The 72,089-nt window shown below is 43.9% G+C and overlaps 1 protein-coding gene across 1 annotated transcript; it reads right to left on the minus strand.

Moving 5' to 3' along the window:
- Nucleotides 1–27,656: 27,656 nt before the first annotated feature.
- LOC127310083 (uncharacterized) lies at nt 27,657–28,443 on the minus strand. Its single transcript, XM_051340784.2, has 2 exons — nt 28,031–28,443; nt 27,657–27,920 (listed from the first exon to the last, which is right to left on the minus strand). Exons 1-2 carry the CDS (start codon nt 28,317–28,319, stop codon nt 27,862–27,864), a joined length of 348 nt encoding a protein of 115 aa, XP_051196744.1. The 5' UTR covers nt 28,320–28,443; the 3' UTR covers nt 27,657–27,861.
- Nucleotides 28,444–72,089: the final 43,646 nt, after the last annotated feature.

Below are 72,089 nucleotides of genomic sequence, written 5' to 3' on the forward strand. Positions count from 1 at the left end.
GTTGAGGCATATGGATCAACAGTGGGATTTGTCCATCCCGATGACGGATAGATATACTCTGGGCCCTCTCGGTGGAATGTCGTCTAATGTCTTGCAAGCATATGAATAAGTTCATAAGAGACCACATACCACGGTACGAGTAAAGAGTACTTGTCAGGAGACGAGGTTGAACAAGGTATAGAATGATACCGAAGATCAAACCTCGGACAAGTAAAATATCGCGTGACAAAGGGAATTGGTATTGTATGTGAATGGTTCATTCGATCACTAAAGTCATCGTTGAATATGTGGGAGCCATTATGGATCTCCAGATCCCGCTATTGGTTATTGGTCGGAGTGATTAACTCAACCATGTCCGCATAGTTCACGAACCGTAGGGTGACACACTTAAAGTTGGATGTTGAAATGGTAGAACTTGAATATGGAATGGAGTTCGAATATTTGTTCAGAGTCCCGGATGAGATCCCGGACATCACGAGGAGTTCCGGAATGGTCCGGAGAATAAGATTCATATATAGGAAGTCATATTCCAAGTTTGGAAATGATCCGGTGCATTTATGGCAGGTTCTAGAAGGTTCTAGAAAAGTCCGGAAGAATGGCACTTTGGAAAGTGGAGTCCCGAAGAGACTCCACTTGCATGACCAGCCAACCCTAAAGGGGAGGAGTCCAAGGTGGAATCCCCTAGGGTGGCCGGCCAACCCACCTCAAGGAAAGGTGGGAGTCCCACCTTGGGTAGGACTCCCTCCTTGAGTAGGTTTCCCACATATGGGAGGTTTTAGTGTTGGGGTCTTATTCGAAGACTTGGACTAGAACTCTTGGGGCTTCCACCTATATAATGAGGGGCATAGAGAGGGGGCTGACCACTTCAAGCCTCAGCCTTGGCCGCACCCCTTAGAGGGCCGGCGCCCAACCCCCCTCTCTCCCCAAACCCTAGCGGTCTCTCTCCTCCACCACATCCCGCACGCTTAAGCGAAGCTCCGCCGGATTTCTCCACCACCACCGACACCACGCCGTCGTGCTGTCGGATTCAAGAGGAGCTACTACTTCCGCTGCCCGCTGGAACGGGGAGGTGGACGTCGTCTTCATCAACAACCGAACGTGTGACCGAGTACGGAGGTGCTGCCCGTTCGTGGCACCGGAACCGATCGTGATCAAGATCTTCTACGCGCTTTTGCAAGCGGCAAGTGAACGTCTACCGCAGCAACAAGAGCCTCCTCTTGTAGGCTTTGGAATCTCTTCAAGGGTGAGACTCGATACCCCCTCGTTGCTACCGTCTTCTAGATTGCATCTTGGCTTGGATTGCGTGTTCGCGGTAGGAAATTTTTTGTTTTCTATGCAACGTTATCCTACAGTGGTATCAGAGCCGTGTCTCTGCATAGATGGTTGCACGAGTAGAACACAATGGTTTTGTGGGCGTTGATGCTCTTGTTGTTTTTAGTTTGAGTACTTTGCATCTTTGTGGCATAGTGGGATGAAGCGGCTCGGACTAACTTTACATGACCGCGTTCATGAGACTTGTTCCTCGTTCGACATGCAACTTGTATTGCATAAGAGGCTTTGCGGGTGTCTGTCTCTCCTACTATAGTGAAGATTCAATTTACTCTTCTATTGACAACATTAGTATCACCATTGTGGTTCATGTTCGTAGGTAGATTAGATCTCTCTCGAAAACCCTAAACCACGTAAAATATGCAAACCAAATTAGAGACGTCTAACTTGTTTTTGCAGGGTTTGGTGATGTGATATGGCCATGATGTGATGATGAATATGTATGAGATGATCATTATTGTATTGTGGCAACCGGCAGGAGCCTTATGGTTGTCTTTAAATTTCATGTTGAGTAGTATTTCAAAGTAGTTGTAATAGTTGCTACATGAGGTGAACAATCATGAAGACGGCGCCATGGACCTTGACGCTACGCCGACGATGATGGAGATCATGCCCGTTGATGATGGAGATCATGTCCGTGCTTTGGAGATGAAGATCAAAGGCGCAAAGACAAAAGGGCCATATCATATCACATATGAATTGCATGTGATGTTAATCCTTTATGCATCTTATTTTGCTTAGAACGCGACGGTAGCATTATAAGATGATCCCTCACATTAATATCAAGATAATAAAGTGTTCTCCCCTCGTATGCACCGTTGCCAAAGTTCGTCGTTTCAAAGCATCTCGTGATGATCGGATGTGATAGATTCAACGTTCATATACAACGGGTGTAAGCCATGTTGCACGCGCGGAATACTTGGGTTTGCTTGACGAGCCTAGCATGTACAGACATGGCCTCGGGACAACGGAAACCGAAAGGTTGAACACGAGTCATATGGATGATATGATCAACATGTTGATGTTCACCATTGAAGCTACATCATCTCACGTGATGATCGGTTTTGGTGTAGTGGATTTGGATCGTGTACCACTTAACAACTATGAGGGATGTTGTATTAAGTGGGAGTTCATTAGTAATTAGATTAAAACATGAACTAATTATCATAAACATAGTCTGAGTAGTATTTTGAATTAATTTTGTAGTATTGGCATCCGTATTCTACCATGCGCTAGTCTTGTAATTGAGATAGAAATACTGTTAAAATCTGACAAGAAACTTTACGGACTGGTACCGTATTGTTAAAGAATCAAGAATTGATTAAGTCCTACTGCAAACTTTTAGTAAACCTCACATTGTTGATTCAAAGAGCTATGGTTTCAATTAGTAACTAAAGTTATCTTATCTCCGTAAAACTTGAAGTTCAAATCTGTTTGAAAAGTAAGGAGCTGAAAATTTAGTTTTCAGAAATAATCAAGGTATGAGATATATGTGATATCTAAGACCTTATTGCAAGATGATAGAATATAATTTGGTGAGACTACATAAACTCATAAGTTTTATGGGAATGTATGAAGGTTGAAGATGCCAGGCGTCACAATCCTCCAACTATTGGGGCACTAACGATATTCGCATATCCATGAAGTTATCATCCTTAGTATGCACCGTTGCTAAGACTCGTCGTATCGAAGCATCACGTGATGATCGGGTGTGATAGATTCTACGTGTGCATACAACGGGTGCAAGCCAGATTTGCACATGCGAATACTAAGGTTAAACTTTATGAGCCTAGCATGTATAGACATGGTCTCAGAAAGTTGTCATGAATTGATGGATAAAATTATGAGTGAAATTGTTCATCATATTACAAAGTTACTAATAGTAAAATCTAGAACACTTGTCATATGATGATCAACTTCAAAATAAGAACCTCAAGGTTATTGGTATTAGACCAACAAACCTAGAAGTTATTGATGTTGAAGTGTTTTTCTGAATAATGAGGAAAACTAAAAGAGAAACTGCAAAAGATATTTTGGCAGAAAAGAAAGAAAAGACTAGAAAGTCTAGCTCAGGTGTATATAAATGATATACATGTTATGGTTGTATTCCTAGTTAGGTCACACTATGAAATTCTTGGGTATTAGTACCATATTGGTTGGTATGAAGTGTCATACAAAACAAAGCAATACAAGAATACAATGGCCTAAGTGACTGACAAGGAATATGATAAGAATGCACGTCTGGAACAAAAATAAAGTGTTATTATGTTCGTCGTTGGCATTCTATCTAGCCCTTAGAATTTATAATAAAGAACTTAATAATTGTTATTTTGCTCTGGTCAAATGAAAACAATGAGTTGTTCAAATTATGACATTACTCCATGTATGATGGATAAGTTATTATAAATCTTAATGGTGAAACACACATACATAACACTGACGCTAAAATGCCATAAGGCAAATGATTTGAATTCCACTTATTTGTGGAACCGCCATTTAGGTCATATTAGAAAGGAACGCATGAAGGAACTCCATACAAATGGATTTTTGGAGTCATTTGATTTTTGAATCATTTGGCGCTTGCAAATCTTTTCTAAAAGAGAATGATTAAAATACCGTTCATAGGCCAAGAGTTGAACGGTCAACAAACTTAGTGGAAAAATACATAATGATGTATATGGTTCACTGAGCATAGTTGTGTGCGGGAGATTCTTCTACTTCATGAAAACTTTCAACAATGAATTGAGTATATATATGTGGATATATTCGATAAGGAAGAAGTTTGAAACTTTTGAATGGGTTCAAATAAATTTCAGCATGAAGTGGAAATCATCGTAATAGAAAAGTCAAATATCTATGATTGGATCATGGTGGAAATATTTGAATTACAAGTTTTAGCAAACATCTAAGAGAGTTATGAAATTGTTCTACAACTCACATTTCTTGGAGTATCATAATGATGATATAGTATCCGAGAGATGTATCCAAACCTTGTTGGATTAATGATGAAATAAATGACGCCATTATATTTTTTGTGGATTATGCTTTAGAGACTACCGCTTTTACACTGAATAGAGCATCATCATGATCCGATGAAATGACACCATACAAGTTATGGCATGGGTATAAACCCTAATAGTCCTTTCTTTAAATTTTGGTCTAAGAGTTTACAACCAAAATCGGATGAATGTCTTTGTTGGTTATCCCAGAGATTTGATTGGGAATTCTTCCCACGAGACAAAGACAAAAGTGTTTGTCAATGTTTCTTATTTCCAAGAAATTGTTTCTAGCGAAGTATTTGAGTGGGAGGACAATAGAACTTGATAAGGTTTATGAACCTGAGCATAATGATCAGAGTAGCGCAACATCGGAAATTGGTTCCGGAAGCGATCGTAACGATCATGGCTCCCATGACTACAAAGTGTTTTAGCCATGAAGATCGAAGTACATATTGAACCTTGTAGGTATGGTTTACTTTGTGATCAAATAAATGATTTGTGGACAAAGGATTGATTTTGAACAATGATAAACCAACTACAAACAAAGAAGTTATGATGGGCCCACGACTCGTTAAAATGGCTATACGCCATGAAATCCAAGATAGATGAATACTTTTTGAAAGTAAATAGATCTATAAAATTGATGGACTTGGATGAAATATCCTTGAAGAAGCTCGACTTGTTGAAAAGTTGTTTACAACAAAGTTCAAAGAGTTGAGTACGATAAGATTATATCTTCCATAGCAATGCTTATAGTCTATGTGGATTATTCTAGTAATCACTACATATTTCTTTTATGAGATATGCTAGTAGGATGGCATAATACACTACTTAACAGAAGTGTGTATTAAAGGTGTATACAAGATACAACCAATTGATTTGCTAGTCCGTAAAATACTAGATAGGTATACGAACTTCAATTGGATGAAGTGAGTATCACGGAGTTGGAATCTTCACCAGATGAAATAATCAAAGATTTTTTGATTTCATCAGAGACGATGAAGAGACTTGCATTTGCAAGAAATTAAGTGGGAGCGCTGAGACATATTTATAATACTTATGTAGATGACATATAGTTGGTTATAAATGATGTAATTATATACTTGATTAAAAGGTTTCATTGAAGAAATTAACTTCAATGAAAGGATATAGACAGAAACAAATTTTGTGTCAAGATCTATAAAGATAGATTAAAACACATAATATGTTTAAGTCAAAGTACATAGAATAGATATTGAAATAGTTCAATATAGAAAATATTCTTGTCATGTTAAGTTTTAACAAGACTTGAGTGTATCTGACACTCAATGAGTAAAAATACATGAGTGATTATAGATCACGAATAATATGTACACAATCAGATGTCATGTGCTATAAAGTGTTATAAGCATATATCAGAATGATTCATATGATGATCATTGGACGACAGTAAGAGTATCCTTGAGTACTTTAGAAGAAACCAAGGATATATATATAGTTTTGTATGGGAAATGACAAACAAATCGCTGTAAGATGTTGCATCGATATTTGTTTTGTCACATATGAAAATAAAATTTCAATCTCAAATTAGACTACGTGTTGTTTAAAAGGTAGCACGATGAGCTAGAAGTTGTCTATGCTAGATTTAGAAGATTTCTAAATATTGTGACGGATTCTACAAACGAAGGCAGAGTATGTCATTGTTTTGACAATGACTGAGGATGTTAAGTCAAGAAGTTCTTTGAGAACTTGGTGTAGTTCCGACAAAATCAGAACTTTGAAGCTATATTGTGTGTGACAATATTAGTGACATATTTCAGACCGCGGAATTAAGGTTTCACCAGAAGACCAAACATATTTAATGCCAACTCATTTGGAAAATGAGTGATGCGTTAAGATGCAAATGAATTGCAAAATACATATGTTTCTGAGCGTGTCAGATCCGTTGACTAAAACCTCTCCCGTAAGCAAAACATGATAAAGCACCGGAAGGCCAAGGTGTTATATCTTTACAAATGTAAACTAGATTATTGACTCTAGTGCAAGTGGGAGACTGTTGGAGATATGCCCAAGAGGCAATAAAAAAATGGTTATTATAATATATCTTTGTGTTTATGATAATGTTTACATACCATGCTATAATTGTATTAACCGAAACATTGATACATGTGTGATATGTAGACAACAAAGAAGTCTCTAGTATGCCTCTTAAACTAGCTTGTTGATTAATGGATGATTAGTTTCATAATCATGAACATTGGATGTTATTAATAACAAGGTTATATCGTTATATGAATGATGTAATGGACACACCCAATTAAGCGTAGCATAAGATCTCGTCATTAAGTTATTTGCTATAAGCTTTCGATACATAGTTACCTAGTCCTTATGACCATGAGATCATGTAAATCACTTATAACGGAAAGGTACTTTGATTACATCAAACGCCACTGCGTAAATGGGTGGTTATAAAGGTGGGATTAAGTATCCGGAAAGTATGAGTTGAGGCATATGGATCAACAGTGGGATTTGTCCATCCCGATGACGGATAGATATACTCTGGGCCCTCTCGGTGGAATGTCGTCTAATGTCTTGCAAGCATATGAATAAGTTCATAAGAGACCACATACCACGGTACGAGTAAAGAGTACTTGTCAGGAGACGAGGTTGAACAAGGTATAGAATGATACCGAAGATCAAACCTCGGACAAGTAAAATATCGCGTGACAAAGGGAATTGGTATTGTATGTGAATGGTTCATTCGATCACTAAAGTCATCGTTGAATATGTGGGAGCCATTATGGATCTCCAGATCCCGCTATTGGTTATTGGTCGGAGTGATTAACTCAACCATGTCCGCATAGTTCACGAACCGTAGGGTGACACACTTAAAGTTGGATGTTGAAATGGTAGAACTTGAATATGGAATGGAGTTCGAATATTTGTTCGGAGTCCCGGATGAGATCCCGGACATCACGAGGAGTTCCGGAATGGTCCGGAGAATAAGATTCATATATAGGAAGTCATATTCCAAGTTTGGAAATGATCCGGTGCATTTATGGCAGGTTCTAGAAGGTTCTAGAAAAGTCCGGAAGAATGGCACTTTGGAAAGTGGAGTCCCGAAGAGACTCCACTTGCATGACCAGCCAACCCTAAAGGGGAGGAGTCCAAGGTGGACTCCCCTAGGGTGGCCGGCCAACCCACCTCAAGGAAAGGTGGGAGTCCCACCTTGGGTAGGACTCCCTCCTTGAGTAGGTTTCCCACATATGGGAGGTTTTAGTGTTGGGGTCTTATTCGAAGACTTGGACTAGAACTCTTGGGGCTTCCACCTATATAATGAGGGGCATAGAGAGGGGGCTGACCACTTCAAGCCTCAGCCTTGGCCGCACCCCTTAGAGGGCCGACGCCCAACCCCCCTCTCTCCCCAAACCATAGCGGTCTCTCTCCTCCACCACATCCCGCACGCTTAAGCGAAGCTCCGCCGGATTTCTCCACCACCACCGACACCACGCCGTCGTGCTGTCGAATTCAAGAGGAGCTACTACTTCCGCTGCCCGCTGGAACGGGGAGGTGGACGTCGTCTTCATCAACAACCGAACGTGTGACCGAGTACGGAGGTGCTGCCCGTTCGTGGCACCGGAACCGATCGTGATCAAGATCTTCTATGTGCTTTTGCAAGCGGCAAGTGAACGTCTACCGCAGCAACAAGAGCCTCCTCTTGTAGGCTTTGGAATCTCTTCAAGGGTGAGACTCGATACCCCCTCGTTGCTACCGTCTTCTAGATTGCATCTTGGCTTGGATTGCATGTTCGCGGTAGGAATTTTTTTGTTTTCTATGCAACGTTATCCTACACATTGGGCCGCCAACCAAAGCCATGTATCATGGTGGAAGTTTCAGTTTGGACATTAATCCTCAATCTCTTATGAGAATATTATCTGTTGTTGAATGCTTAAGCATTAAAAAGAGGAGTCCATTATCTGTTTACTATGTTGTCCCGGTATGGATGTCCTCAAGTTGAGATCTATCAAAACTGAGAAATCAAATGCGATCTATCTCCTTGGACCTTTGTACAGGTGGCATAGAGGTACCCCTTTGTGACACTTGGTTGAAACATATGTAATGCAATGATAATCCATGGAAATCCGAGCTAATTAGGACAAGGTGCGGGCACTATTGGTATTCGATGCATGAGGCTTGCAACTTATAAGAGGTTTTATGCATAACACATATGAATTATTAATACCGTTGACAAAATTGTTTCCATGTTTTCAAAATAAAAAGCTCTAGCACATGAGTAATCCCTGCTTCCCTCTGCGAAGGGCCTTTCTTTTACTTTATGTTGAGTCAGTTTACCTACTTCTTTCTATCTTAGAAGCAAACACTTGTGTCAACTGTGTGCATTGATTCTTACATGTTTACTTATTGCACTTGTTATATTACTTTATGTTGACAACTATCCATGAGATATACATGTTACAAGTTGAAAGCAATTGCTGAAACTTAATCATCCTTTGTGTTGCTTCAAAACCTTCTATTAAGAATCTATTGCTTTATGAGTTAACTCTTATGCAAGAATTATTGATGCTTGTCTTGAAAGTACTATTCATGAAAAGTCTTTGCTATATGATTCAGTTGTTTAATCATTATCTTTACCATTGCTTTGAATCACTTCATTCATCTCATATGCTTTACAATAGTATTGATCAAGATTATGTTGGTAGCATGTCACTTAAGAAATTATCCTTGTTATCGTTTACCTACTCGAGGGCGTGTAGGAACTAAGCTTGGGGATGCTTGATACGTCTCCAACGTATCTATAATTTCTTATGTTCCATGCTAGTTTTATGACAATACCTAAATGTTTTATTCATACTTTATATCGTTTTGATGCATTTTCCGGCACTAACCTATTAACAAGATGCCGAAGCGCCAATTCCTGTTTTCTGCTGTTTTTGGTTTCAGAAATCCTACACAGGAAATATTCTCGGAATTGGACGAACCAAAAGCCCACGGTCTTATTTTCCACGGAGGCTTCCAGAACACCGAAGAGGAGACGAAGAGGAGCCACGAGGCAACCACACCCTAGGGGGGCGCGACCCCACCCCTGGCCGTGCCGCCATGTTGTGTGGGCCCCTCGGGACTCCACCGACATCGCCCCTTCGCCTATATATTCTCTCCGTCGTGAAAACCCTAAAATATCAATTCATATTCCACGAAGAGTTCCGTAGCCGCCGCCATCGCGAAGACAAGTTTCGGGGGACAGAAGTCTCTGTTCCGGCACGCCGCCGGGACGGGGAATTGCCCCCGGAATCCATCTCCATGGACTCCATCGCCATCTTCATCGCTGTTGCTGTCTCCCATGATGAGGAGGGAGTAGTTCTCCCCCGAGGCTGGGGGCTCTACCGGTAGCTATGTGGTTCATCTCTCTCCCATGGTGTGATCTTTATGAATATGTAGATGTTACTCTTGTCTATTATGCACTCTAGAGGTTACTTTAATATGAACTCCGGATGTTGTGGAGCTTGTTTACTCCGGCTTGAGGGAGCTCTTGTAGCCCTACACAATGAATGGTGTTTGTTATCCAACAAGAGAGTGTTTGAGAGTAGCATTTATTTGTTCATCTATGTGATCATAGGCTTTGCAATCTAGATGTCATATGCTATTCAAGTGTTTTATTATGTGAACTTTGGAGTTACTGTGACCTCGGTGTAATGGTGACAGTGTGTGCGCCGTGTGTAACTCCCTTATGAATTGTGGTGTGTTAGTACCTCCTATGAATGCTCACGGTGACAGTGTGGGGTGTTTATTAGTACTTGGGAATACGCCTTTGAGGTGTGCTTTTGCACACTTGCCCAATGAATTTGAGTTCTTTATCCAACAGGAGAGTAGTATGATGAAGTGCTTATATTTATATTCAATTATGATTGCAATGTTGAGAGTGGCCACTAGTGAAAGTAGGATCCCTAGGCCTTGTTTCCAAATACTGCAAACATCGCTTATTTACGGTTTTACTGCATCTTTATTTCCTGCAATATTTACTTCAGATCGCAATTACCGTTTACAACCATCTATACCACCTGCGTTTTAATATCTCTTCACCGAACTAGTGCACCTATACATCTGACAAGTGTATTAGGTGTGTTGGGGACACAAGAGACTTCTTGTATCTTAATTGCAGGGTTGCTTGAGAGGGATATCTCTGACCTCTACCTCCCTGAGTTCGATAAACCTTGGGTGATCTACTTAAGGGAAACTTGTTGCTGTTCTATAAACCTCTACTCTTGGAGGCCCAACACTGTCTACAAGAATAGAAGCACACATAGACATCAAAAAGCTCCTCGTACTTCTCACTGGCGTGATGCTATGGAGACTGAGTTTTCTACTCTTTAGGCTAATCAGACTTGGCACTTGGTTCCTCCTGTTTCTGGTGTGAACTTAATTGATTCTCGGTGGGTGTTCAAGGTGAAGCTTCATGCAGATGGTTCCATTGAGCGGTACAAGGCACGTCTTGTTGCAAAAGGATACAAAGTGCGTTATGGTCTGGGTTATGATGAGACTTTCAGTCCGATGGTCAAGCCAACTACCATTCGTCTGTTGCTTACCATGGCTCTCTCTCACAATGAGCACCTCCGTCAGCTCGATATTCAGAATGCTTTCCTTAATGGTTTTCTAGATGAAGAGGTATATATGCGCCAACCACCTGGTTTTGTTGATCCCGATAAGCATCATCACTATTGCAAGCTCGTTAGGTCTCTATATGGACTAAAGCAAGCTCCTCGTGCTTGGCATGCATGTCTCAGTTCTATGCTTGGCTCCTTGGGGTTCTCTCCTTCTATGGCTGATATGTCGTTATTTGTTCTTCGATGTTCTGGTCTTACAGTTTATCTACTAGTTTATGTTGATGATATCATTGTTCTCAACTCTATAGCTGCTGCTATTCCCAAGTTGATCAGCCAGCTTCGCTCTGATTTCTCTGTCAAGGATCTTGGTGTTCTGCATTATTTTCTGGGGACAACCTAAGCCCACTATCTGGCGATGCATCCTCCATGGACACAGAGGAATACAACCGTGTTATGAAGGAGTTGGAGGATGAGGAGAAAGCGGAGGCAGAATCCGTCCCGCCAAAGGAGGTCCTCATGACCTTAACTAGGCTGGAGCAAGGAACTGAGGCCGGAGCGACTCCGCCCAACGCCGGAATTCCAGGCCCGTCAAATCGGAGACCCCGCAACGAGTGCGCTATCGCATCGTGCCGGATCCTGGAGAAGGACATGTCCTCGAACACGGGGAAGACATGTCCATAGAAGATCTCGCTACAGCAGCAGGCCGGGGTGCCATTGCAAACTCCGAAGTCCTAACCAAGACAATAACTCCAGAAGAAGCCGCAGACCCAGAAGCTCTAGAAGCCAAAAGGAAGGAACTGATGGCTACCGCTGAAAGGTTTGCTAATACTGCAGTAGTAATGCTGGAGGAAAGGCAAGATGCGGAGGAGCTGCTGGAACAAGTCGAAGAGAAAGAGCGCACTACCGTAGAATAGTTGCATAAGGCCAAAACACTCAGAGAGCAGTGGGAGATGATGATAGGTGATGCCAGCAAGGAAGCAGAAAGGATCTGACGGGAAGCCATTCGCCCTCGCAAGATCAACTTTGACACCCCCACCAATCATCAGCCGCTCGCAACTCCGAAGGATAACATGATGAAGGTTGTGGAGATTTTGGCCAAAAACGATGAGGAAATCGACATCAACCACCTCTGCACACTCGACGCTTCTGCAATGAAGCAACAGAGTAAGGCAAATACTTCGCGCAGGATGGAATCCAATCCGGAGCTATGTGTATCCACCGCGCAGAAGGATGCCTCGGGAAGGGAGCGTCGTGACGAAGAATCGCGCACCAGATCCACGGAGCGCAGAAGAAGAACCAGAGAACATCCAAATCCGATCCATGTACCCTCGAAAACACCTCCAACGGATCCAAACAAGGGAAAGGACCCGATGTACACTGGCAGGGACAAGTACCGAAACCCGTCACCTCCGTCCCGGAACCCGCGTCCTCCTCCGCCACCTCGCTGACATAGTCCAGCCGGAAACACCAGACCCCATGGCCCTGGTGGAATAAACATCCGCGACAACATGTTCCCTCAGGGGAATCGAGTGCATGCCTGAGCCCCGCAGGAGCCGGAACGAAGAACGCGAGCGTGAGCCCCGCAGAAGCCGGAACGAGGGAGGCGACCGCCATCATGGAGAAGGCAGCCACCGAAGCCGGAGTCAGCAGCAAGAAGGACGCAGAGACCAAGAAGGTGGAAGCAAAAGGTCTCATCGCCCCCCTCGCAAATCTCCCTCCCCACCACCCAGTGGAGGAGGTGGAGGCCGAAGATCCCGTTCCCGCTTAAAATCTCCTGCCCGCAACGGATCGCGTGACGCACGGGAACGTCTCAACGAGTACAGAGATGAATACGTCGGTCCAAAGTGCTTTGGCGGGATGATTCAAGAGGAACCAAAGCCAAAAGGCTTGAACATCAAGCTACCCGGAAATCTGAAGCATTATGATGGCAGTGAAAGGCCCGATACCTGGATTGCTGACTACTTCAACGCAATTAGCTTTGCCGGAGGGACCCCCAATGTGGCATGCCGCATGCTCGAGTTGTACCTTGTTGGTCCGGCCCGTATTTGGCTCAGCGACTGATACATCTCCGACGTATCGATAATTTCTTATGTTCCATGCCACATTATTGATGTTATCTACATGTTTTATGCACACTTTATGTCATATTCGTGCATTTTCTGGAACTAACCTATTAACAAGATGCCGAAGTGCCAGTTGTTGTTTTCTGCTGTTTTTGGTTTCAGAAATCCTAGTAAGGAAATATTCTCGGAATTGGACGAAATTAACGCCCAGGGGCCTATTTTACCACGAAGCTTCCAGAAGTCCGAAGACGAAACGAAGTGGGGCCACAGGGTGCCCAAACCCTAGGGCGGCGCGGCCCCCCCCTTGGCCGCGCCGGCCTATGGTGTGGGGCCCCTGTGCCCCCTCCTGACTTGCCCTTCCGCCTACTTAAAGCCTCCGTGACGAAACCCCCAGTACCGAGAGCCACGATACGGAAAACCTTCCAGAGACGCCACCAACGCCGATCCCATCTCGGGGGATCCAGGAGATCGCCTCCGGCACCCTGCCGGAGAGGGGAATCATCTCCCGGAGGACTCTACGCCGCCATGGTCGCCTCCGGAGTGATGTGTGAGTAGTCTACCCCTGGACTATGGGTCCATAGCAGTAGCTAGATGGTTGTCTTCTCCCCATTGTGCTATCATTGTCGGATCTTGTGAGCTGCCTAACATGATCAAGATCATCTATCTGTAATTCTATATGTTGCGTTTGTTGGGATCCGATGAATAGAGAATACTTGTTATGTTGATTATCAAAGTTATATCTATGTGTTGTTTATGATCTTGCATGCTCTCCGTTACTAGTAGATGCTCTGGCCAAGTAGATGCTTGTAACTCCAAGAGGGAGTATTTATGCTCGATAGTGGGTTCATGCCTGCATTGACACCTGGGACAGTGACAGAAAGTTCTAAGGTTGTGTTGTGCTGTTGCCACTAGGGATAAAACATTGATGCTATGTCTAAGGATGTAGTTGTTGATTACATTACGCACCATACTTAATGCAATTGTCTGTTGCTTTGCAACTTAATACTGGAAGGGGTTCGGATGATAACCTGAAGGTGGACTTTTTAGGCATAGATGCAGTTGGATGGCGGTCTATGTACTTTGTCGTAATGCCCAATTAAATCTCACTATACTCATCATGATATGTATGTGCATGGTCATGCCCTCTTTATTTGTCAATTGCCCAACTGTAATTTGTTCACCCAACATGCTGTTTATCTTATGGGAGAGACACCTCTAGTGAACCGTGGACCCCGGTCCAATTCTCTTTACTGAAATACAATCTACTGCAATACTGTTCTACTGTTTTCTGCAAACAATCATCTTCCACACAATACGGTTAATCCTTTGTTACAGCAAGCCGGTGAGATTGACAACCTCACTGTTTCGTTGGGGCAAAGTACTTTGGTTGTGTTGTGCAGGTTCCACGTTGGCGCCGGAATCCCTGGTGTTGCGCCGCACTACATCCCGCCGCCATCAACCTTCAACGTGCTTCTTGGCTCCTCCTGGTTCGATAAACCTTGGTTTCTTTCTGTGGGAAAACTTGCTGCTGTGCGCATCATACCTTCCTCTTGGGGTTCCCAACGAACGTGTGAGTTACACGCCATCAAGCTAGATTTCTGGCGCCGTTGCCGGGGAAATCAAGACACGCTGCAAGGGGAGTCTCCACTTCTCAATCTCTTTACTTTGTTTTTGTCTTGCTTTATTTTATTTACTACTTTGTTTGCTGCACTAAATCAAAATACAAAAAAATTAGTTGCTAGTTTTACTTTATTTGCTATCTTGTTTGCTATATCAAAAACACAAAAAAATTAGTTACTTGCATTTACTTTATCTAGTTTGCTTTATTTACTGTTGCTAAAATGAGTAATCCTGAAGTTGAAGTTCGTACGTTTAAGCAACAAGGGGGAGAATGTTTAAAAGATGCTTGGTATAGAATTAGTGATGCTCATAGTAGGTGCACTAAGAAACACTCCACCACTATCCTGCTCAGAAATTTTTATGTTGGTATCTCTAGTTGGAATAGATATGTTCTTGATTGTCTCGCGGGAGGTAACTTCCTAGGCGCTCCCGCTTTAGAAGCTAGTTGCATTATTGAGAGTTTATTTGGAACACCACCTGTTAATGAAACTAAAATTGAAACCTCTCTTGAGGATGTTATGAAAAAATTGGAAACCATAGAGCAATACCTTCCAATTATTGATACTACTTTGAAAGCATTACTTGATAGCACTGATAAACTTGATAAATCTCTAGGTGGAATTAATGAGAGAATCGCCATCTTAGAATCTTGTGCTATTCATGATAATCAAACCCAAAGGATTAGTGAACTAGAAGAGGCTATGGGAACATTGGGTTCAACCTTTTTATCTATAAAGTTTAGAGAAAAAGCTTATGTGGGTAAGGAGCAAAAGTTTATGTATGTCTCTAAAGTGCCTAAACCAAAGAAATATTATTATAGGCCTAAAATTGACAAAGCCCTTAGTACCACCATAGATGGGGGAGTTTGTGATAACGACGCACCGTCTCTTGATAATACTTGATACACACTTTCTGCGCCTAGCTGAAAGGCGTTAAAGAAAAGCGCTTATGGGAGACAACCCATGTTTTTACCTACAGTACTTTGTTTTTATTTTGTGTCTTGGAAGTTGTTTACTACTGTAGCAACCTCTCCTTATCTTAGTTTTGTGTTTTGTTGTGCCAAGTTAAGCCGTTGATAGAAAAGTAAGTACTAGATTTGGATTACTGCGCAGTTCCAGATTTCTTTGCTGTCATGAATCTGGGTCCACCTCCCTGTAGGTAACTCAGAAAATTAAGCCAATTTACGTGCATGATCCTCAGATATGTACGCAACTTTCATTCAATTTGAGTATTTTCATTTGAGCAAGTCTGGTGCCATTTTAAAATTCGTCAATACGAACTGTTCTGTTTTGACAGATTCTGCCTTTTATTTCGCATTGCCTCTTTTGCTATGTTGGATGAATTTCTTTGATCCACTAATGTCCAGTAGCATTATGCAATGTCCAGAAGTGTTAAGAATGATTGTGTCACCTCTGAATATGTTAATTTTTATTGTGCACTAACCCTCTAATGAGTTGTTTCGAGTTTGGTGTGGAGGAAGTTTTCAAGGATCAAGAGAGGAGTATGATGCAACATGATCAAGGAGAGTGAAAGCTCTAAGCTTGGGGATGCCCCGGTGGTTCACCCCTGCATATATTAAGAAGACTCAAGCGTCTAAGCTTGGGGATGCCCAAGGCATCCCCTTCTTCATCGACAACATTATCAGGTTCCTCCCCTGAAACTATATTTTTATTCCATCACATCTTATGTGCTTTGCTTGGAGCGTCGGTTTGTTTTTGTTTTTGTTTTGTTTGAATAAAATGGATCCTAGCATTCACTTTATGGGAGAGAGATACGCTCCGCTGTAGCATATGGACAGGTATGTCCTTGGTTTCTACTCATAGTATTCATGGCGAAGTTTCTCCTTCGTTAAATTGTTATATGGTTGGAATTGGAAAATGATACATGTAGTAATTGCTATAAATGTCTTGGGTAATGTGATACTTGGCAATTGTTGTGCTCATGATTAAGCTCTTGCATCATATGCTTTGCACCTATTAATGAAGAAATACATAGAGCATGCTAAAATTTGGTTTGCATATTTGGTTTCTCTAAGGTCTAGATAATTTCTAGTATTGAGTTTGAACAACAAGGAAGACGGTGTAGAGTCTTATAATGTTTTCAATATGTCTTTTATGTGAGTTTTGCTGCACCGGTTCATCCTTGTGTTTGTTTCAAATAAGCCTTGCTAGCCTAAACCTTGTATCGAGAGGGATTACTTCTCATGCATCCAAAATACTTGAGCCAACCACTATGCCATTTGTGTCCACCATACCTACCTACTACATGGTATTTTCCGCCATTCCAAAGTAAATTGCTTGAGTGCTACCTTTAAAATTCCATCATTCACCTTTGCAATATATAGCTCATGGGACAAATAGCTTAAAAACTATTGTGGTATTGAATATGTAATTATGCACTTTATCTCTTATTAAGTTGCTTGTTGTGCGATAACCATGTTCACTGGGGACGCCATCAACTATTCGTTGTTGAATTTCATGTGAGTTGCTATGCATGTCCGTCTTGTCTGAAGTAAGAGAGATCTACCACCTTATGGTTAAGCATGCATAATGTTAGAGAAGAACATTGGGCCGCTAACTAAAGCCATGATCCATGGTGGAAGTTTCAGTTTTGGACATATATCCTCAATCTCAAATGAGAAAATTATTAATTGTTGTTACATGCTTATGCATAAAAGAGGAGTCCATTATCTGTTGTCTATGTTGTCCCGGTATGGATGTCTAAGTTGAAGAATAATCAATAGCGAGAAATCCAATGCGAGCTTTCTCCTTAGACCTTTGTACAAAGTGCATAGAGGTACCCCTTTGTGACACTTGGTCAAAACATGTGCATTGTGATGATCCGGTAGTCCAAGCTAATTAGGACAAGGTGCGGGCACTATTAGTACACTATGCATGAGGCTTGCAACTTGTAAGATATAATTTACATGATACATATGCTTTATTACTACCGTTGACAAAATTGTTTCATGTTTTCAAAATCAAAGCTCTAGCACAAATATAGCAATCGATGCTTTTCCTCTATGAGGACCATTCTTTTACTTTCAATGTTGAGTTAGTTCACCTATTTCTCTCCACCTCAAGAAGCAAACACTTGTGTGAACTGTGTATTGATTCCTACATACTTGCTTATTGCACTTATTATATTACTCTATGTTGACAATATCCATGAGATATACATGTTGCAAGTTGAAAGCAACCGCTGAAACTTAATCTTCTTTTGTATTGCTTCAATGCCTTTACTTTGAATTATTGCTTTATGAGTTAACTCTTATGCAAGACTTATTGATGCTTGTCTTGAAGTGCTATTCATGAAAAGTCTTTGCTATATGATTCACTTGTTTACTCATGTCATATACATTGTTTTGATCGCTGCATTCACTACATATGCTTTACAAATAGTATGATCAAGATTATGATGGCATGTCACTCCAGAAATTATCTGTGTTATCGTTTTACCTGCTCGGGACGAGCAGAACTAAGCTTGGGGATGCTGATACGTCTCCGACGTATCGATAATTTCTTATGTTCCATGCCACATTATTGATGTTATCTACATGTTTTATGCACACTTTATGTCATATTCGTGCATTTTCTGGAACTAACCTATTAACAAGATGCCGAAGTGCCGATTCTTTGTTTCTGCTGTTTTTGGTTTCAGAAATCCTAGTAAGGAAATATTCTCGGAATTGGACGAAATCAACGCCCAGGGGCCTATTTTGCCACGAAGCTTCCCGAAGTCCGAAGACGAAACGAAGTGGGGCCACAGGGTGCCCAAACCCTAGGGCGGCGCGGCCCCCCGGGCCGCGCCGGCCTATGGTGTGGGGCCCCTGTGCCCCCTCCTGACTTGCCCTTCCGCCTACTTAAAGCCTCCGTGACGAAACCCCCGGTGCAGAGAGCCACGATACGGAAAACCTTCCGCAGACGCCGCCAACGCCGATCCCATCTCGGGGGATCCGGGGAGATCGCCTCCGGCACCCTGCCGGAGAGGGGAATCATCTCCCGGAGGACTCTACGCCGCCATGGTCGCCTCCGGAGTGATGTGTGAGTAGTCTACCCCTGGACTATGGGTCCATAGCAGTAGCTAGATGGTTGTCTTCTCCCCATTGTGCTATCATTGTCGGATCTTGTGAGCTGCCTAACATGATCAAGATCATCTATCTGTAATTCTATATGTTGCGTTTGTTGGGATCCGATGAATAGAGAATACTTGTTATGTTGATTATCAAAGTTATATCTATGTGTTGTTTATGATCTTGCATGCTCTCCGTTACTAGTAGATGCTCTGGCCAAGTAGATGCTTGTAACTCCAAGAGGGAGTATTTATGCTCGATAGTGGGTTCATGCCCGCATTGACACCGGGACGATGACAGAAAGTTCTAAGGTTGTGTTGTGCTGTTGCCACTAGGGATAAAACATTGATGCTATGTCTAAGGATGTAGTTGTTGATTACATTACGCACCATACTTAATGCAATTGTCTGTTGCTTTGCAACTTAATACTGGAAGGGGTTCGGATGATAACCTGAAGGTGGACTTTTTAGGCATAGATGCAGTTGGATGGCGGTCTATGTACTTTGTCGTAATGCCCAATTAAATCTCACTATACTCATCATGATATGTATGTGCATGGTCATGCCCTCTTTATTTGTCAATTGCCCAACTGTAATTTGTTCACCCAACATGCTGTTTATCTTATGGGAGAGACACCTCTAGTGAACTGTGGACCCCGGTCCAATTCTCTTTACTGAAATACAATCTACTGCAATACTGTTCTACTGTTTTCTGCAAACAATCATCTTCCACACAATACGGTTAATCCTTTGTTACAGCAAGCCGGTGAGATTGACAACCTCACTGTTTCGTTGGGGCAAAGTACTTTGGTTGTGTTGTGCAGGTTCCACGTTGGCGCCGGAATCCCTGGTGTTGCGCCGCACTACATCCCGCCGCCATCAACCTTCAACGTGCTTCTTGGCTCCTCCTGGTTCGATAAACCTTGGTTTCTTTCTGAGGGAAAACTTGCTGCTGTGCGCATCATACCTTCCTCTTGGGGTTCCCAACGAACGTGTGAGTTACACGCCATCAGCGACCTGGAGAAAAACTCCATCTTTTGCTGGTTTGACCTGAAGATCGCCTTTGAGAAACACTTCAGGGGCACCTGCTATTCGGTGAAATTAAGAAATTCGAATTTTAACTTTTTTGTAAAAAAAAGTTTGAAAAATGGTAAAACCGCATTAACTTTTGCATACAACGTCGGAAAAAACGTATAATATATCAAAATCATCGTGGCAAAAAGTTACATCCGAATTCACCAGGGTTTACCCGGTTAGCTAATTTTTAGATTCTCAAAATTCCAAATGAAAATATGAAAACAGGAAGATTTTAGGTTTTTTCCAGAAATTTAGAAATTTATATATTTTAATTTTTTTTTAAATTAGAATAATAATTATAAGATTTTTTGAATCCCAGAATATTACTATTAATTTTTGCAAATTATAAGATTTAAAAAATTTCAATTTTTAGGTTTGGCAAAAAAATCTTAAATTTTTTTAAAATAATAAAAATTAAAAAGTTAATTTTATTTATTTATTCAATATTATTATTACATCATTACTTTTGTTTATTAAAAGAATTATTTGGAATTTAAATAATAAAGAAGTGTGACATCGATCAACATGTTAATAGGATTGATATGATACTACTATCAACAACATGCGCGCGAAGCACTTGGAAGTGGGACAGGAAGGAACTCGGAAGTTAAGCTTGCTAGTGTTGGAGTAGTGTGAGGATGGGTGACCGACCGGGAAGTTTTACCACGGGTAAATAATTTGACTAGAGATTAAGTGTAGTTAGAGACTAACTGAAATACTAGAAATTCTAAAAAAAAAAGGGAGTGAAAAATAATTAGAAAAAAATGGATAAAAAAAATTAAATGAAATAGCATTTAATACCGGTTCGTGTTACGAACCGGTACCAAAGGTCTCTAGCCCCGCGGGCTCCTCCGTGCCCACGTGGAGGCACATTTAGTACCGGTTCGTAAGAAACCGGTATTAAAAGTGGGAGGTTTTAGTACCAAATCTTTAGTAGCCGGTACTAAAGACCCTCTGGAACCGGTACTAAAGGGGGGTTTCTCTACTAGTGATGAAGAGCAGAAGAGCTGGAATTCAGAATTTTTTTCAAGCAATTGGTTCAAGCTTGATACATCCAACCATCAGGACATCAAAAATTGCAAATCACTTGCTGATTTGACAAAGGGAATAATTAAGACCAGTAATTCATATGATTATCTAATGGTCGAGAGGTTTTTACGGTTAGTGATCACTCTTCCAGTGTGAACAACAACAACAGAAAAATTTAGTGTTGACGGAATTACTGAGACATTTGATCTTCGTGCTCGTAAAGTCGAGTTCAAACTGATAGATATGTAACTTCATTCATATTTCAAAAAAACATGCATATTTTGACTATCTAAACCTATTAAATTTTACTGTGTTGTGAGACCAAAAAAAAAACTACGAATTTGATGCTTATAATTTTCGCCCGCCCTATCTTCCTTTCCTGGCTCCGTCCCTAAATGGCAGGCTGCATATTTGATCATTTCTCTATGCATTGCTTTGTCATCCCTTCGCCAGCAGCTCTCCATTCTCTTCGTCGTGCATTTACAAATATTAAATGTTTTGGGACTCCCAAAACGTTTTATATTTAGGAACGGATGGGAGTATTTAACAACTACAGATGTACACGAACTATGTATGTTCTAGGTTAGACGCTGATGGCGAGAAAAGCCGGCTCGAAACCTGCCAAATCGGTGCAACGGTTGTACTTCAACGGCTTTTAGAGTTTAGGGGTGAAACTTGAAACGGATCAAATAAGAGGGTTGTAAAGTGAACTTGTGGACTAGTTTACTGGTGTAAATTGGACTTCTCTATCTATTAGTTTGTCAGTCTAACTCTTCCATATCTAGTTGGTCATTTTGCCATTAGCTTCTAATATAATTTTTCTGATCCAAAATAGATGTTGTAATGGTTTGTGTGTAGTCAAAGTTCTTCTTCGAATTAGCTTTCTTCTTTGGACTTTTTTTAGACGAACCTGGCTGCCTTATTGACGTTTGATATTTCTGTTGTTGGATTTTTCCAATAATGCTGAGATGATTTAGCTTTGAGCTTTTGGCACAATTTCCACAATGATTAAGCCAGTGCATACTTTTGAATCATACCAAAATTGTGAGATAAATTTAATGGTTATTCCATGAATGAATAGTAAAGATCGTTTTGGATGCTGACATTGGTTGCTCTGCAGGTATCTAGAGTTACATTCTGGTGGCTCAGAAGAGACGTGGCTTGTTTGATGTAGGTTCATGCATGTTGGACAATCCATGCTGAATTTGACCCTCTATATATGTATACTGCACCAGTCAGGGGTGAAGTGGACTAGTAGGAATTAATTTGAGCATTTTGTTAACTCACGCCTATTATGCAATTTCTGTTATAGTTAGTCTATTGGGATGAAGATGCCGTGGCTTGCTTCGATTAAATGGTAGTAGCTTTTAGCTGGTCTTGCTTTGATCAGTTAGTCCCGTGATGTACCATTTTGTGTATGCTTTTGTTGAATTTCTATCGGACGCTCATTGACAGAATGTTCAAATGTTGTTCTTTAAGATATGGAGAATCGTATGAGTTTTCTAATGTTTGGATGCTGTTATGAATTACGAGGCAACCTCTTTCAGACATTATAATATCTCTCTTCTTCCTTCCAAAGAATTATGTGGATTTGCCTGTGCCGCATCCATAACCAGCTCCACATTGAGATTTCAGAATACAAATCTAGCTTGTTCTATCTCTGAAACAATCGTTGTAAACAGAACATGCTACGCACATGTCTCCACATCCTCTCTTTCAGATGTAGAAACAGGATTAGTTCCTTCTAAAAATGTTGGTGCTAGTGCCTGTTGGAGTTTTTTTCTTTTCTTTTACAACGACATGTTTTTTTGCTTTGAATCGGTACAGATAAGAATATGAGATTTCTGCATATTAGTTGCGTTTGAACTTAGTCGCTAACCGGGGGCACGTTTTCCCTTCTTCCTTTTGAGGTGCTGGCAAGGCTAATCGATGAGCTGGGTTTAGAGAAGACAGGATAGTTTTGTATATATCACATAAACCAAAGATTACAAGTGTTTATATAGGGGGAAGAGTGAGAGGTAAAATCCTAACCCTAACCGAACCGAGTCCTACATAAATTACAATTAAACCCCCCCCCCCCCCCCCCCCCCCGCAGTCGAAACATGGTGGGGCACAATGTTGAGACTGGTTCAGAAGTCTTGAAACACTGAAGTCGGTAATCCTTTGGTAAAAATGTCGGCATACTGTGAGCTGGTGGGAACATGAAGAACACGGACCTCTCCGAGAGCAACACCATCCCGAACGAAGTGAAGATCAATCTCAACATGCTTGGTACGGTGGTGTTGAACTGGATTCGTTGAGAGATAGGTGGCGGAGATGTTATCACAGTAGACGATGGTAGCCTTCGTTGGAGGTTGATGCAGCTCGAGAAGAAGTTGGCGTAGCCACACGGATTCAGCCACACAGTTAGCCACTGCACGATATTCAGCTTCAGCACTAGAGCGAGAGACTGTTTGCTGGCGTTTGGAGGACCAGGAAACGAGATTCTTGCCAAGAAAAACACAGAAACCAGAAGTAGATTTGCGTGTGTCAGGACAACCAGCCCAATCAGCATCGGAGTATGCAACCAACTCAGACGAGGAACCAACGTAAAGCTGAAGACCGAGATGAGATGTACCCTGGACATAGCGCAGAATCCGTTTCATAAGCTGAAGATGAGTCTCTCGTGGATCATGCATGAATAGGCAAACTTGCTGGACAGCATAGGAGAGATCCGGTCTCGTCAAGGTCAAGTACTGTAGGGCACCGGCAATGCTACGATATTTCGAGGGATCTTTCACGGAGGGACCATCCTGAGCTGACAGTTTGCACTTGGTGTCAATAGGAGTTGAGATCGGATTGCAGTTGATCATGTCAGCCCGTTCCAGGAGATCCATGGCATACTGCTGTTGAGAGAGAAACAATCCATGAGATGTGCGATGAACGTTGACACCAAGAAAATGATGGAGAGCCCCCAGATCACTCATAGCAAATTCAGAACTGAGAGACGCAATGATGCGCTGAAGGAGCGAGTCGGAGCTGGCAGTGAGGACGATGTCGTCCACATATAGGAGCAGATAGGCAATGGCATTGGCTGAGTGATAAATGAAAAGAGAGGAATCACTTTCGAGCTGATGAATCCAAGACTGTGAAGATATGCTGTAAACCGAAGAAACCAGGTGCGAGGTGCTTGTTTCAGACCATACAGAGATTTCTTGAGCTTGCACACATGTAACGGATTAGCAGAATCAACAAACCCAGCCGGTTGAGTGCAGTATACTGTTTCAGCAAGATCACCATGTAAGAAAGCGTTCTTGACATCCAGTTGATGAATAGGCCATGAGCGCGAGGTAGCAATACCAAGGACCACTCGGATGGTAGCAGGCTTCACGACAGGACTGAAGGTTTCCCCATAGTCAACACCCTCTTGTTGAGTAAATCCTCGAAGGACCCAACGAGCTTTATACCGAGAGAGAGAGAGCCATCGGGGTTCAGCTTGTGACGAAAAATCCATTTTCCAGTAACCACATTGACACCTGCAGGACAAGGAACCAAAGACCAAGTATCATTCCGAATTAGAGCATCAAATTCATCACGCATAGCATCGTGCCAACGGGTGTCTTTTAGGGCAGTACGGTATGAGGAAGGAATAGGGGAAATGTCGGTGGAAAGAGAGAGGTTAAGGTGTTGTTTAGGCATCAAATAACCGCGTTTGGCTCGGGTGTGCATTCGATGGGCATTATCAGGTGGTGTGACCGGAACAACATATGGGGGTAGAGTTGGCTGATGTGCAGGATTGGGAGTGGATGCTGGTGGCGAGTGGGAGGCTGGCGTGGTGAAAGGCGGCGTAGCGCTCGAGGTGGATACGGCGGAGGACTGGTTGGTCGGCGAGGAGGCGCGTTCGGAGGAGAAGGGACAGGCGTTGTGGGTGTTAAAGGAGACAGGAGGCGAGGTGGCGTGGTTTTGGTTGGGTGGCGCAACAGGTAATGATTGGACACGGGGATCAAGAAAGATGGCAGTGGGATCCGGTGGAATGGCAGGATTGTCTGCAGAAGGCGACGGGGCGGAGCTGGTTGTGCCATCGGTGTAGGGAAAGGAAGTTTCATCGAAAACCACATGACGGGAGATGATAATTTTACGAGTGGTAAGGTCAAAACAACAGTAGCCTTTGTGTTCCTGTGGATAGCCAAGGAGAACACAACGGGTGGAGAGTGGTGATAATTTGTGGTCGATGGCATGGGATAGGTTGGGGAAACACAAACAGCCAAAGGTTCGGAGATGATCGTAGGTGGGATGACTACCATAAAGGAGGAAGTAGGGAGTAAAGTTTCCGATGACATGAGAGGGTCTAATGTTCAGAAGATGATTAGCAGTATGGAGGGCTTCGACCCAAAAGGATGCTAGTAATTTGGCTTGGAAGAGTAGAGTGCGAACAACATCATTAGTAGTGCGGATCAGGCGCTCAGCGCGGCCATTTTGCAGTGAGGTGTGAGGACAAGAGAGACGTAGGGAGACGCCATGGGAGGATAGGTATGTGCGTAAGGTGGTGGTGAGAAACTCTCCGCCATTGTCGCATTGAAGACAACAGATGGTTGTGTGGAATTGGGTGGCGATGAAGCTAAAAAAACGTAGGATAATGTCACAAGTGTCAGATTTCGCACGAAGAGGAAACACCCAGGAAAAGTGCGAAAAATCATCTAGAATAACTAAGTAGTATTTGTAGCCAGAGCAACTCAAGACAGGTGATGTCCATAGATCACAGTGAATAAGATCAAAGGGTGATGATGCACGAGAATGAGAGAGAGCAAAAGGTAATTTCGTGTGTTTTCCTAACTGGCAAGCATCACATAATGTTTGAGATGCTACATGTTTATTACAACTCGATAGAAAATTTAAAGGTAAATGGGACATGGCAGAGGAGCTGGGGTGGCCTAGGCATCGATTCCAAAGATCGTTCGTGACAGAGAGGGCAGTGGTGGAGGTGGTGATGCCCTGATCGCCGAAGAATGGGTAGAGATCGCCGGAGCTATTGGACCGCATGAGAACCTTCCTGGTGAACAGATCCTTCAATGAAAAACCAAACGGGTCAAATTCAACGGAGCAATTGTTATCGCGAACAAATTTGCGAGTGGCACAAAGGTTTTGGATTATGGATGGTGAGACAGGAGTAAGATGTGTAGTGCCGGTAGCAATAACAGGAAGACGAGAACCGTTGCCAACAATAATATGGTGAGAGTTAATGCCTAAAGGGGAATGAGACGAGGTCAATATACCTTGGGTGCCGGTGACGTGAGACGTGGCGCCGGAGTCCATGATCCAGTCGTGGTCAGGCTGGGGGAACGCAGTGCCGTAGCTCGGAGTAGATTGGTAGAGGGTGTTGTAGTCCCATGAAGGAGTCGATGCAGGCTGGGGCACGGTGGTTGGAGCTGGCGAGTGCATCAGTGGGTATGCCTGGGTCGGTACGCCGGGACGTGGTCCGAGAACACTCGACGCGTTTGGTGGGATCCAAGGGGAGCGAGGTGGGAACGGTGTGCCCATGGGAGCAAAGTAGCCGAGCCAAGGCTGCTGCTGGCCCCCTCGTCCTGCGCCGTAGTCGTTGCGTCCTCCTGAGTAGTGTTGCTGCTGTCCGCCACCACGGCCACGGCCGCTGCCTTGCTGCTGGCCGCTACCACGGGCTCCTCCGTGCTGCTGGTTTTGGCCGTACTGGAACCCGGGAATCGTATTCCGGCCACGGTAATTGGGGCTGACACCGGGCGGGCGCGTGGAGTTGCCACCGCCATTGGGAGCAGCACGGCCACCAGTCTGGACAGCAAGCGCCTGGGCGCCGGCATGCTGGATGGTGGAGGCGGCGTCGATCTTGGCGCGTTGAAGACGTGAGCAGGCGTCGGCGAAGGAGGGAACCGAGGTTTTGAGGATCTCGGCCTGAAGTTTGTATTGATCACCCAGACCATCGATGAACTGAAGAGTGAGGTCGTGGTCGTCGACGGGGCGACCGATGGCGGCGAGGCCGTCCACCATCCGCTGTAGCTTGCTAGCATAGGTGGAGATCGGAAGATCGCCACGAAGGGTACTGCGGAACGCCTTGCTGAGGAAGAGATAGCGGGACGCCTCGTTGTCGAGGAAGAAGCGCATGAGGCGTGCCCATGTAGAGCCGGCGCGGCCATCGGGGCTGGAGACGAGTCGGTGTAGATCATCACTCAGGGTGGCCATGAACCACAAGGAGATGTGGATGTCCACGGCCATCCAGAGATCGTCAGGGACTTGAGGGGAAGTGCCGGCGGTGATGTGGTCCAAGGCCTTGTACATGGTGAGGAGGAAGGTGATGATCTGCCTCCACTTCGAGAAGTTTTCGCCGGCGGTGGTCACCCGAAATTTTATGTAGTTGTGGATGTGGATACCTAGAATTGGGTGGGAGATGGGTTGAGGTGTTGTGTAGACGATGGGAGGCAACACGGTGGTTGTGGTGTTGCTTGGCAGATTGACCATAAGGGTGGTAAGATCGAGGGCAGCGGAGGGGTTTGGGAGAGGTTGGGAGGAGATGGGAAGGGATGTGTCAGCCATGGGGAGAGTTGGGTTGAGCTGTGTTTCGCTGGAGGCGTTTGTAGTAGCAGGAGGGGGGGTAACGGAGGTGGTGGGCAGGCTTGAGGTCGCCATGGGCGGCGGCGCGCGGGAGGCGGCGCGCCTGGCTCTGATACCAAGAAGACATGATAGTTTTGTATATATCACATAAACCAAAGATTACAAGTGTTTATATAGGGGGAAGAGTGAGAGGTAAAACCCTAACCCTAACCGAACCGAGTCCTACATAAAATACAATTCAACATTTAGATTTAGACTTCGGTAATTTTACGATTTAGCTTAATTAATAAGAAATAAAATTGGGAGCCGAATTGAATTTAAATTTGTTCATTTATAAAGCGAATTTAACATAATCTTGAATACGGCGCATCCACAAAAGTGGTATGCGGCAGAAACATAGCCCTTTTTTTTTCATTATTGCCACTACAAATCATAGCCTTGCAACATCATATGATCCCATGATCGACACACAAGCTCTTGATTAAGATCGTTCATTTTCTTTCGGTAAACAGTAGATCAATTCTGGCTCATTTCCTTCCTGCAGTTCCGCGCGCAGGTCGCCACGTCAACTGCCTCTGCAACAGCAAAATATATATCATCAGATCAAAATACGAAATGGTTCATCCTCCCTCTGTGTCAAAACAACACGGAAACGGAATGCAGGTAAGGTGGACGGTCGTCTTACCTGCCGGAGGATCGGACAGGCCGCAGATCTTGACGGCGGCGCAGGCCCCCAAGCACGAGTCGCCGCCGCCGCCGCCGGTGGCGGTGGCGGCGGCCTGGCTGGGGCTGCATTTGTTGGCGCAGAACGGAACGCATAAGAACCGCGGCACATGCTGCCTGCACGCCGGGTAGCACCCCTGGTAGCACGCGCAGAACTTGGAGATGGCGGCCGCCTGCTGCACCTGCCCGGACAGCATCACGACGAGGAGCACGCACGCGGAGGTAATGGCGGCCGATCTCTTCGCTTCCATCCTCTTGCCGAAGATCAAACGGAGAAGAAATGCAAGTGCTGTGTGGTGACTGGTGAAAGATCAAAGATGGAATGTTTGTTTCGCGCGCGGTGTGGTTTCACGCAGGGATTCTAAGTATTTATACTGTTAGGCGCGCGCTTAGAGCATGTACAATGGGTGACGTCACCCTTCCCGTAGAGATGCTATGTTAGTTTTTTTTGCTTAGTTGGAGGAGAGAAAATAAAGAGGAAGAAGATTATCTTCTCTTAGCTAAGGGATATTATCTTTTAGAAAATAAAGGAAGACTATTTGTCATTGTACCACATATGTCTTTCCTTAGCAATAAATTTTCTATCAAAATCAAATTACTAATATTAATTGGTAGAGATGACGTTAAGAGATAATGCATTGTATGACTTATATCTAATGCCTTCTCTATCTGATGTGACGGGGTAAGAAAAGATATGCCTTCTCTAACATTGTACATGCCCTTACAGATCAGGTGACATCTACGGTAAGAGATCAAATGATCAATCAGGACATGCACAATGGTAGAGAAGGCGCGCCTTCTCTTACTCCGCCATATCAGCTAGAGAAGGCATTAGATATAAGTCATACAATGCATTATCTCTTACAATCATCTCTAGCAATTAATATGAATAATTAAATTTTGGTAGGAAATTTGTTGCTAAGGGAAGACATATGTGATACAATGGAGAAAATAGTCTTCCCTTATTTACTAAGAGATCGTCCCTTAGCTAAGGGAAGACAACCTTCTCTCTCTTCATTCTCTTTCCTCCAACTAAGCAAAAAACTAACGTGGCGTCTCTAAGGGAAGGCTGACATCACCCCATCGTACATGCCCTCACCATTCACCAGACAGCTGGCTCGCTAATTGGTCTCTCCAAATGCGGCAACACATAAATCACAGACAGGTAATGATCTCTGAAAATCCGGTACTTTCATGACTAGACAGATATGAGCTGGATGTTTTACTGTCACCGTAGCCTAATCTTTACTATTATATTGCAGTTCGTGCGTTATAAAATATTTGATGTCAAAAATTCAATACATCTAAACCGTCTAATCATATAAAACGTCTCCCGCTTGATATCTAGCCATCCATGCAATCTACCGCATCAAAATCTCCTAAGCACAAATAAATTTCCAAAAACAACGTCACAACATTAAAATCACGGGATTGGTACAATCAATCAGGAGCGAATTAATCTGGATACAACGAATTGGTAATAGAAAGAAAACATATACCCAAACACAGTAATCACAGGATCTGTGTTACATGGAAAGCAACCCGAGCATTAAAATCGTAGGATCGACACAATCAATCGGGATACAATAAAAATCATGGGATCGCTATAGTCACTGGAATTTTAAAAACATGGAAATACTATGTCTCGCTGTTTATTTAACAATTAGGTGTGGCAGACCAATCTTTACTATTATATTGCAGTCCGTACGTCATCAAAAATGTTTGATGTCAAACATTTAATACATCTAAACCGTCTAATCATATAAAACGTCTCCCACTTGCTATCTAGCCTTTCATGCAATCTACCCGCATCAAAATCTCCTAAGCACAAATAAGTTTCCAAAAACAACGCCACAACATTAAAATCATGGGATTGGTACAATCAATCAGGAGCGAATTAATCCGGATACAACGAATTGGTTATAGAAGGAAAACATATACACAAACACTGTAATCACAGGATCTGTGTTACATGGAAAGAAACCCGAGCATTAAAATCGTAGGATCGACACAATCATTCGGGATATACAATCAAAATCATGGGATCAGGAATTTTAAAAACATGGAAAAATAATACGTGTCCCTGTTTTTTTACAATCCGGTGTGGCAGACCAACTCACCTAACATCTCACGCAATCGTTTGCTATCGTGCTCTTTAAAAGCTATTGATCATGTCTAATTACAGGTTCTAATCTCTACAATTAATTACGGGATCTTCATACTTCCCTTTTTCGATGGGTATCCCAATCTCATCTTAGTAAAGCGCTACAATCAGTTCTTTGCTTACATTACAAAGAAGAAATTAGGCGGCGATTCCTGACCCTTACCGGCTCACTCAACGATCGATGTGGCCTCCCAGTTCAATGCGAGGTCGGATATGGCGTCGTTCTTGCCGGGCCTATCGCCCTCTCCTCGTCAAGTCCGAGATGGACATGGCCCTAAGAAACGCGAAACAACATCAGGTGCTCAGTTTGGCGTCGGCAGCTCCTTCCCAGCATTCGATTTGAGAAGTCGTTGTAACCATGCAGAACAATTTCAGGAGCTACCTCAGCGCGAAGCTAGGGCGCGATTTCGCTGGGCGGGCAGAGCTGGCCTACAATCAATATTTAGTCCATGTAGGTTGCGTGCTTTTGCGCCCCTGCGGTGCTACCGCCTACCGATTGAAGACTGCTGCATGTCGTGATGTTCGGGTGGGTTCTGTACTTCGGTTCCTGAATCTACTTGATTGAAAAAGAATCGGCATGAATAACAAATATCGGGTTTGGCAACCTGACTTAGTCAATGAAAAGGGTAAACTCTGCACTTTCAAATGCTGGTAATGAGCACCACTTTTTACACATGCCGCTCCTGTTGGTTGGATGGTTAGCAGGGTAGTGGCACCCCCAGGCCACCAGAGTTTAAATCCTAGATTTGACACTTTGATATCTCATAAAGTTGGAATATTCTTCAGTGGGAGGCGACGTTCCCATCGACAACGAGGCGTCTGTGGTGACTTCGTCAATCTCAAGATCCGTCGGATCAGCTCTTCGATGCAGTTTCTTGGAGGTGCTCATAGAGGTAGGGTGTGCGTGCGTTCATAGGGGTGAGTGTGTGCGCGTATGTGTGAGCGTCCTTAATTGTCCTGTGTTTCGCAAAAAAAAATAGTAGCACACATAAATTTCTTGATCAGGATAAGTTATCCGTTCCATTTGCAGTTGTGAAACAAGGTTTAAAATAGCACGCTATTTCCTCGCTGATAGCGCGCTATAGCATATCCAGAGGGTCCACACTAAATTTTAGTAATTTTGCTCGATGTGGCGCTATTTGCGAAATAGCATGCTATATCGCCCTAAAACTTCATAGCGTTAGCGCGCTATTTTTTTCAGGCAAGTTGCTTTCACTTTTTTATGGTGATGAACTGCAATCTGTTGGTTCCACTCCTAAATCAGAAGATTTAATAAATAGTTTTTAATAAATAATTTATACTATGTTGTTGCCTTGTGAAATGCTGATGTTAGCTTTCTAAAATATTTGAGATCTATTTTTATATGTGCTTATGTTAGTATGATTCAATCACTTTTGAACTATATATCCATTCATTCTAGTAAAATTATTTATTTTTAGGTTATATTAGTATTATTTTGAAAATACTATAGTATTTAAAATATACCACACTATTAGCACGTTATAACGTCCATAGCGTTTTAAGGAGGCTGCCGCTATTTTATTTGGCACGCTATTTTAAACCTTGATTGTGATGCAGCCACGGCCAAAAATTTGAACCCCAATGTCTAACAGTACAACCTTTTTGGCCTAATTACTTCTAAGAAGTATGACCTTTTTGTATTTTCTTTAAGAAAATTGCTTCTTATCTGGACGCAGACCTTGGAAAGATCCGCATCAAGCGATTTGCTGATGGGGAAATTTATGTGCAAGTGATGTATTGCTGTAGTCTAGCAAGTGGGATTTACATCTTTTCACTAAAAGACGAACTATTGCTGGATTTCTTCTCCCAGCTGATAATATCCAATTAGCTTGTCATTCACCTGTGTCAACGTAAGTGAAGAAAGTACGCCTCACAACATGAAATTCCACACCCTAGGAAATTATGTTGTGGTGTTGTGCGACGATCTGCTAACTTATTCTGATGGACCAAGTAACGGTCTCAAGGGCGCGAAGGCCATTATGGCCAAACTTGCTGCAAATTTACCCATTCTTCATCAAATGTTCTCACCAATGCATGTATGTACATCGTCTTATTTTACACATGAAAAATTGAGGCAACAATCTTGGCCACCCACTGATATATTGTGCAGCTGTGTTCAACTGTTTTTCTGTGAAAATTCTCGAAGAGAAAGACCAAAGTGAGAAAAGAATGAAGCTCCACACATTAGAGACAGCTGTAGTGTCTGAACGGTTCTATTGATTTGGATAATAAAGCCGCTATGCTCAAAACTTCAGCTTTGTCATAACATAAATATTCTTGGGGTTTTTCATATATGATTGTAATTCAGGACTACTAATGCGGAGCAATCCGACAATACACATGCTGCTTTAGCAAATATTTTCGAGTTTCCTTTGTACCTTTTAAATATGTGTTCCAAATGTGAGGAACAAGTGCATCCGATTTTTATTGTTCTGAAGCGCATTTTGCGTCTGTCTTTTTAAACCCCAGTTACCCCTTTCTTTGTTTTCCCGTCTTCGTCACCAAGCCATGCCCTAGCTGCATTACTGATGACCAACAAGTGAATTTGCACTTCTACTCCGGTGCTCCCCCTTGGCAAATGTCACTGCATCAAAAATAATAATGGTTGAGATCTTTCAATACCCCTTCGTAAGCGGGGTCTTGATCGTAAAATTTAAAAATCTGATATGTACGTACGACCCTCTAGAGACCCGTATGGCCCGCGTTATCTTGTAAAATTATTTTCTGTAAGTATAGTGTACTGTGCGTGTACCGAATAGACAGGACATATAAAAAAAGATCGTAGACGTCTCCGCGTACGTCACCCCACCAATTTCCCCACTAAATCAGAAACAAAAATACCGTATGTATACATACGGGCATACATGGGCTGGATATGGGTCAGCTGGCCTAAGGTTGGAAAACTAAAAAAAAGAATATAACCTCTCAACTTGTGTTAGGGGAGCACCGGAGTAGGACTCGTGCATTTGACCCTCTCAGGCAGAACTTTTTTTTTTTTTGAGAAATCAGGCAGAACTTCTTCACCACCTAAACAACAGGAGGATAATCCATCCGGGAAGCAACAACTCGAATCCTACAACGCTGGATAAATTTCACATATTTCCTACCACGTCCATTGACTTTGCTGGATGATTCCGTTGCTCTGGCGCAACCTCTCACACCAATGAGTAACTCTCGAAAAGGCATACCTCATATACTCCACGATCAGAAAATATTCGAAAAAAAAACCCCATAGCAACGCAATGGCATTCAATTAGTATTGTTATATTGGTGCCACAGAGACTTCACTTTCCGACTGAGTATGTATAAAAAAAATTCGATAAAGGAAATATATTAATATCAAAAGATATCAATTACACCTAGCCTCTGCAACAACGCAACACCCTAATGGCAGTATGGATGCACACAATCAAAAAATAGAAAACAAAACTAAGAAACAAAAGTTCCACTACAACATCACAGGCCTAGCAACAGCAATACATCCACCACCAAGATAACACCCGAAATACAGACACTCCGAAAGCAACGCCTCCAAGAAGGGAACGGTGCACTAGCGCCGTCGTCGCCCGACCAAAAATCTTAGGTTTTCACCCTGAAGATAGTCCCGCTCTCAAAACAATGCCTCCAACAAGGTTATTGCCAGGCACAACCAGTTAAGGCTAGACCTTACGTTTTTACCCTGAAAGGTATGACTCTGAACTTCACATGTGCTTCCTTTCATACCACTGCTGCGGAGCCCGGAACACCAAGCAAGTCCTTTAACATCGCGGAGACTTGAACCTCCCTTAGCTAGTCCTCCAATCCGGCCTTCATGATATTCTCTTCTTCTAACTTCAGCATGGACCAACATGTCACTTGATGTCAACACAAAACAGAGCTTTGCGCCGCTCCCTCCAGAACCAAACGGTCGGAATAAAAGCATGAGTGTGTGCGACCGAATACCAGCCGATCCAGCAAACTCCAGGCAAAAGATGTGTTGTTCCATTCGCCGGCGGAGCTTTCTAGAACTCATCACACCGGCTAGATTTAGTCGGACAAGCCTCAGGCAGGTCTTCATCTTCGCACAAGAGAGGCCCTAGGACCACCACCATTATTCAGGTCGGGCCCCGACGCTGCCGACCATCCCAGACCAGCCGTGGCAAAGCGGTGACACCAAGCGAATGGGCAACGTCTTGCAGCCGGCCGTCCCTCCACCGGCGACAACCAGGATGCTCATGCCTTCCTTAGCCATCGTCGGCTTCCACGCCTCCCCACCTCGCCGCCATGACACGGTGACAGATCGAAAGACTCACCACCACCATCCTCAGGCCGACCATCTCCGGCGAAGAAGAGGGCCGCCTCCGCCATCCATCCCAGGGTTGCTGCCCCGGGCGACCTCGTGCCGCGGGAGAAGCCCAGGAGCACCACCTCGCACTGACGGGAGGCGGGGAGATACAACAACGCAGATCGAGGACCTGGTCGCCGCCAACCATCAGCCACCACAGGCATGCCGCAGCATCAAGGAGGGTCTTGGCCGCAGCCACCCAGCGCAGCAGGAGGAAGATCCACCGCCGCCGCCACGCCCTGTGGGATTTGCCCGGCGGCGCCACCGGCGGAGGCGGCGGGGAGATGGGTTAGGGTTGGGGGGTGCAGGTTGGGGTTGTGTGAGGGTTGAAGAAAAAAATCGAGTATGTATAAAATATTGTACTTGTAGCCGAATATGATCCGGACGTGGAACCTTGTATTTAATTAGTTCATGCAATATTTATCCTTAGTTGGTTAAGGTTGTCTTATCGTTTAAGCTTGTGTTAGACACACTATTGTGGCGAGACCACTACGTTTCACTGGTTGTAGAGCATGAAACCGGCAACATCAAAGAGTTATGCAAGACTGACTGACCCACACATGAAGCTGACACGAGAAAAGCCATCATGTGCTCCGGCTTGAGCAATTAAATCGTTAGACCTAAGGTGGTCGCACGCCAGACTAGTTGCGGATTAGTCGACTTTAACATCGCCCAACGTTGACTTTTGAGCCGACTAAGAAGCAAGTTGCGTAACGTGGACACATCAAGACGGGATTTGTCTATCCAACTCGAAGAGATATTGTGTAGGCTCTCTCGTATGATATAATTCGGAAGCATGACCATGTGCAACTCGATTAAATGTTAATTGAGGTTGCCCAACTAACATGTTTTTTTTGGACAATCAATACCACATATATTCATAGCAACAAATAGTACATGGTAGAGATACATGAACTGACTCCAAAACAAAATCACATAACAGGAAACAAAAAAAAGAGAGTTAATTATGTCGGCACTGACATGACGAGTCACTCTTATGCAGTTTACCACCTATATCGTGAGGCAAAGGTACTTGGAAAGAACATCACATTGATAGGTTACTCGTTGATAACAGGTGAAAGGGCATTTCCCTCCCTAAGGGCTTGTTCGATTTAAGCGGGATGGACACGGATTGGTGGGTACTTACCGGGTATTGTACCGTATTGCTTGTCATTCCATGTCCCCCCGGCTCGGGTCTAACCGAATAAGGCCCAAGTGTGTTTTGTGCTTCATAACGATATTAGGATTTAACCGTCATGCTAAGTGTTTTAAGTAAAATCCATATCAAGCACAAGACGGTGATTGACCCTACAAAAGTGAAAACATCAAGAAAATGCATGTAGTTTTTCGGTTGTATAGCTATATGTGTTTTTGTTGTTGTGGGGGGTATGATTGAATTGTGGTGGAGAGTAGCTCCGGAAATATTGTTGTTGAGGAGCTCTGGACCAAAGACTTTGGTGTTCCAAGGTTCAGAGCCCCAACCCTCCTAGGTTGGAGATTCCGGGAAAGTATCCGGACCCTGACACTCTGCCTCACGTTCTGTTGCGTGTTCGGAGAGTTTCACCCTGAGACCGGAGACACGGGCCGAAGACTTCGTCCTGCAATGTCGAGGCAGCCATACTGGAGATTCCCATCTAGTAGCTTATGTCCCTGTTGGTTGCCAGACAAAGGGAAGAGTCGTGGCTCCTGGCCGGGTTGCGCTCGGAGAAGGAAGAGTCTGGCGAGCTCGGGGGTCCGACAAGATTTGAGGGAGCTGATTGTCAAGGATTAGGCTAGCAAGGGAATCGCGCAAGGAGGGAGCCTCACATGCTCGGGGAGCTGCCGCAGGGGAGCTGCTTCCGTTGTTGACGGGGTAGAAATCGAAGCTTCTACTTGAGGAGGAGGTCGGAGACGGGGGAGGGGGCTGATGAATGCACTATTAGGAAAAGGCCTAGCCGTAAGATTGATATCAGTGGCGCACCACTACACAGGTGCGCCACTGCTATATAGCAGTGGCACACCAAAAAATGGTGCTCCACTAGTAGTTAATTACCAATGGCGCACTACTATAGTCCTACGCCACTACTAAATTCCAAACTAGATCATAGATTGGTCTAGAGTTACCAGTGGCGCACCAAATATAGGTGCGCCATTGCTATTTAAATAGCAGTGGCGCACCAAAAAGTGGTGCTCCACTAGTACTCAATTACCAATAGCGCACTATATACGGGCGATACGGTGCGCCACTGTCCTCAGATTTTAGTAGCGCAGTAGAGTAGTGCGCCACCGACCACCGCACTAGCATGCCGCGTGCGAGTTCCCACGACCCAGGCCATCGTCCACGACACAGGCCCACCCACGTGTCTATCTCTCGTGCCTTATCTCTACACCACCGCACGCAACCATCACAGAGACACGGCGCACTCCAAGATCCACTTTATCTCTCTCCCAAACCCACCCCCACTTCTGCGCCGCCCTCCTCCCCCAACCTGCAGAACCCCGACCTGGCGAGCAAGGGCGGACCTCCCTGACCCCTCATCCCTAGGCCTCTGCTTCCCGGCCGCCAGCTCGCCGCCATGGAACGCCGCGGGAGGCGCCGCGTCAACGCCGTGGCGCTTCGACCTAGGCGCTGCCTCCACTATGCCACCGCCTGCAGGTCCAAGGATGTGCAGCTCCTCCTCGACGGTGGGCCCAGCGGCCACGGCGCGTGATGTCTACGGGTGTTTCTATTCTTGTAGACAGTGTTGGGCCTCCAAGAACAGAGGTTTGTAGAACAACAGCAAGTTTCCCTTAAGTGGATCACCCAAGGTTTATCGAACTCAGGGAGGAAGAGGTCAAAGATATCCCTCTCAAGCAACCCTGCAATCACGATACAAGAAGTCTCTTGTGTCCCCAACACACCTAATACACTTGTCAGATGTATAGGTGCACTAGTTCGGCGAAGAGATAGTGAAATACAAGTGGTATGAATGAATATGAGCAGTAGTAACGGCGCCAGAAAAGTGCTTGCTGGCGTGCAGTTGATGGTAGTAATATTGCAGGAAGTAAAGATGCAGTAAAACAGTAAACAAGCGATGATTGCAGTATTTGGAAACAAGGCCTATGGATCATACTTTCACTAGTGGACACTCTCAACATTGATCACATAAATAAATAAGTTCTCTTCCTTTGTGCTACATATACTCTTGTTTGATAATGAACACCATTCGTTGTGTAGGGCTACAAGAGCACCTCAATGCCGGAGTTAACAAGCTCCACAACATTCGGCATTCATATTTAAGTAACCTTAGAGCATAATAGATCTTTGCAATTTAAACCGAGTACTAACATAGCATACACACTGTCACCTTTACACTATGAAGGGGGAATAAATCACAACAATACTATCATAGTAATAATTAACTCCATAACCTACAAGAGATTATGATCATAGCCTACGCCAAGTACTACACGATGCACACACTGTCACGATTACACCGTGAAGGAGGAATAGACTATTTTAATAACATCACAAGAGTAGCACATAGACTAATAGTGATACAAAGCTCATATGAATCTCAATCATGTAAGGCAGCTCATGACATTATTGTATTGAAGTACATAGGAGAGAGATTAACCACATAGCTACCGGTACAGCCCTTAGCCTCGAGGGAGAACTACTCCCTCCTCATGGGAGACAGCAGCGTTGATGAAGATGGCGGTGATGTCGATGGAGATGCCTTCCGGGCGCACTTCCCCGTCCCGGCGGCGTGCCGGAACAGAGACTCCTGTCCCCCCAGATCTTGGCTTCGCGATGGCGGCGGCTCTGGAAGGTTTCTCGTTAATAGGTTAGTTCCGGAAAATGCATAAAAACATTATAAAGTGCAAGCAAAACATGTAAGTATTGTCATAAAACAAGCATGGAACATCAGAAATTATAGGTACGTTGGAGACGTATCAGCATCCCCAAGCTTAGTTCCTGCTCGCCCTCGAGTAGGTAAATGATAAAAAGAGTAATTTCTGTAGTGACATGCTACTTACATAATCTTGATCATCCTATTATAAAGCATATGAGATGAATGCAGTGACTCAAGGCAATGATCTATAGTTGCTAACAAATAGATAACATATAGCAAAAAATTTCATGAATAGTACTTTCAAGACAAGCATCAAAAGTCTTGCATAAGAGTTAACTCATAAAGCAATAATTTCAAAGTAAAGGCATTGAAGCAACACAGAGGAAGATTTAAGTTTCAGCAATTGCTTTCAACTTCAACATGCATACCTCATGGATATTTGTCAACACAAAGTAATATGATGAATGCAAATAAGCAAGTATGTAAGAATCAATGCACAGTTGACACAAGTGTTTGCTTCTAAGATGGAAGGAAGTAGGTAAACTGACTCAACATAAATTAAAAGAAAGGCCCTTCGTAGAGGGAAGCAGGGATTAAATCATGTGCTAGAGCTTTTTAAATTTTGAAATCATATAGAGAGTATAAAAGTAAAATTTTGAGAGGTGTTTGTTGTTGTCAACGAATGGTAGTGGGCACTCTAACTACCTCATCAACCAGACTTTCAAGAGCGGCTCCCATGAAGGACGTTATCTCTACCAACAAGGTAGATCATCCCTCTTCTCTTTTGTTTACACATGTATTTTAGTTTTATTTATGGTTGACACTCCTCCCAACCTTTTGCTTTCACAAGCCATGGCTAACCGAATCCTCGGGTGCCTTCCAACATTCACATACCATGAAGGAGTGTCTATTTGCAAATTTAAGTTGCTTACTGATGAATCAGAGCAAAACATGTGAAGAGAATTATTAATGAAGGTTGATTAATTGGGGGCTGGGAACCCCGCGCCAGCTCTTTTTGCAAAATTATTGGATAAGCGGATGAAGCCACTAGTCCATTGTGAAAGTCTGTCCGAAGTAAATGACAAGATCGAAAGATAAACACCACATACTTCCTCATGAGCTATAAAACATCAACACAAATTGAGAAGCATTTTGAAGTTTTAAAGGTAGCACATGAAGTATTTACTTGGAATGGCAGGAAATACCACATAGTAGGTAGATATGGTGGACACACATGGCATAGGTTTTGGCTCAAGGTTTTGGATGCACGAGAAGCATTTCCTCTCAGTACAAGGCTTTGGGCTAGCAAGGTTGTTTGAAGCAAACACAAGTATGAACCGGTACAGCAAAACTTACATAAGAACATATTGCAAGCATTATAAAACTCTACACTGTCTTCCTTGTTGCTCAAACACTTTTACCAGAAAATATCTAGACCTTAGAGAGACCAATCATGCAAACCAGTTTCAACAAGCTCTACGGTATTTCTCCACTAATAGGTTTAAACTACATGATGCAAGAGCTTAATCATGATCTACTTGAGAGCTCAAAACAATTTCCAAGTATCAAATTATCCAAGACATTATGAGGCATTTTCTGTTTCCAACCAAATAACAATAAGTGCAATAGCTTCCAACTTTTGTCATTGAACATTAAAAGTAAAACGAAGAACACAAGTGTTCATATGAAAAAGCGGAGCGTGTATCTCTCCCACACAAGGATTGCTAGGATCTGAATTTATTCAAAAATAAATAAAAATAAAAACACACAGACGCTCCAAGTAAAGAACATAAGATGTGACCGAGTAAAAATGTAGTTTCAATAGAAGAAACCTGATAAGTTGATGAAGAAGGGGATGCCTTGGGCATCCCCAAGCTTACACGCTTGAGTCTTCTTGAAATATGCAGGGATGAACCACGGGGGCATCCCCAAGCTTAGGCTTTTCACTCTTCTTGATCATATATCATCCTCCTCTCTTGACCCTTGAAAACTTCCTTCACACCAAACTTCTCATAAACTTCATTAGAGGGGTTAGTACTCAAAAAACTTTAATCCACTTTAGCCCTGTAGTGACACATTGCAAGTACTCAATAAAACATTAGCTACAGCTCTCCATGTCTAGAAAGCCTCACTTAAAGTCCACAAGAGACAATGCCAAAAACAGAGTCAGAATCTGTCAAAACAGAACAGCCAGTAAACACGAATTTTTAAGAGGTACTTCCGTTGCTCAAATCAGAAAACTCAAAACTAATGAAAGTTGCGTACATATCTGAGGATCACTCACGTAAATTGGCAGATTTTTCTGAGTTACCTACAGAGAATCATACCCAGATTCGTGACAGCAAGAAATCTGTTTCTGCGCAGAAATCCAAATCTAGCATCAATCTTCTATTAGAGACTTCACTTGGAACAACATTGCAATAAAATAAAGATAAGGAGAGGTTGCTACAGTAGTAACAACTTCCAAGACACAACAAAACAGTAGCAAAATAAAGACATGGGTTATCTCCCAAGAAGTGCTTTCTTTATAGCCATTAAGATGGGCTCAGCAATTTTAATGATGCACTCGCAAGAAATAAGAGTTGAAGCAAAAGAGAGCATCAAGAAGCAAATTCAAAACACATTTAAGTCTAACCCACTTCCTATGCATAGGAATCTTGTATACAAATAAATTCATGAAGAACAAAGTGACAAGCATAGAAAGATAAAACAAGAGTAACTTCAAAATTTTCAGCATATAGAGAGGTGTTTTAGTACCATGCAAATTTCTACAACCATATTTTCCTCTCTCATAATAATTTTCAGTAGCTTCATGGATAAACTCAACAATATAACTATCACATAAAGCATGCTTTTCATGATCCATAAACACATAATTTTTATCAAGCTCAGAAATAATAGGATCAAAACTTTCAAACTTACTTTTGTCAATAATATAACAAGATGATTGATCAATCACAAAAGATATGGGACTCCTAGATAAAGTCAAGACCTCTCCAATCCCATTTTCATTAGTAGTACAATTAATATTATCAAGTAACATAGGATCATCATCTAGAGATTTATCATAAATATTTGCCAAGCAAAACTCTTTAGTACCATGCATTTCGCCATCGGGTACAAACAAAGCATTATCATAAGATTTATCAAAGTAGCATGGATTATCATAAATGGCAGTAGCATAATTATTCTCACAAGTTTTACTCATAGGGAATATTTCAAGAGAATCCACAGGAACGTAACATTCATCCTCCTTTGGTAAGCATGGAGGACAATCAAATAGTGTAAGAGATAAAGAGTTATTCTCATTAGAAGGTTGGCATGGGTAGCTAATCCATTCTTCCTCCTTTTGTTCATCACTCTCCTCTTCTTTTTCATCCAATGAGCTTTCAGGTTCATCAATTTCCTCCTCTTTTTCATCCAATGAGCTTTCAGGTTCATCAATTTCTTCTTCTACTGGTTCCTGCAAATTGTGAATGCATTCTTGTGCATTAATGAGTCTCTCTTTATAATCAATGATATAAGGATTATCACTGTAACTTTCTATGCAAAAATTAAGGATAGAAGAGACATAATCTTTAAGGTCCTTACAAACAACACAAGTTTCATAATTTTAGCAATGAAGGATTCTATCTCAGAGGCTCCCATAAACATGACAAATTGTTCTACCTCTTCGAACCCAAAATGAATATAGTTATTCCAATTATAGTTCTTAATTAAAACTTCCTCACTAAAGCCACATTGAAATTTAAGATGTTTAGTATCATGTTTAGAGCAACAGTTTATATCATGGCGTTTAAGCAAGATTTTAGCAATTGTATTCAGTTTTTCTATCACATCACTCATAACTTTTCCCGTTCTTGATTCTCTATAATTATTATATAATTCAATAAGCTCCAAATAGGTTGTAGGTTCTCCCATAATAGCAGTTTTTAATTTTTCGGTTTTTCAATTTTTTATGGATTTTCGGGTATATGAGGAAAGTAAAACAAAACAAAAACAAACTAAACAAAAGTAAACTAGGCAAAATAATACTGGACAGAAATAAACTAAGCAAAACAAAATAAAATAAAAACAGAGAGAGAGAGGTAGAGTGTACTCCCCAGGTGAACTTATGAGTAGAGCTATGCCTCCCCGGCAACGGCGCCAGAAAAGTGCTTGATGTCTACGGGTGCTTCTATTCTTGTAGACAATGTTGGGCCTCCAAGAGCAGATGTTTGTAGAACAGCAGCAAGTTTCCCTTAAGTGGATCACCCAAGGTTTATCGAACTCATGGAGGAAGAGGTCAAAGATATCCCTCTCAAGCAACCCTGCAATCACGATACAAGAAGTCTCTTGTGTCCCCAACACACCTAATACACTTGTCAGATGTATAGGTGCACTAGTTCGGCGAAGAGATAGTGAAATACAAGTGGTATGAATGAATATGAGCAGTAGTAATGGCGCCAGAAAAGTGCTTGCTGGCGTGCAGTTGATGGTAGTAATATTGCAGGAAGTAAAGATGCAGTAAAACAGTAAACAAGCGATGATTGCAGTATTTGGAAACAAGGCCTAGGGATCATACTTTCACTAGTGGACACTCTCAACATTGATCACATAAATAAATAAGTTCTCTTCCTTTGTGCTACATATACTCTTGTTTGATAATGAACACCATTCGTTGTGTAGGGCTACAAGAGCACCTCAATGCCGGAGTTAACAAGCTCCACAACATTCGGCATTCATATTTAAGTAACCTTAGAGCATAATAGATCTTTGCAATTTAAACCGAGTACTAACATAGCATACACACTGTCACCTTTACACTATGAAGGGGGAATAAATCACATCAATACTATCATAGTAATAATTAACTCCATAACCTACAAGAGATTATGATCATAGCCTACGCCAAGTACTACACGATGCACACACTGTCACCATTACACCGTGAAGGAGGAATCACTAGTAGGAAAAGCCTTATAGGCGGATCTTATTTCTGTGGCGCACCACCAAAAATGCGCCACAAAAATTGTTTCTGTGGCGCACCAGACCCGGTGCGCCACAAAAATAGCTTATTTTTGTGGCGCACCACAAGCTAATGCGCCACAGAAATAAGGTTGGGACCACACCCAATCATTGGTTTCGCTATTTTTGTGGCGCACGGTACCATGTGTGCCACAGAAATAAGACATTCTGTGGCGCATAGGACCAGTGCGCCACAAAGTTAAGTCATTCTATGGCGCACGTGGGATGGTGCGCCACAGAAACTACACATTTCTGTGGCGCACATGAGTTTCATGCGCCACAGAACATTTTTTGGCTCCCCACGCAACTCCACCCCCCCCCCCCCCCCAGTGGATCGCCTTTTTGACCTCTGTAAAAAATAAAAGAAATAGATAGAAATTTCAAAAAATAAATTCCTTCAAGATGCCCATGTACTATGTCATCTTTTACCACTGAGAACTAACAAACATGAATTTCGACTTTTTTTGCAAAATTGCGTGGGAAAATCATCAAACTGGATTTCTGGTTGCATACGAACTCGAAAAAAGACGCATAATATATCAAAATGTTCCCACGAAAAATCTACATCCGAATTCACCCGGTTGGACAATTTTTAGAATCTCCAAATTCGAAAAGAGTAAAAAGTTACGGGCAGTTAAAGATTTTTTGCTGCAAAATACAAAAAAAGAAAAAAAAAATTCTGTGGCGCACCCAATTGCCCATGCGCCACAGAATTAAGCTCCGAAATTTGAAATTTCTGGCGCCCTCCTCCACTTCACCTCCACTTCACCTCACTTCTCCTCCACTTCTCCTCATTTCTCCTCACTTCTCCTCCACTTTTTCTTGGATGCAAACTTCTCCTCCTCCACTTCCCCTCCTCCTCTCCTCCACCACCTCCTTCTCCTCCTCCTACTCCAGCGACCACCTCCTCCGACCGGGCGGCCTCCTTCTCCTCCAACTCCGGCGACCACCTCCTACTACTACTACTCCGGCCGGCCTCCTCCTACTCCGGCGACCACCTCCTCCGACCTCCTCCGGCGACCACCTCCTCCGACCTCCTCCGGCGACCACCACCTTCTCCTTCTCCTTCTCCTCCTCCTCCACCACCACCTCCACCTCCGCCTCCACCTCCACCACCACCACCTCCACCTCCGCCTCCACCTCCACCTCCACCTCCACCTCCACCTCCACCACCACTTCCTCCTCCTCCTACTCCAGCGACCTTCCCAGTGAAATTTCAAACAAAAAATTTTAAAAAAAATTGGCGGCCCTAGATCTAGATCTAGATCTCTAGATCTGGCCGCCATTTTTTTTTGAATTTCAAAAAAAAATTCTGTGGCGCACCAACGCCGGGTGCGCCACAGAAATAAGACTTTCTGTTTCTGTGGCGCACCGCCACCTGGTGCGCCACAGAAATAAGACTTTCTGTGGCGCATGGGCAGGTGCGCCACAGAAACCTTATTTTTGTGGCGAGAATTCTGTGGCGCACCGACCATGCGCCACGGAATCAATTTTTGGTGCGCCACTGATGAGGCTTTTCCTACTAGTGAATAGACTACTTTAATAACATCACAAGAGTAGCACATAGACTAATAGTGATACAAAGCTCATATGAATCTCAATCATGTAAGGCAGCTCATGAGATCATTGTATTGAAGTACATAGGAGAGAGATTAACCACATAGCTACCGGTACAGCCCTTAGCCTCGAGGGAGAACTACTCCCTCCTCATGGGAGACAGCAGCGTTGATGAAGATGGCGGTGGTGTCGATGGAGATGCCTTCCGGGGGCACTTCCCCGTCCCGGCGGCGTGCCGGAACAGAGACTCCTGTCCCCCAGATCTTGGCTTCGCGATGGCGGCGGCTCTGGAAGGTTTCTCGTTAATAGGTTAGTTCCGGAAAATGCATAAGAACATTATAAAGTGCAAGCAAAACATGTAAGTATTGTCATAATACAAGCATGGAACATCAGAAATTATAGGTACGTTGGAGACGTATCAGCGCGCGCGGGGCCACCGCCGCGCGGGCATCCTCACTCTGTCGATGGTGACCTCGGGCGCCCAGGCGGCAGGCAGCAGAAGCTCAGCAGACGAGTACTCGCGGTAGTGGTTCTTCTGCGCGCCCAAGGAGACGGCCTCTACCGCCGCCGACCGGGAGAAGCTGCCCGTCTTCCTCTACCACCGCCGACCGGGAGAAGCTGCCCGTTGATACGTCTCCAACGTACCTATAATTTCTGATGTTCCATGCTTGTTTTATGACAATACTTACATGTTTTGCTTACACTTTATAATGTTTTTATGCATTTTCCGGAACTAACCTATTAACGAGATGCCGAAGGGCCAGTTGCTGTTTTCTGTTGTTTTTGGTTCCAGAAAGGCTGTTCGGGCAATATTCTCGGAATTCGACGAAACGAAGACCCAATATCTTATTTTTCCCGGAACCTTCCAAAAAGTCAGAGGGGGACCAGAGGGGTGCCCTGGGGGCCCCACACGTGGCGGCGGTGCGGCCCAGGAGGGGGGCGCGCCCCCCTAGTGTGAGGAGGCCCCGTGGCCCCTCCGACTCCGACTCTTCGCCTATTTAAGCCGTCCTGACCTAAAACATCGATACCGATTGATGAAACTCCAGAAAGACTCCAGGGGCGCCGCCGCCATCGCGAAACTCCAATTCGGGGGACAGAAGTCTCTGTTCCGGCACCCTGCCGGGACGGGGAAGTGCCCCCGGAAGCCATCTCCATCGACGCCACCGCCTCCATCATGCTCCGTGAGTAGTTCCCCCATGGACTACGGGTTCTAGCTGTAGCTAGTTGGTACTCTCTCCCCCATGTACTTCAATACAATGATCTCATGAGCTGCCTTACATGATTGAGATTCATCTGATGTAATCGGTGTTGTGTTTGTTGGGATTCGATGGATTGTTACATTATGATTAGTCTATCTATATAAGTTTGTGAAGTTATTGTTGATGCAATCTTGTTGTGTTTAATGCTTGTCACTAGGGCCCGAGTGGCATGATCTTAGATTTAAGCTCTATACTTATTGCTTAGATTGTATCTACAAGTTGTTTGCACATGTCTATGTCCGGAACCCGAGGCCCCAGAGTGACAGCAACTGGGATAACTGGAGGGGAAGGCTTAGATATGAGGATCACATGTTTTCACGGAGTGTTAATGCTTTGCTCCGGTGCTCTATTAAAAGGAGTACCTTAATTTCCAGTAGATTCCCTAGAGGCCCGGCTGCCACCGGCTGGTAGGACAAAAGATGTTATGCAAGTTTCTCATTGCGAGCACGTATGATTATATATGGAAAACATGCCTACATGATTAATAATCTTGATGTTCTGTCTTAATGCTATTTCAATCCTATCAATTGCCCAACTGTAATTTGTTCACCCAACACTTGTTATTGGAGAGTTACCACTAGTGTAGATAGCTGGGAACCACGGTCCATCTCTCATCATCATATACTCGGTCTTATATGTCATTGGAAGTAGTATCAACTATTTTCTGGTGCCATTGCTCTCATATTACTGCTACTGCTGCTGTGTTACTATTACTACTGCTCTCATATTACTGATGCTTTCACATCACCCCTGTTACTAGTGCTTTTCCAGGTGCAACTGAATTGACAACTCAGTTGTTAAGGCTTATAAGTATTCTTTACCTCCCCTTGTGTCGAATCAATAAATTTGGGTTTTACTTCCCTCGAAGACTGTTGCGATCCCCTATACTTGTGGGTTATCAAGGCTATTTTCTGGCGCCGTTGCCGGGGAGGCATAGCTCTACTCATAAGTTCACCTGGGGAGTACACTCCACCTCTCTCTCTGTTTTATTTTATTTTGTTTTACTTAGTTTACTTTTGTCTAGTTTATTTGTGCTTAGTTTATTTCTGTCTATTATTATTTTGCTTAGTTTACTTTTGTTTTTGTTTTGTTTTACTCTTCTCATATACCCAAAAATCCATAAAAATTTGAAAAACCTAAAAATTAAAAACTATTGTTATGGAAGAACCCACAACCTATTTGGAGCTTATAGAATTATATAATAATTATAGAGAATCAAGAACGGGAAAAGTTATGAGTGCTGTGATAGAAAAATTGAATACAATTGCTAAAATCTTGCTTAAACGTCATGATATAAACTGTTGTTCTAAACAGGATACTAAACATCTTAAATTTCAATGTGGCTTTAGTGAGGAAGTTTTAATTAAGAACTATAATTGGAATAGCTATATTCATTTTGGGTTCGAAGAGGTAGAACAATTTGTTTTATTTATGGGAGCCTCTGAGATAGAATCCTTCATGTCTAAAAATTATGAAACTTGTGTTGTTTGTAAGGACCTTAAAGATTATGTCTCTTCTATCCTTAATTTTTGCATAGAAAGTTACAGTGATAATCCTTATATCATTGATTATAAAGAGAGACTCATTAATGCACAAGAATGCACTCACAATTTGCAGGAACCAGTGGAAGAAGAAATTGATGAACCTGAAAGCTCATTGGATGAAAAAGAGGAGGAAATTGATGAACCTGAAAGCTCATTGGATGAAAAAGAGGAGAGTGATGAACAAAAGGAGGAAGAATGGATTAGCTACCCATGCCAACCTTCTAATGACAGTAACTCTTTATCTCTCACATTATTTGATTGTCCTCCATGCTTACCAAAGGAGGATGAATGTTATGTTCCTGTGGATTCTTTTGAAATATTCCCTATGAGTAAAACTTGTGAGAATGATTATGCTACTGTTATCTATGATAATCCATGCTATTTTGATAAATCTTATGATAATGCTTTGTTTGTTCCTGATGTCGAAATGCATGGTACTAAAGAGTTTTGCTTAGCAAATGTTTATGATAAATCTCTAGATGATGGTCCTATGTTACTTGATAAATTTAATTGCACTACTAATGAAAATGGGATTGGAGAGTTCTTGACTTTATCTATGAGTCCTATATCTCTTGAGATTGATCAATCATCTTGTTATATTATTGATAAAAGTGGGTTTGAGAGTTTTGATCCTACTATTTTTGAGCTTGATAAAAATTATGTGCTTATGGATCATGAAAAACATGCTTTATGTGATAGTTATATTGTTGAGTTTGTTCATGAAGCTACTGAAAATTATTATGTGAGAGGAAAATATGGTTGTAGAAATTTTCATGGTACTAAAACACCTCTCTATATGCTGAAACTTTTGAAGTTACTCTTGTTTTATCTTCTTATGCTTGTCACTTTGTTCTTCATGAATTTATTTGTGTACAAGATTCCTATGCATAGGAAGTGGGTTAGACTTAAATGTGTTTTGAATTTGCTTCTTGATGCTCTCTTTTGCTTCAACTCTTATTTCTTGCGAGTGCATCATTAAAACTGCTGAGCCCATCTTAATGGCTATAAAGAAAGCACTTCTTGGGAGATAACCCATGTCTTTATTTTGCTACTGTTTTGTTGTGTTTTGGAAGTTGTTACTACTGTAGCAACCTCTCCTTATCTTTATTTTATTGCAATGTTGTGCCAAGTGAAGTCTCTAATAGAAGTTGATGCTAGATTTGGATTTCTGCGCAGAAACAGATTTCTTGCTGTCACGAATCTGGGTATGATTCTCTGTAGGTAACTCAGAAAAATCTGCCAATTTACGTGAGTGATCCTCAAATATGTACGCAACTTTCATTAGTTTTGAGTTTTCTGATTTGAGCAACGGAAGTACCTCTTAAAAATTCGTGTTTACTGGCTGTTCTGTTTTGACAGATTCTGTCTCTGTTTTTTGCATTGTCTCTTGTGGACTTTAAGCAAGGCTTTCTAGACATGGAGAGCTGTAGCTAATGTTTTATTGAGTACTTGCAATGTGTCACTACAGGGCTAAAGTGGATTAAAGTTTTTTGAGTACTAACCCCTCTAATGAAGTTTATGAGAAGTTTGGTGTGAAGGAAGTTTTCAAGGGTCAAGAGAGGAGGATGATATATGATCAAGAAGAGTGAAAAGTCTAAGCTTGGGGATGCCCCCGTGGTTCATCCCTGCATATTTCAAGAAGACTCAAGCATCTAAGCTTGGGGATTCCCAAGGCATCCCCTTCTTCATCAACTTATCAGGTTCTTCTATTGAAACTATATTTTTATTCGGTCACATCATATGTTCTTTACTTGGAGCGTCTGTGTGTTTTTATTTTTGTTTATGTTTGAATAAATTCGGATCCTAGCAATCCTTGTTTGGGAGACAGATACGCTCCGCTCTTTCATATGAACACTCGTGTTCTTCGCTCTTACTTTTAATGTTCAATGACAAAAGTTGGAAGCTATTGCACTTATTGTTATTTGGATGGAAACAGAAAATGCTTCATATTGTCTTGAATAATTTGATAATTGGCAATTGTTTTGAGCTCTCAAGTAGGTCATGATTAAGCTCTTGCATCATGTAGTTTAAACCTATTAGTGGAGAACTACCGTAGAGCTTGTTGAAATTAGTTTGTATGATTGGTCTCTCTAAGGTCTAGATATTTTCTGGTAAAAGTGTTTGAGCAACAAGGAAGACAATGTAGAGTTTTATAATGCTTGCAATATGTTCTTATGTAAGTTTTGCTGTACCGGTTCATACTTGTGTTTGCTTCAAACAACCTTGCTAGCCCAAAGCCTTGTACTGAGAGGAAATGCTTCTCGTGCATCCAAAACCTTGAGCCAAAACCTATGCCATGTGTGTCCACCATATCTACCTACTATGTGGTATTTCCTGCCATTCCAAGCAAATACTTCATGTGCTACCTTTAAACAATTCAAAAGCTATTATCTCTTATTTGTGTCAATGTTTTATAGCTAGCTCATGAGGAAGTATGTGGTGTTTTATCTTTCGATCTTGTCATTTACTTTTGACAGACTTTCACAATGGACTAGTGGCTTCATCCGCTTATCCAATAATTTTGCAAAAAGAGCTGGCGCGGGGTTCCCAGCCCCCAATTAATCAACCTTCATTAATAATTCTCTTCACATGTTTTGCTCTGATTCATCAGTTGACAATCGGTTATTGGGGTCCCGTTGTTGCCTGGCATCTTTAGCTTCAGGTATGCATAATGAGGCACGGCCATGAATTTGGCAAACGCAGGTCTGCCGAGGATGGCGTGGTACTGAGATTCCCAGTCGACTACCTCGAACTCAATCCTTTCTTTCCTGAAATTACTGGGCGTGCCGAAGACTACGTCCAATGATGTTTTACCCAACGAGTAGGCGGGTCGAGTCGGTATAATGCCGTGGAACCCTGTGTCGGATTCTTTTAGCATGTCGACTGTCAAACCCATTGCCCTCATTGTGCTGGCGAATAACAGGTTCAAGCCGCTTCCACCGTCCATAAATACTTTGCCCATATTGTATCCTCCAATCTGTGCTTTCAGAACGAGGGCCGCGTGACCGGGCCTTGGGACGGCCTTCGGGTGATCCGCCCTGCTGAAGGTGATGCTCTGATCTGACCAATCGATAAAATCCGGCGTATCAACCATGGCAACTTCTGCGTATTTTACTTCTCGGGAGAATTTTTTGATTTCTCTTTTCGAAAAGCTGGTTTTGTGGATCATGTTGATCTGTCCACGCAGTGCTGGGAATGCCTCGACTGGTTCATATTCGTCTTTTTCCATTGGCTCGTATGGTTCTGGACATATGGCTCTGGCTGATGACCACATGACCTCGTTTTCTCTTCTATTATGCGAACTCTTGATGTGGCTTCAGCTCTAAGATCGTCGCAGAACTGCCGAATCTCAAGGAAGTGTCGGCAGTTCCTTAACAGATGGCTGGACTTCTCCCGACCATCCTTAGGATCGAAATAAGAGTGGAGATAACACGGTGCTTCAAGTTGCTCTGTAGCTGAGAGGTGTGGAGAACGGGTGCGTCCTCTGATTGATGACATGTCATAGCATCGAGAGTGGACTGCTGTTTGGCCTTCCTCTTCACGGTGCGAACTCCTTCGTCTCTTTCTTTGTCCAGCCGCGGCGTCGAGATTTTCCCGGTTGCTCTCTCGTATGCTTCTGGGCGGAGCCTTTAGGGTTGCTGCCGATGGGATACCTTCCTGAGGCTCAGCCTTTGAGTGGGACGCGCCGGCCCCGGGGAGGCGGAGAAAACCTCCGGAGTCGACGACGAAGTGGACGCCACCGAAAACAGCTTCCGTGTTGCGAGACGATGCCATAAAATTCGGGTGAAGCTCTTCGCGGTGCGGCACAAATTCGAAGGATCCGCAGCGGATCGGGTCTCTTGACTTTGCTGGCGTCGGTGACTCGAGTAAGAACGCCGCAGACGTAACTGGTGCTGCCGATGACCTGCCTTGTGCCGACAGGCTTCCCACAGACGGTGCCAATTGTCGAGGGTACTCCTCGCCAATGCCCTCCGATAGGGGCTTAGGGTTGATGGAATCCTGTAGGCTGACACGAGACATCGGTTCACAGACAAGCGGGGAGAGCGATTTACCCAGGTTCGGGGCCCTCGATGAGGTAAAACCCTTACGTCCTGCCTGTCTGTTCTTTGATTATGAAGACAATGGGTTACAATGGGGTGCCGAATAGTTCGGCTGAGATCTAGTCGAGATTGCTGTTGCTAGGGTTACCTAGCTCTAAGCTTTTCCTGGCTAAGGTTGCTAAGATTGTTCGTGTCCCTCGGCAGCCTCTCTCCTGGCCTTTATATAGGAGGCCAGGTCTCAAGGGTCCTAACCGAGGACGACTAGGTTTACAGTAGTTTAGATCCAATCTTTCCTTGTTTGTTCGCTTCCTTGTCTTGCCCGTCAAGGAATCTTCTGATGCACCGACCTGGTGGCCCATCTCGCCTTCAGGTATCTTCATGGGCCTCCAATTTGTCAATACCAGATAGGGCAATACTGGTTCGCCGAAAGGTTCTATCAAATCATGGGACGGCCTAGTAGACGCCTTCGTTGCCAACTTCCAAGCAACATATAAGAGGCCCGTCGGGATCGAAGAGCTACGAAATTGCCGGCAGAAGCAGAAGGAATCGATGCGTTCATACATCGGGAGATTCACAAAGCTCCTGAACGCTGCCGAAGACGTATCAGTCGACAGAGCAATCGACGCTTTCAGCGACGGCGTTCAGCGGGAAAGTTACATAGAAGAACTCGGGCGCAAAAAGCCAAAAACCATAACCAAGCTAATGGAAATCGCCAACAGCTGGGCTGATGGTGAGGATAACGTACGAAGGCCACGGCAGCGTAGTGATGACGAAGACGATGACCAGCCGAAGCACTATTCGGGTGGCCGAAGGGATCGTCACAAGAGAAGGAAAAACCGCAACTATGATGACAACAATCTGGTAGCCGCAGGGTATTCCGATCGGTAGGATGAGCGAGACGACAGGCACGATGGTAACCGGAATAACTCTGGAAACCGTGGTAATTATAAACCACGACAGCAGAGGACTCCCGAACTACCCTACGCTGAACAGGTCAACGCCCCCTGTTACCTACATTCGTATATCGATTCCAAGGACGGCAAAACGAAGTCAAGTCACCTGCTCAAGGACTGTCGGCAGTTCCTTGACATGCACAAACTCATCTAGCAGTCAGGCCAGCAACAGCTACCACCACCACCCCCACCTCCACCGAAGCATCAAGTCCAGCAAGCTCAACCCCATCAACCCAACGAGGCGTTTCCACCACCACGTGGGCAGATGAGCATGATCCACAGGACAGGTGTTTCAAAAAGGGAGATGAAGAAGCTCACCCGAGAGATCAACTTGGCAGAAAGCATCATGGCAAATATCCCTGAATACGTCGACTGGTCTTCTCAGAACATTACGTTTAGTCAAGCAGATCACCCGATGACCATACCAAAACCAGGACACGCCGCCCTGGTAGTCGAAGCACATATTGGGGGGTTCAAGATGAGCAAAGTCTTCATGGATGGCGGAAGCAGGCTAAACCTGATTTTTGTCGACACAATTAGAAGTATGGGGATTACCATGAACATGTTGGAAGAAACAGACACCTGCTTCCACGGGATCCTTCCAACCGCACCGGGCCACTCTCTTGGCAAAGTCTACCTGAATGTCATCTTCGGCAGGGCCGACAATTTCAGGAAGGAGAAGATCGAGTTTGAAGTGGTGAACTGGGAGTCACAGTATCACGCTATACTCGGGAGACCAGCGTATGCCAAGTTCATGGCCGTACCGCACTATGCATACCTCAAACTGAAGATGCCAGGAAACAACGGGACAAACATCACAGTCTACGGAAGCTTCTCACGCTCAGACAATTGTGATCGTGATTTCCAAAGGATTGCTGCAAAGTTTGGGCTACGACAAGGGACTGTCGACCCCCCGCCCAAATTGACAATACAAGAAATCAAGGAGGAAAAACCCGACAGGGAGATAAAGAAGAAGCCAACTCCTGAAGCACCAGCAGCAAAAGCATCAGCGGAAAAAGTTTCGGCAGTGGCTGACAAGGTATCAACTTGTCAATGCCTATGGATTGTAGGCTAGGGTTTAGTTAGAAGTAGAGGGCAAGTAGATCTCGAAGGTTTCAGCCGAAAAGTACTCGACGATTATGAAAACTAGGGTTTGTAACAATGATTCGATTGCCTCTTCGTCCCTCGACTCCCCCTTTATATAGGAGGCGGAGCCGAGGGTTTCGTTTTATACAAGTTACAGAGTTCGGGACGGTTTCCAACTCATCCCGCCAGATTTACAAATAACACTTCCTATTACAACTCTAACTTTCCTTAATATATCTTGGGCTCCCGAATCTTCTTATTCTTCGGGTATTGGGCCTTCAGTAAACCCCGGGTACTATCTTCGGCAGGCCCATTTGGGATGCCTATGTCAGTAGCCCCCGAGATTTTGCTTGAATCGTAGAGTCAGGGAAAATCTCCACTGTTTATTTTCACTCGAGAGCTTTAACTTTTTTATATTTCTTGACATAAAATTCTATATTGTACAGGGATAATGGTAGTTGGGGCTAGTTCATCTGACGGATCAGGTACTAGTTAACTGCTCTAGTGGCAATCCGCAAAAACCTACTTCAAGATCACGTCCCTGGACATGATCTCGGGATACTGGTGTAAACTTCGACAGGTGCCGCTTAAGGTCTTACCATTCTGTCGAGTCCCAGTCAAATTTATCGAGTACCTAACGCGTCCGTTAGGATTTTTCTTCGTATCTGTTGATACGGATAAAAGTAGCAGAGCGCAGTCTTCGGCGATGCCACGCCCAGCAGAACGGATCTGGGGTCTTACCTTCGCAAATTTGCGGCATTCAGAAATTGATCGCAACTTTGGCGTTCTGAGAATATATTGTCGAGTGCTTTTCCGGCTGTTGGAATGGCACATTTTATCGAGTCAAATATGACTTATATTGCTCTCCCGATGGGAGTATATGTAGAGTTAATTATAACTCGAAATATACTCTCTTGCTTTTCTATCTTTTCTTTGTTAATTTCATCGGGCACGCGAACAGCGTTCCCGATGGGAGTAGCCCCCGAGGCTACAACCAAAAACTTGTGCTTGGTTGTAGGCTCAACATTTTAGTCCACCTTGTCGCTATATTGTCATTATTTCCCAATATGATCTCTCTTCTTCTTTTTTTTATCTCTCGGGTGCGCGAACAGCGCTCCCGATGGGAGTAGCCCCCGAGGCTACAGCCAAGGACTTGTGCTTGGTTGTAGGCTCCCGCAATTTCTATATTGCCATACTCGAAATTTTACTTTTTATCGAAGTAGCCCCCGAGCATTTGGGCAAAAACTTGTATTTGATCAAAGGCTCCCGAAGTATTTAATAACTTCTCCTGTCGCCAATCTTCTTTTATTTTTCTTGTCGGCATGCTTCCCTTAACCAAATTTACTTCATCTCTGTTAATAGTCGTGATTTTTCTGCCTTGTGGGTCCATTGTTTCCACCACGTTGACACGTCATGCAAGTGGGGGACACACGTCCTCCGCTTTTTCTGGCGCACGTACAGTAATGCCTATCTCAGTAAAAATACCTTTTTACCCTTTTATCTAGAAGATCTTTTTTCACCACACGATTTCTTCATCCAACGGTGCATTGCTTCGCCTGATTCTTATATAAACCTTTCTTCAACCTCCATTCACTCCTTCGCTTGCGCCGCACATCTGTTCCCCTTTGCAAAAACTTCCCCTGCGCCCAACTCTCTCTGATCTTCCGCACTCACGAACATTGCTTTTTCCATTGCCGTTGATGCCACCGCGCACGCGACTCACTCGCCACAAAGACCTCCGAGTCCAAGATGGCCGCCGAAGATCTTGAGTGGGAGAGATCTAAAATCTCCAACCAGGATGTCAACACGCTGAAGAGGCTTGGCCTGATGAAGAAAGAAGACGCCATCCGCTTTCCCAGCGAAGAAAGCTACCCCAACCCTCCAATGGAGTACCGGGTTAGTTTCGTTGATCACCTCATCCGCGGCCTTTCGGCCCCAATTCACGATTTCCTCCGCGGCCTTCTTTTTGTTTACGGGATTCAACTGCACCAGTTGACCCCCAATTCCATCCTTCACATTTCCATTTTTATCACATTGTGCGAATGCTTCCTTGGAATCCCTCCTAATTGGGCTCTGTGGAAACACATTTTCTGCCTCCGCCGCAATGGCTCCCACAACGCCACCTATAACATAGGCGGCGTTGTTATCTGTGTCCGAACTGACGTTGATTATTTCGACGTCAAGTTTCCTGATTCTGTCCAAGGATGGCGCAAAAGATGGCTCTACATTCACGAAGAAAGTGCCAACTCTGTGGAACACAACATAATCCCTTTCGACGGAAGTGCCAAAATTCAGCGCCGCCGTTCCTGGGACGCTGAAGCTTCCGAAGAAGAGAAAAAGGCGACAAAAGCACTTATGTCTCGTATTCATCAGCTTCAAAATACTCGAGGCAAAGAACTATCTGGTGTTCAAATCACTGCCTACTTCCTTAGGATTAGAGTGCAGCCTCTTCAGGCTCGCGAAAATCCCCTTTGGACGTATTCCGGAGAAAACGACGCCAATAGAGTCTCCAGTGATCTTTCTGCAAAGGACTTGGAGAAGTTGATTCGAAGAGTTTCCCGCTTGGCCAAGAAGGATCCTATTCCCTCCTCTTGTCGCGTGGAACCATACAGCTCCGCCAATCCTCTCCCCGAGGTATTTTGTCTTCTCGAGTTTCTGTCTTGTTCCGAACTTTCCTTGCATCTCATTGTATTGATATCTCTCTAATTTTTTCTTTTGTCGCTATTTTCTTGCAGAACCATCCTACTATGGCTTCCCTTCCTCCTCTTCCTGAGGATGGAGAAGTCGAAGAACAAGCTATCGTTGCCGAAGACACCCAAGGTTCTTCTATTCCTGAAAGTGAAGTCGCGGGTTCTCACAAATCTGCGGCTTCCCATGAAAAAGAAGTTGAATCTGAAGCCAGCGAGTCGACGCAATCCCTTCCTCCTGCTGTTTCCCCAAGGAACAAAAGGAAAAGGAATGATGCCGAGGATTCTGGCACTTCTAAGGCTGAAAAAGTTGTTCCTTCTCATCCGAAGGCAGCTTATGATCCTTATATTGAATCCCTCGTCAGCTCGTAAGTCACCTTTATTTCTCCCTTTTTCTGTACTCGAGGTGTTTATCTTGTCTTACTTTTTATGCTGCCGATTTTTGATCAACAGTGATGACGAGGAAGAAGTACCAACTGTTGACGTGGCTCCTCGGACAAGCACGTCACATACTGTACTTGCCTCAGACACGCTAGTTGAAGGAGAAGAATCCTCGCCTCCTCAACAAAACGTCGTCACCACAACTCCGCCGTCAAGCCCCCTTGCTCCTTCACCAAAAAGGACAAGGATTGAAACAATTGTTGAACCTGCCCCTCAATTGGGCAGCTCGTCGACTCTGCTCTTAGATGATGTAAGTTTGTCGATATCTATATTTTTTCTATTTTGCTTTTTCACGCCTTCACTCTCTTTTTCATGCCGATGTTTCTCTTGCTATGTTCTTCTTTAACAGCCCATGATCAAAGAGCTTCTCCGAATCGGATCCCAATTTATTGGGTACCGTGAGTATGCTAGCAGAGCCGAAGGTAACAACTTTTATACTTGCCGTTTTTTCTTGACTTTTTGCTCCTGTTGCTTGTCGCGATTTTTGATCTTTCTTCTCCCCTTTTTTTTATATCTCGATAGAGAAACTTGCAGAGGCCAACAAACGTGCCGACGTACTTGCTCAAAAACTTGAGCAGAGTGAGGCGGCTCGCAAGAAAGCCGAACTTGTTGCTAGCGAAGCCAAAACCGAGGCTGATGAAGCCAAAGCGAAAGCTGCTAGTGTCGAGGAACTGCAGAAAAGACTTGAGGATGCTGCATCTGCCTTAAACGAGCACAAAGCTGCACAAGCTTCTCGTGAACAGGGGATCCTCAAGCGCCTGAAATCACAAAGTCGACGCACTCACAGTACTATTATTGATCCCTTCTATTTTTATGAGAACCGCTGTTTCTTGTTGTTGACGAACGTTTTGTTTCCTTGGCAGACCAAACAAACCAAGATTTTGATCTGGAGAATCCTGTCGATGACCCCCTCCTTGACGCACTTACTTATCTAGAGCTTCATGGGTCCGAAATTCGTGAAGGCGTGGCAAATGCGAATGCAGGATTGTCGGCACTGTTCCCCTACTTCTTCCCAAAGAAAGAGGAGCCCCCGACTTTCCTTACCCTTGCCAAGAGCTTCAATTCATCGGAAGACCTTGGACTGAAGATGCGTCAAGAAAACATGAAGATTGTTGTCGAAAGCACTGTTGCCCTGATTGCTGACAGTCAACAGACTGTTGATTGGACGAAAGTTGGCGGCACCGATCAAATAGAGCAATCGAGATGGAGGTCACTGATCAAGGCAGCCAAGCCCAACACGAAGAAAATCTTGGCATATCTCGGGATCAAACCAGCTTCGACTCCTAGCTCATCAAGGCCGGAGGTCTAGTTGCATGCCTCCTTGTTTTTCTTTATCTGTTTCTTTTGCTCTTGTCGCCAAAGTAGTTATTTGGCGACACGTACTTTGTTAGCTCCATTGTAATGCCTTTGTAATTATTCCGAAAGATTAATGAAAACTCTATCTTTTGCTTGTTGATTGATGTTGTCTTTTAAATTTCAGTTGGTATTTGATAACTACACTCCATCTTCCACTCCTTCCAATGTTTCGCCTTCTTCTTCTCGCTCAAAGAGAACTCTTGCTGATGCTACACCTGTCGAAGATTCCTTGCCGCGAGAATTGGATGAACTTCGGCAGCAACTTCAGTATGCAAAGAAGCAAACACTTGTGATGATGGAAAAATCTCGCAAGTCATCTGAAGCCGAAAAAATTGCACTTCAGCAAGCTCGCGAGGCCGTGGCTGCTAAGGAAATCGCTGCTTCCGAAGCTGAAAAAGCGACTACCCGAGAAAATTTCATGCTCGAGTTGATGAATGAAGCCAGTGCGGATATGTCGGGTATGCTTGTTTCATCCTCGATATCTTCCGTCTTCATGCTACGTCTCTTAAAAATTTTCTGCTCCGTTGTTTTAATAGGTTCCTTTACTGATGCTGTTGCTGAAGAAGAGAGGGTAAATACTAGGACGAACCTCCTTGTTAACCTTTCCCTTGATCATGGTTCTCTGTTTTGGGCTACCCCAGAGAGGACCCGCCAGATTGTCAGATTTCAGGATCGCGCCTCTCAAACTCGCGATTTCCTTGACTTCTGTACCAAGACCCTGTCCATGGTTTATAATTCCATGTTTCCTCGGAACGTTCAACCAAAAACTCTTCCCGAGTTAATGGAGAAATTCAAGGATGCCCACAGGATTCATGATTTTGTCAAAGCTCAACTGGTAGCCGGCGCGCATTTGCTCTTATCATGCTTCAGATCTGCCACTCAAATCTTGACCTGACCCAAGTTGTTGCGAAAGTCCATCAGAAGGTAAAGCGCCGAAGAGTTGGTGTCGACCGAATTAACACGAAGGTTTCTCCTGTAGCCGAAGAAATGATTGAAGACCTTCTTTGGATGGATGCCGACTTTTTTGCCGATGGTCATTATGCTGATTTTCTTGGCGCTGCTCCTGAAGAAAACAGAATTACCCTTGATGACATACTGAATCAAGACTAATTATCTTCCTTTGTAGATAACTCTTCTTTGTAACCCATGATTGTGATTATATTGTGAAGCAATCATTATATTTCTATATTTGTCTAGCTCCCGAGTGTTTCGGTGGCTATTTACTGTATTTGTATATTGCGAGGTTTTGAACCAAGGCATTTATTTAATATGTATTGATGGCGAATATCAGCCCCCGAGCTTCTTTATTGAGTACTATTTTGTATTTTCGTTGACTCACGAGGTATTTTAGTACCAAGGCAAGGCTTTTCTTTGTCGATGAACTATATTGAAATTCGTCGGGTCAAAGACTTTGAGCATGTCGATAAAGAAAAGTTATATTGACACTATCTTTATTATATTGCAGCACCGCGAGCCCGCCTCATTAAAAACCTTTCCCGGCCCCACTCGGTGCCCCGAAAAAGGAAAAGAGTGCGTCTGAAAACCCGCGGGCATTTCAGTACATTGAAGTTTTACAAGGACTATATTTCGACTCTAGGCGTAGAACCGCCTGAGTTGCGCCACGTTCCAGGGGTTTTGCTCCTCCACCCCTGTCTTCTTGTCCTTTATCCTGTATGCTCCTCCTCCGATTACTTCCGTGACAATGTAAGGGCCAAGCCATGGTGACTCGAGTTTTTCATGACTTTTTTGCGTGAGCCGAAGAACTAGGTCTCCCACCTGAAAAGATCTCGGCCGCAAACGTCGACTGTGGTAATTCTTCAAGTCTTGTTGGTATTTGGTTACCCTTGATAGTACTTCATCTCGAGCTTCGTCGAGTGCGTCGACGTCGTCTTCCAATGCTATCTTGGAAGTTTCTTCATTATACTCTGTGACTCTGGGGGAGTCGTGCTCTATTTCTATTGGCAGTACTGCCTCTGCTCCATGGACCAGGAAAAACGGGGTCTCCTGTGTCGCTGTATTTGGTGTTGTTCGGATGCTCCACAAAACACTTGGTAGTTCGTCTGGCCAGGTATGTCGAGCTTTTTCCAGTGGTCCTAACAGGCGTTTCTTGATGCCATTGCAGATGATGCCATTGGCTTTCTCGACTTGCCCATTGGTTTGAGGATGTGCAACTGACGCGAAGTGCAACCTGATACCCACTTCTTCGCAATAATCTTTGAATTCGTGGGATGTGAAGTTACTGCCATTGTCTGTGACGATGCTGTGGGGCACTCCAAATCTGAAGACGAGTCCTTTTATGAATTTTACTGCGGATGCTCCATCTGGTGAATTTATCGGCTTCGCTTCTATCCACTTTGTAAATTTGTCGACAGCTACTAACATGTACTCCTTTCCTCCTGGCCAGGATTTGTGTAACTTGCCCACCATATCAAGTCCCCATTGGGCAAAGGGCCATGACAATGGTATTGGTGTTAGTTCTGCTGCTGGAGAGTGGGGTTTTGCGGCAAACCTTTGACACGCGTCGCAAGTTCTTACTATTTCCTTAGCGTCCTCGATTGCTGTCAACCAGTAGAATCCTGCCCGAAAAACCTTGGCTGCAATAGCTCGACTACTTGCATGGTGGCCACATATTCCTTCGTGTACATCCTTCAAAATTATTCTTCCTTCTTCGGGTGTGACGCATCTTTGCAGGACGCCTGAAATACTTCGCTTGTACAATTCTCCTTTGACCACCGTGAAAGCTTTGGAGCGTCGAATTACTCGCCTTGCCTCAACTGGATCATCGGGTATTTCTTTCCTGAGGATGTACGATATGTACGTCTGCATCCATGGTATCTGTATCACCATGACCAGGTCCTGATCTTCTTCTTCTTCCTCTTGCTTTTCCTTGATAGCCCCCGAGGGTTTCTTCTCCTTCTTTTTTGATTTTGTCGATTTGGTGGATCTCTCTGTTATCTCTTCCCAGAATACACCTGGCGGGACTGCAAGGCATTGCGACCCAATGTTTGCAAGAACGTCGGCTTCGTCGTTGCTCAATCTACTAATATGATTTACTTCGCATCCATCGAACAACTTCTCGAGCTCGTTGTACACCTCCTTGTATGCCATCATGCTATCATTGACTGCGTCACATTGGTTCATAACTTGCTGAGCCACCAATTGTGAGTCGCCAAAGATTTTTTGTCGAGTTGCACCGCAAGCTTTCGCCATCTTCATCCCGTGTATGAGAGCCTCATATTCTGCTTCATTGTTAGATATGTTAGGGAACGTCATCCGAAGGATGTACTTCAACTTGTCGCCTTCAGGTGATATGAGTACTACTCCTGCGCTAGCTCCTTCTAGTCTTTTGGACCCATCAAAGTTCATGGTCCAGGTTCTCGACAAGTCTGGAGGTCCTGTGTTTTGCAACTCCATCCACTCTGCGATGAAGTCCGGCAGAACTTGCGACTTGATTGCTTTTCTTTTTTCATACGTGATGTCCCGAGGGGAAAGTTCTATTCCCCAAAGGGAGACACGACCCGTAGCTTCTGGATTGTTTAGTATATTTGACAAGGGAGCTTCATTGACCACTATGATCGGGTGTGCCAAAAAATAGTGGCACAATTTTCGTGCTGTTGTGAATACTCCATATGCTAGCTTTTGGTACTGAGGGTACCTTTGTTTTGAGGGCGATAAAACTTCGCTGACGAAGTATACTGGCCTCTGCACGCCGTGAAGTTTTCCTTCTTCTTCTCTTTCGACAACTAGCACCGTGCTCACCACTTGGGGCGTGGCTGCAATATACAACAGGAGAGGTTCCTTTTCCTTCGGCGCCACCAGAATTGGTGGTGTCGAGATTGTGCGCTTCAAATCCTCGAAGGCTCTATCGGCCTCTTCGTTCCACTGGAATTTATCTCCTTGCTTTATTAGAGCGTAAAATGGTAACGCTTTTTCTTCCAACCCGGCGACGAATCTGCTCAAAGCTGTGACTCGCCCGGTTAGCTGTTGTATTTCTTTCAACTTTGTTGGCTTTCTCATTATTACGATAGCTTGTATTTTATCGGGATTTGCTTCAATCCCTCTTGCTGAGACTAGAAATCCCAGAAGTTCTCCTGCTGGGACGCCAAAGGAACATTTCGTCGGGTTCAGCTTGAGGCAGAATTTGTTGAGGTTGTCGAAGGTTTCCTTGAGATCCTCGATCAGTGTTGCCCCCTCTTTTGACGTTATGACGACATCGTCGATGTACACTTGCACGTTTTTCCCGATCTGTGTCGCCAGACACTTCTGCATCATCCTCTGGTATGTTGCTCCCGCGTTTTTTAAACCAAAAGGCATTGTTCTGTAACAAAACACGCCGTAAGGTGTTATGAACGCTGTTTTGGCCTCGTCTTCTTCTTTCAATCTGATCTGGTTATAACCAGAGTATGCGTCCAGGAAGGAAAGACGTTCACATCCAGCCGTGGAGTCGATAATTTGATCGATCCTCGGGAGGGGAAAGTGATCCTTTGGACAATGTTTATTGAGACACGTAAAGTCGACGCACATGCGAAGGACTGTCGTGTGTTTCTTTGGCACCATCACTGGGTTAGCTACCCATGTGGCTTCTGTAGATATCTCTTTGATAAAACTGGCTTCCTCCAGTCGATTTACTTCTGATAGCATAGCTTTGCGGTTTGGTTCCGAAAAACGCCGCAAAGGTTGTTTGATTGGTCTCGCTAATGGATCCAAGTTTAGGTGGTGCTCGGCAAGTTCCCTGGGTACTCCTGGCATGTCAGCTGGACACCATGCGAAAATTTTCCAGTGCTCACGGAGGAACTCGACGAGCGCGCTTTCCTATGCGATATTCATGTCGTTTGCGATAGATGTCGTCTTTTTCGGGTCTATCGGGTGAATCTGCACCTCCTTAGAATTTTTCCTGGTATTGAAAGTTGATTCTTTATTTGGCCTTCCAACGTCTGGCAGTACGTCGTAATCAGTCATGCTTTTTGACGCCAAATATTCAGCTTGCATCCCGAAAGTTTCTGATAGCCGATGAAAATCCTTGTCGCATTTATCGGCTAAGGCAAAGCTTCCTTTAACTGTGATTGGTCCCTTTGGTCCAGGCAATCTCCATAACAGGTATGTATAGTGTGGCACCGCCATAAATCTGGCATATGCTGGGCGTCCCAACAAAGCATGGTACTGCGACGGAAAATCCACGACTTCAAATTCCAGCCTCTCGATTCTATAATTTTCTCGGGTCCCAAACTGAACGTCGAGATTGATCTTCCCCAATGGATAACTTGGTTTCTCCGGTGTGATGCCGTGGAACCTTGTGTCTGTTGGCTTCAAGTTTGCTAAGGATATGTTCATCTTCCTCAATGTATCTGCATACATAAGGTTTAGGCTGCTGCCACCATCTATGAACACTCGGGAGACATCAAATCCTGCGATAACTGCTGGCAGAATAAGTGCTGACTGCCCTGGTCGAGGGACTTGCTACGGGTGATCTGCTATTGTGAAGCCAATATCTTGTTCTGACCAATTAAGATACTCAACTGTTGGTGGAGGCATTTTTTCTGCCATAAACACCTGTCGTGAGATTACTTTCTGAGCTCTATTGGACGGCCTTCCCTTCTGAATCATTGACACCGCTCCGTTGGAGTTAGGATCAACATAGGGTGGTGGTGGAGGTGCTGCCGCTATTCTAAGCTGATGCCGATTGTCGTCTGTAATCGCGGGAGGAGGCGGCAAGTGAATCTCGCTTCTGGGTTCTCGAGGATTTCTCTGTGTTGCCCGCGCGTTAGCGTTCTCTGCATATCTTAGCATTGCCTGAAAATTTCGACAGTCTTTCTGCAGGTGCCCTGACTGTCTTTTTCCGTTGCTGTCGAGGAAAAAGTGCATTTGACATGGCCCATTCATCATCTCTTCAGGGGACACGAAAGGCCTTGGGAACCTAGGCCCGCTATTTTGTCTGTTGTTGCGAGAATCATCCCTGTTATCGCCTCGCTGTTCACTGCTTCTCTGATAATCATCTCTGTTGCTTCCTCCTGTGTTTGCCCGAAAACCTGCCGAAATTTGCCCTGGAGCATCATAGTTCGGGTACTGCCGAGGAAATCGTCGCCTCGGTTGATAATTTCGACCACGGTCCTCCTCTGACGACCTGTGCCGTTTGTTGTGGACAGCGTCTTCTCCATCTGCCCATCTGTTTGCTATCTCCATTACCGCAGATACTGTCTTTGGATTGGTCCTTCCTAAGTCCTCGACAAAATCTCCACGCCTGATTCCTGCGACAAACGCATCTATTGCTCTCTCGTCAGATATATTTTCTGCCGAGTTTTTGATGATATTCCACCTTTGAATGTACTTTCTCATTGGCTCATCTGGCTTTTGTCGACACGCTCTCAACTCCTCTAACGACGCAGGTTTTTTGCACGTGGATCTGAAGTTCTTGATGAACACATCCTCGAAACTTTCCCAGCTGTCGATAGATCCTGGAGTGAGTTTCTTTATCCAAGATCGTGCGGCTCCACTCAAATGCACCTGGATGCTTTGCATAGCTGTTGCCCTGGTTCCTCCTGTGAGCTTCACTGTCTCAAGATAATCAACTAGCCAATCCTCTGGATCTTGAAGGCCGTCGAACTTCTTGAAGTTGTCGGGTAACTTGAATCCTTAGGGGACTTGCGTTTTTCGGACTCTCCTCGTGAAGCATGGCAAGCCGCACATATCTTCGTCATTAAGCTCCGGAGATTGCCGATGATCCCGTCTGCTTTGCCGCGCTCTGTCGACCCTTGCTTGTGCTGCTGTGTCTCTTCCTCCACTTGGTCCTTCAAAGCCGCCGCTGTTGCTGCTGCAGGTCGTGGACTATTTTGCCTTGCCGCTCCTTCGGGAGGCGTTGATACAAACGCTGTCCCCATAGCTCCAACTCCTGCTACCGCCATATTGTATAGTGTTTCCCTTGGATCACCTGGAGGTGGTTTAGATGCAAGGATAAAAGCATGTGTCGCCATATACCCAGCCTCTGGTGTCTTAGGGATGATATTTCCTCTTGTATCTATCGACATGAAGGACATGTCGAGGTTTTGGACCAAGTGCTCTCTTTCTGCCTCGGGTATATGTTGCAACCTTGATCTTGCTCTGTTCCGAGCCTCCCTGTGGCTATCACCCGAAGTTCTAGATTGTCGACTTAGATCTGCCCTTCTCCTGCTGGATGCAGAAGCTGCCTCCTTTCTCCTGTTTAACTCGGCTGTCTGTTTTTCCAATTCTCTGGCAGCTCGTGCGAGCCTATATTGATATGCTTGTAATTCCTCTGGTGTGGCCGTGGTAGCCATTGGTTCTGTACCGTTCATAGCTCTCGCGGCTCTGTCCCACGCTGCTTGTGAAAGTTGAACTCTATCTCGCGGCTCTGGCCCGACGTATTTGTTGCCCAGGCCTTGTCGCAGATTGGAGGGATCGACGTATGGATTTCCCAGATCGTCGAAAGCCTCAGATGTTTCCTCTTGATCCTCAATGGCATAAATCTGATGATATTTTGTATTCAGATCTATGTTGGGTTTGGTGACATCATCGTTGAGATTGATGAAGACCTTGCCCACCGTGATAGATTTGTCGATGAAGTCGTAACTGTCGACATCGCTTGAGCCATCGCTTATATATGAGTCCGCAGATGACTCAAACGATATGTCGTTGAATATCTTGGCGAGTTTCTCTCTTGCTCTGGTGCTGACGTAGCGTGTCGACGAAGTTTCTTCTTCTCCTGACTCGGTTGACGATGCATAGCTTGAAAAATCGGAATCGACCGCCGACGATCCCGACGAAATCGGAATCTCGACACGATACGATCCTTCCTTCTCGACGCGAAAGTGAAACCTTCCGAACGTCATCTCCATGGGCTCCGCCAGATACGCATATGCATCCAAACGGGAGGGTGGGTGAGGAACAAAATCGACAAGACCAGCAGCGATCTGTTTACCTCGATCCATTGTGTTGCTTGCGGTTGACGATGTCGAAGATCTTGAACGTGCCATCGAGATCAGATCCTTACGCCTCTAGTTCCCACAGACGGCGCCAATTGACAAGGTATCAACTTGTCAATGCCTATGGATTGTAGGCTAGGGTTTAGTTAGAAGTAGAGGGCAAGTAGATCTCGAAGGTTTCAGCCGAAAAGTACTCGACGATTATGAAAACTAGGGTTTGTAACAATGATTCGATTGCCTCTTCGTCCCTCGACTCCCCCTTTATATAGGAGGCGGAGCCGAGGGTTTCGTTTTGTACAAGTTACAGAGTTCGGGACGGTTTCCAACTCATCCCGCCAGATTTACAAATAACACTTCCTATTACAACTCTAACTTTCCTTAATATATCTTGGGCTCCCGAATCTTCTTATTCTTCGGGTATTGGGCCTTCATTAAACCCCGGGTACTATCTTCGGCAGGCCCATTTGGGATGCCTATGTCAGTGGCCAAAACAGAAGAGACAGGAGGCGGCAAGATGCTAACAATCGCCGCCCAGGCATCTGGCGAAATCAACAGCACTCTCGCAACCTCCAGCATGACGATGAAATCGGAAGATGCCTCTGAAGAGGAGAAGAACCCCTTCCTTGATAAAACACTCTCTTAGTTTTTCCTTTACTTTACACAGGGCTTCTTGTTTTCGCCCTCCAGTTTCATATTTACCCTACCAATAGGTACTTAAGTTTCGATTCTTGTTAAAGTATTGCAGTCATCTAAAGCATCTACGACCGTGCTGCCGCCAAGTAACGGCATAACTTAACGCGCGGCAGAAGATAGCGCCCAGGGCAAAAACCTCTACGAGCACTGCAAAGAAGAATAAGGACATTAATTTTCCCCTCTGCTTCAGATGCCTCTACGAGTGCCGTACAAAGCAAGAGTCTGGAAAAACTTACACACAACCCACGCTCGATATTTCACTTATGGAAATATCAGAGAGCAACGGGCTCATCGGCAGAATCATTACACCCAAAAAATTCGGGAATGACTGTCGAAATTTACAAACGGTTGAAAGCAAAGTTGCGCATACAACAGGTTTCGCAAAACCTGCAACACGAGCTGATCACTCATAATGATTTGCTAACCAACTAGTACTCATACATCCAACGGGCAATTAAGCTTCGCCCCTTTAAATATTTGCCAACAGCATGGTAAAAGTACACATTCATGTACCAACCAGATAAGAAGTTTTTGGCCCAAAAAACCCGAACACTCGGATGAATTAGCCAATACAATTTACAAAGGTAACTTTACACCTTTATATCACCCTTGCGGAGTTTCCTTTTCTTCAGGTACCTTTGACATCTCCTCAAGCCTGTCGACAATTACATGAGCAGGAGCTAAAACCTTCGGGTACAGTTCCTCGAAATCACCAGTTGCGTTGGCAATAGACAGCAAGCAAACTGAAGGATAACAAGCAAGCACAAGGGCAAGCGTGCATTTGGCCCCTGCAAAGACTTGAGATCTTACTAGCTCCCGAACCTTCTTGGCACTTCCAAATTCAGACATCAAAGTCAAAAGGGTAGGGGAACTGCATTCATAGGAAACATTGTTTTCCAAACTACCCTCATGGCCTTGTAGCACTTGTCGAAGAACTGGTGGACTTGCTGCACTCGATCCTGAAATTTGACGACAGCCGAGGCCTTCGAGTGTTCCCGCCAGAAAATTTCTTCGGATGAGGAAAGCTGAGTCAAAGCATGCACCCGCTCGTGTATCCGCTAGTTCTCTTCCGCAGGGTTCAATGCTATGACTGCCAAAAGAATTAGTAAAAGACTCAGACAAGAAGTTGCTAACAAGCAGGCAAAGGGATCAAGAAACTTACAGTTTAAACTTTCGGTAGCCTTATGCAGCTCGCCAAGAATGTACCGCTCCACGTCGGCTGCAATCTCGCTCTTTTTATTGACGATGGCAGCTAAGGCATAAGTGCTGCGTAAATCCTTCTCCATCTGTGTCATCCGGTCTTTCATGCGCTGGATCCGATCGCTTTCAGGAAGCGCACCCGACGAGTCGTCTGCAAACGAGGGTACTGGGAAGACCTGCAGAAAGTACTGGTTATAAAGAAGTAATGGATATGGTACAGCCCAACGTCCAAAATAACTCCCATCAGGAGAAGTGCAAGAAAGTGATATCATAGCAAAAGTGTGCCTACAACAATGCTAGCACGGAGTTTATTACAAAGCATGAGTTTGGCGGCAGAGCAATGTTTTGCATCAGCTCAAGGCACAAGTTTGTTACAAGAATCAAGGAAGCTGAGTTTGAGTCGATGAACTAGGGCCAGTCGACGATTTCCTTGATGAAACCAGTTCAAGAAGCTGACGGGCACAAGTAAGAGCAGACGCCTTAAAGGTGCTCAAATCAACAGGCTGCCCGTCTTGCCCTTTTGGAAGCCCCTTAGTCATTTCCTCGATGTCACCCTTAAAGCCGTAACCCATCATGAGCTGGAAGGCAAGGACAGCACCAAAAGTGCGCGATGTACGCTTGAATACCTCGATGACCTCCTTGGTGTCAACCGCAAAGGTATCGATTAGCTGTCCTAGGGTCTTCTCTTGCTTGATCTTGGGGAAGATCATCGAGTGCATCCGCGCCAGAGCACCCTTCCCCTTCACGAGAAGCTCTTGTGTAAGCTGGTGAGAAGCGAGAATCGTTGACACAGCGTTCGCTGGGGAGTGATACGCGTTCAACACGCGTCCGTTGGGATCCCCAAGAGGAAGGTGTGATGCGTACAGCGGCAAGTTTCCCTCAGTATGAAACCAAGGTTATCGAACCAGTAGGAGCCAAGAAGCACGTTGAAGGTTGATGGCGGCGGGATGTAGTGCGGCGCAACACCAGAGATTCCGGCGCCAACGTGGAACCTGCACAACACAACCAAAGTACTTTGCCCCAACGAAACAGTGAGGTTGTCAATCTCACCGGCTTGCTGTAACAAAGGATTAACCGTATTGTGTGGAAGATGATTGTTTGCAGAAAACAGTAGAACAAGTATTGGCAAGAGATTGTATTTCAGTAAAGAGAATTGGACCGGGGTCCACAGTTCACTAGAGGTGTCTCTCCCATAAGATAAACAGCATGTTGGGTGAACAAATTACAGTTGGGCAATTGACAAATAAAGAGGGCATGACCATGCACATACATATCATGATGAGTATAGTGAGATTTAATTGGGCATTACGACAAAGTACATAGACCGCCATCCAACTGCATCTATGCCTAAAAAGTCCACCTTCAGGTTATCATCCGAACCCCCTCCAGTATTAAGTTGCAAAGCAACAGACAATTGCATTAAGTATGGTGTGTAATATAATCAACAACTACATCCTTAGACATAGCATCAATGTTTTATCCCTAGTGGCAACAGCACAACACAACCTTAGAACTTTCTGTCACTGTCCCAGGTGTCAATGCAGGCATGAACCCACTATCGAGCATAAATACTCCCTCTTGGAGTTACAAGCATCTACTTGGCCAGAGCATCTACTAGTAACGGAGAGCATGCAAGATCATAAACAAAACATAGATAATAGATTGATAATCAACATAACAAGTATTCTCTATTCATCGGATCCCAACAAACGCAACATATAGAATTACAGATAGATGATCTTGATCATGTTAGGCAGCTCACAAGATCCGACAATGATAGCACAATGGGGAGAAGACAACCATCTAGCTACAGCTATGGACCCATAGTCCAGGGGTAGACTACTCACACATCACTCCGGAGGCGACCATGGCGGTGTAGAGTCCTCCGGGAGATGAATCCCCTCTCCGGCAGGGTGCCGGAGGCGATCTCCTGGATCCCCCGAGATGGGATCGGCGGTGGCGGCGTCTCAGTAAGGTTTTCCGTATCGTGGCTCTCGGTACTGGGGGTTTCGCGACGGAGGCTTTAAGTAGGCGGAAGGGCAAGTCAGGAGGGGGCACGAGGGGCCCAGATGACAGGGCCGCGCGGCCTAGGTCCGTGGCAAAATAGGACCCTGGGCGTTGATTTCGTCCAATTCCGAGAATATTTCGTTACTAGGATTTCTGAAACCAAAAACAGCAGAAAACAGCAACTGGCACTTCGGCATCTTGTTAATAGGTTAGTTCCAGAAAATGCACGAATATGACATAAAGTGTGCATAAAACATGTAGATAACATCAATAATGTGGCATAGAACATAAGAAATTATCGATACGTCGGAGACGTATCAGCATCCCCAAGCTTAGTTCTGCTCGTCCTGAGCAGGTAAAACGATAACACAGATAATTTCTGGAGTGACATGCCATCATAACCTTGATCATACTATTTGTAAAGCATATGTAGTGAATGCAGCGATCAAAACAATGTATATGACATGAGTAAACAAGTGAATCATAAAGCAAAGACTTTTCATGAATAGCACTTCAAGACAAGCATCAATAAGTCGTGCATAAGAGTTAACTCATAAAGCAATAATTCAAAGTAAAGGTATTAAAGCAACGCAAAGGAAGATTAAGTTTCAGCGGTTGGTTTCAACTTGTAACATGTATATCTCATGGATATTGTCAACATAGAGTAATATAATAAGTGCAATAAGCAAATATGTAGGAATCAATGCACAGTTCACACAAGTGTTTGCTTCTTGAGGTGGAGAGAGATAGGTGAACTGACTCAACATAAAAGTAAAAGAAAGGTCCTCCATAGAGGAAAAGCATCGATTGCTATATTTGTGCTAGAGCTTTGATTTTGAAAACAAGAAACAATTTTGTCAACGGTAGTAATAAAGCATATGTATCATGTAAGTTATATCTTACAAGTTGCAAGCCTCATGCATAGTATACTAATAGTGCCCGCACCTTGTCCTAATTAGCTTGGACTACCGGATCATCACAATGCACATGTTTTAACCAAGTGTCACAAAGGGGTACTTCTATGCCGCCTGTACAAAGGTCTAAGGAGAAAGCTCGCATTTTGGATTTCTCGCTATTGATTATTCTCAACTTAGACATCCATACCGGGACAACATAGACAACAGATAATGGACTCCTCTTTTATGCATAAGCATGTAACAACAATTAATTTTCTCATATGAGATTGAGGATGTATGTCCAAAACTGAAACTTCCACCATGAATCATGGCTTTAGTTAGCGGCCCAATGTTCTTCTCTAACAATATGCATGCTTAACCATAAGGTGGTAGATCTCTCTTACTTCAGACAAGACGGACATGCATAGCAACTCATATGATATTCAACAAAGAATAGTTGATGGCGTCCCCAGAAAACATGGTTATCGCACAACAAGCAACTTAATAAGAGATAAAGTGCATAAGTACATATTCAATACCACAATAGTTTTTAAGCTATTTGTCCCATGAGCTATATATTGCAAAGGTGAAGAATGGAATTTTAAAGGTAGCACTCAAGCAATTTACTTTGGAATGGCGGAGAAATACCATGTAGTAGGTAGGTATGGTGGACACAAATGGCATAGTGGTTGGCTCAAGTATTTTGGATGCATGAGAAGTATTCCCTCTCGATACAAGGTTTAGGCTAGCAAGGCTTATTTGAAACAAACACAAGGATGAACCGGTGCAGCAAAACTCACATAAAAGACATATTGTAAACATTATAAGAATCTACATCGTCTTCCTTGTTGTTCAAAACTCAATACTGGAAATTATCTAGACCTTAGAGAAACCAAATATGCAAACCAGATTTTAGCTTGCTCTATGTATTTCTTCATTAATGGGTGCAAAGCATATGATGCAAGAGCTTAAACATGAGCACAACAATTGCCAAGTATCACATTACCCAAGACATTTATAGCAATTACTACATGTAT

The sequence above is a fragment of the Lolium perenne genome, chromosome 6 (assembly GCF_019359855.2).
Source record: "Lolium perenne isolate Kyuss_39 chromosome 6, Kyuss_2.0, whole genome shotgun sequence".
Classification (NCBI taxonomy): domain Eukaryota; kingdom Viridiplantae; phylum Streptophyta; class Magnoliopsida; order Poales; family Poaceae; genus Lolium; species Lolium perenne.

What these genes read in the sequence shown, in the direction of transcription:
- LOC127310083 (XM_051340784.2), bottom strand. Translation starts at nt 28,319, where the DNA reads ATGGAAGCGAAGAGATCGGCCGCCATTACCTCCGCGTGCGTGCTCCTC. An exon ending in CCTGTCCGATCCTCCGGCAG is followed by an intron (nt 27,921 to 28,030) that starts GTAAGACGACCG and finishes TTGCTGTTGCAG; the next exon opens with AGGCAGTTGACGTGGCGACC.